Source organism: Tinamus guttatus, unplaced genomic scaffold (genome assembly GCF_059628265.1).
Source record: "Tinamus guttatus ecotype Peru unplaced genomic scaffold, ASM5962826v1 Tinamus_guttatus_pri_ptg000218l, whole genome shotgun sequence".
Lineage (NCBI taxonomy): Eukaryota > Metazoa > Chordata > Aves > Tinamiformes > Tinamidae > Tinamus > Tinamus guttatus.
In genome coordinates this window covers 3,754,340-3,824,810 of record NW_028288752.1, presented here as the reverse complement: position 1 = coordinate 3,824,810, position 70,471 = coordinate 3,754,340, and the positions used below count along the sequence as shown (strand labels likewise).

The window sequence follows — 70,471 nt, the reverse complement described above, 5'->3', positions numbered from 1 at the left end:
GCTTGTGATTTGAATTTTAGAGCTTTGTGGTTCCCAGCTTGTCTCAGTAACCATGGATACCAGCGAGGGATTCTGCTTTAAAAGAAGAATAAAAAACGGGATTGTGAGTGGATCTTTAGGAATATGCTAAATATCACAAGATGGTGATGAATCAGAGTTGCAATATTCCCCTCCGAACAGAAGCTGCCACATTCTGGGCTCGCAGATTGTTGCTTTAACACCCCGAGCGATGCCGAGCGCTCGTGCTGCTACGCGCCTCAGCTCCAGCTGTCTCGGCAGCGAGTCCTAAGGGTCCCCAGGAGAAGCTCTGTGCCTGGAGCACGGTGCCAATGTGAGTTGAATCCGTTTTGTCTCCGACGATAGAACTGTGAAAGTCAAGCAAGGGCGAAGTTTCCCTAAAGACAAAGAACCCTGCCCTAAAGACAAAGGAACTTTTTTAGGATCTCGTGTGGCTGCGTCTAGTTCATAAAATGTGCAAGGAGCCGTCGTTGGTTTGGTGGTGAGATAGAGGAAGCACTCCGGATTTATTTGGTGGCCAGTAACCCAGCTCGGTTCCCTTCTGAGTCACTGAGCTGCGCTTCCCTTTCTTGGGCCAGCTCAACCTACGGGAGCTGCCGTTGCGCGTAGCATCAGGAGAAGCTTCGGGCTGAATCATAGACTCCTTGTGGTTGGCACAGACCTTCAAGATCAAAATTGCCTTGACCGCCCATCAGCAAGGAGAAAAGCCCAGTTCTAGGACTGTGGCTTCACGAAGCGCTGCTCCGCTGAGGGCCTGGCCCAGGAGTCTCTTGGGACCAGCATCAACCTGGGCTTTTCAAGTCATTGCGCTGACAGATGAACTAAGACTCTACAGAGAGGGAAGTTGGGTTGTAGACCAGCCGGTCCCATGAATGACTGTGGCTTTACTTGGTCCCTGTGAGAGCTTGTGCGGGTCTCGGACAGTGGCTTTACTGCTGCAGAAGGGTCTCTTCAGGGTTCTGAAAGCAGGACCAAAATGGTTAGAGATGACCATGGTTTATGCTCGGAGATGAACTGTATACTAGCTGCAGCGGGACGGGTATCTCCTCCTAAAGCTCCTCCTGGCCAGAGAGATTCAGAGTCTCCTCAGATGAAAGAAACTTCTGTCCTAAAAGGAAACCTCTGCCAGCATCAAATTAAGGCCAAGGGACAGAGCAGGGAGATGGCCTCGTTTCTGCCTGGCAAGCTCCCCTGCGCCGGGGAGCAGCTGGTACCGCAGTCGTGTTTCCGCCCGTGCCCACACACACGTCCTGCTCATACGTTGGCGTTGCCCCATGCCAGAAGAGCTGGAGAACATCTGTGGAGCTGTGCACCAGCTCTGCTGAAGGGGAGCACAGGAGATGTGGCCTCCCCTCAGCTCCAGTGCTGTGGGGCAGCTCAGGGGGCCAAGTGTCCTGATGTTGCTCTACAGTCACTGCAACTTTTCCACCTGCCCTCTTTAAAGAAGCTGCTTTAGCAAGAAGACTCGGACCCTCCTCAAGCGTCCTCCTTCGGTTATTGTTTCTCAATAACTTATTTTAGAAGATGATGGTGGCTGCAAGCTGCGGGAGGAGGGAGGAAAGCTGTTCCTAAACATAGCTGTTTCAGCACCGTCTTCTGGTTTATTTTCTTTCTGAATAGTGCTAAATCTCTATTGTTTGTGGGTTCCTTCAGTTTTTAGCACTGTCCTGAGTTGGGGGCTTTATAGCATGAAGTAGACAAAAGAGCAGCTGCCCTCTATATAGGGGTAACAGGCTGCATTGCACAATTATCTAATTAGTTAAATGACCCCGTTATGCCCCCCTGTTTAAAGTCATTCGATACGGAAATGATGTGGGGCCATTAGCAAAAAGCAGTTCTGCCCTTCAGGCCAAGCCGTTTGTTACGGGATCAATCAGCTGCAGAAAACCTGGGCTGCCTCTCGCTGCGGCCGCCCTCCACGAGACCCGAGCTCGTCCCGTGCCACTAGACATCCTGGCGCGGGACTCACCTCACCCTCCGTCCGAAGGGGCCCCTCGCAGCCCGAGGTCCTCCCGTCGTGTCCGTAGCGGCCGCTTTGCCCTGCGGGCTGGAGCCTCTGGTCTCCGTGGGCTGCCCGCTTTGTAAGAAGGATGAGAGGAAGCTGCAGAGAAGCAGCTCTCGGTCACAGCAATGCTCGGCCACTGCTTCCTGCACACCCCGTGGTCGTGGTCCGCGTTTGCCTCCATGCACAGAGCTGAACCTCAAGGGTTTTTTGTTTATGGTTGTCTCCAAGTCATTGATTATCCCCCAGTTGACCTCATCAGCCCTTTGGGGTCTCCCAAAAATGTTCAGTCCAGAGGAAAACTTGGTCAAGGCTCCCAAGGGTGCAGCTAGCCAAGGGCGTCCTGCATCTTGTATTGGGCCAAAGCAGCGGGTGGGCAGTTTGGGATATGATTTGAGGTCAGGCCATTTCCATGTTCGTTCTGCAGATCTTCCTCTGATTTGGGGTACTTCAGCAAGTCGGATGACACCAAATGAAGGCTGGGAGGCCTGCCGGGGTCCAAATGCTGTGATGCGACTTATCCGAAACATCTCCCAAGCAGCAGGCGCGGGCGCTTTTCCTAAAACACCCCCCGCGATCCGCACCTCATCCAGGAGATGGCAGCAGCACATCTCGCATCCCACCCGTGCCACATTCCTATGGCAACACCAGAGAAGCAACCCCAAGAGCAGGAGGGCAGCCCTAAGGTCAGGGAAAGAGCCACTGCTTCCCAGCACACAGCCCGTCTCTCTCAGCTTCGCTTGGCTGTGGAAACATGGAAGATGGTCCATTGTCTACTTCACTCTTTGCTCTGCATCATAGTGAAGTAATTGAGGTGATGAACAGGATATTTTAGTTGAACTGATTGGGATCACTTTTTTTTTCCCCTCTTTCTTTCACTCTTCTCTTTTTGCAGGTGGGAAAAAACTGTCTGCAGAACTTGCACAGATCCTAGATGTGCAGAGGAGGGAAAACGGCAGCGTTGACAGTGAAATGTTTATGGCAACACCAACCACTTCTAGCAGCCATCAGCAGGGAGCAGCTAGAGCAGCACCACATTCCCTAGCAGAGCTGCGCTCGTGCTGTTCTTAAGCAGCTGCTCTTCAGCACGGGGAGAGACGGCTGCTCCCTCCCCGCTCCCTGCTTTCTAGCATGCTGCAACCCAAAATAAGCCGCTTAGCACGTGTGGTGTAATCCATCTTCAAGCTGGTGGCAGGAGCAGCAGTGGGAGCTAATTAGCATGCGCTAATATGCATGTTAACAGAACCTCTTTCCTCCAGCAGCAGAACCATTACGGTTGTTCCCTTTTATTTGCACGCTGGATTTTCTGCGGTTCGACGCCACACAACATCGAGCTGCCCCTGGGGACCTGCTCCTCCGTCTGTGGCTAACGGCGCTCCCGGTAAGGCAGGTTGTGTACAGGGCTTTGCACGGAGCTCCTGGGACCCGGCTCAGCCCTGCTCCGAGGCTCTGCGTGCCCTGGGGCTGGGACGGGAGGGTTGGTGTTTGCCCTCATTCCTTGGAGTCGGGGCACAGCTCAAGGAGGTGCTCAGGGAGGACCATAGTGTTTGGAAAGGGATCTGCAGTGAGGTGTAAGGTTGCTTTGCTATCTTAGTGCCAATGGCTGGATGGAGAGTGAAACGTGTGCTCTTCTGTCCCAGGTCTGCTCTCCAGTCACCCTTTGGATTTTTAGCTCCAGCAAAGGATGCTGACTGTCATAGAATCACCTCTGCAAGCATCTGATACAGATGAACTAGGCATCTCTGGGGCTGATCCAGTCCTGACTAGGCCAATGAACTGCTGTGGTCTCAAGTCCTAGCTATGGACTGACACAGCAGATACAGCTCTGTAGAAAACACACATCATTTGGGCACTGGGACCTCTAGGTAGCTGTCGGATGGATCCTACTCTTGTCTGGATTCAGTTTCTCTAACTGGAAGGATCCCACCTACTTTTTCTTCGGAAGTCTCCTATTCAGGGACACCCCACCTTGGGCAGAGCCCACCGTGTTTCACGGTGCCTGTGGCCACAGATGAGGAGGGGATCTAAACAGCTCCTTGGTCTCTTGACATGAGGTGTCATCCTAGATGCAAGAGTTCAGAGAGTTTGCCTCTCAAACTGAGCCCTTTGGAAACCTGTGCTCCTCAACACCCAGGAGACCCGTTAACCCAGTGCAAACCATGGAGGCCACGCTGGGGAGTGGAGGAGTTGAGAATTAACGCAGATCATCACACTCGCACAGTCTCCATCCTACCGCTAGAGCAGAGCTGAGCTCTGAGGAGACCTCATGGCGCTGCAGAGCCTTGGCCTCCCCCAGGCTTGCTGGCCCTGTTGGTCGCTCCCCGGAGGTGGTTTCCTTCTTTTTCCTGTTCTAACCCTCCCTGCCATGACTATTTGCATGTCTGTCAGAACTGAGGATTCACACTGAGTTAGCGGAAGTTTGTTCACACGCACAAAATTGCTGTGCACCAGCATGCCAAGATATTTCGGATAAATAAGAGCTAGAATACAAAGTAAACTGCTTATGCAGACAGCATAAAGCATCAGCAGTGCTTGCAAAGTATGCTTGTATCTTCTGCTAGAAGGTTGCTTATACAGGGAAAAGGAACTACTCTCACTGCTGCCCAAACCAGCCTAAGAAATGACTAGTAGCTAAGCTCGGTTTCTAGAGCACAAAAAAAAAAAAAAAAAAAAAAGAAAGAAAAAGAAAATTCAGCTTAGACATCCTTGGGGAACAGGATCCTTTTCCTAAAACCCAGATGCTGCTCCCAGCCAAAAGAGGCTGCAATAAGCCCAACATTTCAGAGCAAAGAGCCTTGGGCATTAGAAGTGTTTCTGGACTGATCCCTCAGCCTGTTATAACTTATTTATTTATTTATGTATTTATTGTGGAGGGCGGGGGGGGGGGGAGAGAGGGGGAAGCAAAACTCCCAAATGAGAAAAACACAGCTAAAAGATCCTACAAAGCTCTGGGATGGGAATGAGATGGCTTCACATTTCATGTTCCAAGGATCAAGGGAGCTCTTCCTTGCAGACTCTAGCACAAGCTCATCCCTGATGGAGGGTTCACCACCAACCTGTGCTCCTCATCCTGCCCTGCAAGCCCAGACTGACATCTCAGCAGCAGTCCTCCCTGACCAGGCATTGCCCTTGGACGCCACAGGAACATGTAACCAAGGCAGATGGACCCTCTCCAGAGGTCTTTACTCATGCAAAGGAGTTCAGGAGGGAGCATAAGGAGATCTTTGCACACCGGGGAGACAGAGCTGACCCTGGGGAAAGGGCACACGTTCCCTCGAGGTTCCAGAGGCAGCAGGATGTTCCCAGCCTGGAGGAGTGCTGCCGTCGTGTCCCCTCTGCCCGGCGGGAGGACCGTGGCTCCATCCCTGCGGCACCTTCTCCTGAGGCCTGTGGGAGACATGAGCTCACTCCTACATCAGCCAAACACAACAGGCCGTGCAGGGCCATTCCCAGCTCCGCTTTGACATTTGCCAGTAGAGGTTTCCAGCGCTCGGGCTGCCGCCTCCCCGGCGGCGCACGCTGCAACGTGCAAATCCCGCAGCCGCTCCGCGGGCCAGTCCTCTGCCTCCTGCTGCGGCTCCGCGCCCCCCGGGGGCATCGGCGTCTGCGTCCCCTCCCGCTGACACCTGAACTGGCCGCTGGTTGTCATAGGACCCGCTGGTCTGCCTGTCCGCCCGCATCCCGCGCACCCGCGTGGGGATGCTCCGCTCCTGCCTGCATCCGGGAACGCCGCGGCCGGGCGGCCGGGAGCACTTCCATAATGAACAGGAAGCGAAGGCAGATCAGGGTCAGCCCCTGCGCCTGGCGCCGGCCGCGGGAAGCCGGCATCCCGGCGGGATGCAGCCCTGCGGAGCGCCAGCGCTGCTCGCTCCGAGAGAGCGGAGGGACGTGCATGAGCAGAGGCGGCTGCAGGGCTGTGCGAGTACTGCAGGGAATTCTTTCATTAAGAAAAACCACCCAGCCCCCCCAGAAATCAAAATGATTATTTTTCTTTTCTTTTTTGGCTAAAGCTGTGAATGTTATTAAATGCAATATATTGCATTTTAAATTTAAGAGTAGGTTGATGGTTGTAAGCCCACAGCCTCACGTTTTTCTTTCACTTTTTTGGGAGGGGTAATAATTTTGTTTTTTGGTCTAGGTTGCTTTTCTGGGAAATCTTTGTCAGAAGTAAAAGCAAGGCCAAGAGGCCTCCTGGAAGGCAGGAATCACTCATCTCGCAAGGTCCCTGTCTTTCTCCCTCAGCTAGACGAGATGCTCCAAGGAAGGTGGGGAATGCACATGCAGCCCCAGGCTGTGGCCAGGGAGCTCCTGACATCTGGGTCTCCTCAACCTTAAAGCACAATTGCTGCTTGATTCCACCTGGGGGTTTCTTCCCTGGAGACTGAGATACCAGAACAACATGACCGTGTAGGATGGCATCCTCAGGGTCACCGGAGCACAGATGCTCTGAAGCAGGAACCTGATTTTTCCATGGGACCCATGAGGACATCACATGTTCCCTGGTGCTGTTGGACAACAGCCCTTCCCAGGGCAGCAGCATCTGCTCTCCTCTGGATTTGCAGCCCTAGTCTCCAAGCTCCAGCATCAAACGCTCGCACCCATCCTGCAGCAAGAGGCAGATAGTCCCCAGCTCTCCACACTGGGCAACTGGAGCACTGTCATGGTGGAGTCCAGTTCCCCTTTCCTGGGAGTCTCTCTTTCCTGCCTGGCTGCTGAGGGATGCCCCAGAGCGCTGCTATTTTGGGACCTTTTCCCCTTTCATCAAATTGGGTGACTGTTGGCACGGAGGTTCCTTTGAAAACCCAGATAAAAATAACAAGAGCAAAAGATGCTGTCTTCTAGCAGCAAAATAATCCCCAGAGCACTTAGCTTCTTGCTTTGGGGCAATCAGTGGACCATGGTCCAGCAATGTCCAGTGGGCCTTCCCAAGTGGGACTGGGATGGGGATGATGGGAATGAGGATGGGAAGGGAAGAAAAGGAGACAAGCCCTGTTGCACGAGAGGTGTGAGGATGAGTCCAGGAGATGTGTCCCACACCCCCGCAGATGTTTCAGCCCATTCCTGATGTTTCACAGTCTGAGCCACATGACCCAGGGTGGATCTGGTCCCACTTGCAAGGGAGGATACGGGATTCCCTCCTCCCGCCATTCCTCTAAGGGCCTCTAACCAGCCAAGTGTTTTCTCCCAAACACAAACGCTAATCAGATTGCATGTTGTGTCTAATTAGGACCCATGAGAAAGTGAATCAGCCTCCCCTTGCGTCGGGATGATGATTTCATTGGAGGCCAGGTGTTAGCAGATGGGTGCCAGCTTTGTGAAGCCAAATGGCTCTTAGCTTTAATAAAGTCCCTTGTCAACAGACTGAAAGAAGGATGAAACTGGCCATGGGAGCTGCTCCTCGGTCTGCTGCCTGGAACCCTTCCTTGGCTTCTCTCACCATCTGAGAAGATCTGGCTGCCACTATCTGATTCACGCCTCTGAGGTCCTTTTCTGGAGGACAAGTCCATGCCTGGCTAAACAGGAACCAATTCCCACTCCAAATCCCTTCTTCCAACTTGGGATAAAAACAACGGAGCCATTTGACTTCTGTCCACCAGGCACTGTGGCCAAGAACATACATGGGATCTTCCAGGAGGCCATGAGAAATCTCTGCAAGAAAATGGGAGCCAGGGACAAAGTAGCAAAATGAGGTAAGGAGCAAGACTAGATTTCCCAAGATATTCCAAAACAGCTAGTGGCTTGGAAGTTAAACAGGTTCGGCTGTCTTAAAGAAGCCCGGGACACTGAAGAGGCAGCAGAGAGTCACTCTTTCCAAAGCAGCTAAGGTTAATACTTCACCGAAAGGTAAATCCTGGGATCAGCAGTGGAGTTTTGACAGCAATGCCATAGTTGGGGGCAGGGGGCAAACCATATTCTCCCAAGAGAGAGAGCAGCAGTGTTAAGACATTAACGTGAGCAAGGGGGAAAAGCTTTTTATGGTACAACAGGACCAGACACGGAAGACAAGGTGACCATCTGGAAACCATAACTGGCCTAGCAGGTCATTTGGCCTTGTTATTGCTCCTCAGCTTGCATGGATTATCTCGTTACAGAAGGAATAAAGCCAGGCTGTTGCTCTCAGCCTCTCTTGTGAAGGATATTCCCGCTACAGTATGTGTGCTTGGAAGATCTTGGTCTCTGAGTCAGTCTGCCCTCATCGGTGGCGAAGACCTAACCTGAGCTCCCTGGCTGGTTCTGCTCCACAGACCCTGAGCACAAATTGTCCTGCTGATTCCTGGTCGGATAAGTCTCTCCCCAGTGTCCTAGGCATTTCTGGATGGTCCAATGCAAGGTCCTTGGAAGCAAGTGTTGGTAGGATTGGTGGTGGGGTCTTGATTGATTTTTTTTTTCCTGTAGAGAAGCCTCAGCAGAAAAGGGAGGGCTTAGGCAGAGTTTTAGGAGACAAATCTTTCTGTTCATCTGGGGAAACTGCAATCTCTCTTCAGAGCCGTGTCTAAAAGTAGCTTTTTTGTGTGTCTGTCTGTTTTTAATGAATGCTGAGACTTCAGGTAGAAAGGAAATATCTCCTCCCAAGGGTTTATTTTTCTTCTTACGGTGGAAACCCCATTACTTTCCATCAAAGCTGCTGTCGCTGATTTTTCTAGCACACATTGAGTACATCCCTGCCCTACTTATGGCAGGGGAAACCCAGGTATAGATCAAGGCATGTCAGCTTCCGAAAATAAACAAGTGCCTTGTCATAACCTGTTCCTTACTGGAAATTCCTTGTTTTTTACCATTAGAAGTCAAGTCCCTTCTATCACCCCCACCTTGACCTGAAGTCCTGACTTTCTTCAGAGCATTAAATCATGGATATCTGGGACTCTTCCCTGGTCAGGCAGAAGGTAGGAGTACAGGTAGAAGTGACCTGCATCCTATGAGAGCCATTGCTGAGACGTCCCTAGAAGGGCAATTAGGGTAAATACAGTGGCATTCAACTAATGTTGAAACTCACTTTCTATCCTTGTAGTCAGGCCTGCAGCCTTGCATGGTCAAGTCTCTGCTCCTCACCTTCTATAAAAGGTGCTGGCTGTTTCATTTTTTGATGCCAGACCTTCTGGAGATGTGGGATCATGTGTTTCCCTTTTAAGGAACAAGGGCCTTGCTCTTGCAAATGAGAAGAAAAATTGGGAAGTGCAAAGATTCCTGGACCAGAGGGCAAACAAAACCATCTTAACTCTTATTTATCACCTCCCTTTATAATTAACCACCCTCTGAATACGAGTGAGAATTTGCAGCCCGGGGTGGGCCTGGCACAAGGGACCCAGAGGTGTTTTTTTTCTCTTCCAGCTGTCCTGGATTTGCACACAGATTCCCCACCCCTCTCCAATCCTCTTCTATTTATGGGTGTCACTGCAAGGCAAGAGATCCAGATTAAGCCAGGATGCTTAGTGCTGCTCTGCTCCCTGGCCAAATCAAACAGCGGTGTGATGCAACCGCCGTGCCTGATGCTTGCACAAACTTTCCAGCCAGAGTAATTAATCTTTTATATAGAAGTACGGAAAAAAAGCAGTAAGCACAGAGGGCAGGCGCAGGGCGGCTTTCCTGGAGCGGATCTCTGCGAGACAGCCTGCAGGACTTGCTGTTTGGATTCCCTTAAGCAAACCTTGCTAATGGCTCAGCCGAGTATCAGCATTGCTATTTGCTGCACAGACGCTTGGGTTGACCTGATGCTTCTCTCTAGGGCTGAAAAAGAGCTCAAACCTCCAGACAGCAGCCAGATACAGCACTGCAGACTGCCTTTTGTATCCTAAAACTCTGGGGTGGACAGGCGGGGTGAGGATGATGGTCTGGTTATCCTCTGCACCAGCAAGCTAAGGGTCCATCCAGTGCAGCATCCTACCTCTGAAAGCAGGCAATGGTGGCTGCAGCAGAGAAGAGCAAAAAACCTGCAAGTAAACATGGAGAAATTCCCTCCCAGTCTCCAAAACCCTGGAGTTCAGACGCTTCCTAAGCCAGTGGTGGGACCTTTGCATCGAACAGACTTGATGAGCGCATGCTGAACTTCAGGGATATATATAAACTTACTGCATTTGCAATGTCAGGCTGCAAGGAGTTCCCCAGATCATGCATTGGATGAGGAACAACTTCCTTTTCTGTTCTGAGCCTGCCTTGTGCTAGTTTCCTTTGCTGCCCTTGGTGTTGCTTGATAGAAGAGCTGGTGAGCAGTTGTCTCTTGCCCACCCTTCAGGCAATTTACAGCTTTAACCCCTGCTCTGTCATCCTCCCAGTGATATCTGTTGCATTTCTTTGGAACTTTTTCACCCTTCTATAAATCCTTCCCACTTTTCCCAAATTCTTAATGAGGCATCAGGGGGGCAGAGAAACACAATGCACGTGTGCAACCATGGTGCACGGGCATGACCCGTGTGCCGTCCTTCTGCACCGGGCTGGCAGCAGCTGGCTAATACTTCAGCGACTTTCTGATCCCTTATATAACCAATGACACTGTTTGTTTTTCCTTGCTGACTATTTTTTTCTGCACAACTCCCATGTTAGCTGCATCTAAAGCTGCTTATAATCATCCTAAACCCCCAGCTTAGCCAAACACTGCTCTGGGTTCTGCAGAGCCATTTCCTTCCCTTTCCATGCAAGAAAAGGTATCACACTATCATATAAACATTATGGTTGGAAAAGACCTTCAAGATCGTCGAGTCTTCCCTCCTCCCAGCAGTCCAAGGGGATGCAGTTGCATCTTCTATGAGTGCTCCCACCAGCTTGCACAGGGAAGGTTTTTTTTTCCCTCCCGCAAGCCCCACATTCAATGGTTTTGCAGTTTCTCTTTTGCTTGTTGACCCTGCTTTGGGACCTTCTGCATGTTGGACCCTCCTTGGAGGATTGTTCAAGGTCTCATCTCTTCTCTTGCTACAAGTTGACATGCAAAATGCCAGTGTCCAAGCTTGCAGATATGGACATGTGAAAGTCAAACTGACCATGAGAAGGGTGGTCATTAGCAGCATCCAGTCAGAAGAACCCTGCATGAGATGTTCCTGTCAGGTCCTCCTCACTGGCTTGTGGGAGTACACTCACTCTTGTGCCATTGCATGCCCTCCAGGCAGTTCATTTTGACCCCACACCCAGATATGCACTGCCAGGAGCTGCTCAAGTCTTTCCATTTGTCAAGTCATGGGGTGAACCAAGAGGGAAGTCCAGGATCTCAGGATAAAGCAAGTCCTTCGAAGGAAACAAAGAAAAACTTGTGATTCCTGTGACACCTGAGTCATGGCAAGACACGGGATCTCTCACACGCTCTTGGCAGTCTGATTTGCTCCTGGCAGTGACCTGCACTTGAGATCAGCATGGTGAAGGGCTTAAGGTTGGACTCAATGATGAATCAAACGATTTCCACGCAATTGCACGAATGAGTGCAGGAAGTGTCCCAGGGAGAGCTTGTTCCTTGTCCCTTTGCAAGCACCGGGGGGTTGCTCAGGCTGACAAAACAACCATTCAGGTTTGAAAGAGGGAGAAGGGAGGATTGTCTTAGTTTTTAACGACCTTCCTCAATGGCTCCTAGATCTGCTAACCAGGGCCTTGGTCCCACCAGCCGCAGCAGAACGGTGCTGCTATTTTCAGACTCTTCAGCTTTGCCACTGTCACTCCTAGCGACCCTGTCCCTTCTCTTCACCCCATCCTGAGGGCTTCTGCCCTGTCCCAGCTGGCCAGCCTGCAAGCTGCTTGCTGAGGGCCAGGAGAGCTGAGATAGTGCCACTGTAAAGGCACCACTGAGGAGACATTAGGGGCAGGGTCTGGGGCAGATGCAGGGTTGGGCCTCTGTGTGCTTGTTGTAGTCACATATGACAGGCAAAATTGCTTTTTTTGAGGTTAATTTTGTCCCTTTTAAAGGCAAGTGGATGGCCCAGAACTCTCAGCATGGACTCAAGATTTCTCCATGGGACTTGTTGTCACCTGCCAAAAGCTTTTGGGGGAAACCCCAGCCAAGGTTTTTGCCTGAATGATCAGATGCCCTAAGGAAAGGCCTGTAGTTGTCATTAATTGTTAGCTGCCCAAGTGGCCCCAGCCAAGATGACCTCAGCAAATGACTCATCTATCGAAAATTGCACTTTTATAACCTTTCTAATCTCATGTTGGTTTTTTATTTTTCACCCAATCCTTGCTCTTCTGCTCTGGACTGGGTAATATCTACACACATTTAGACATTTTTGACTTTTACCCTCAACAAGGGCTTGCAGCAATGATTTCCCCTGATCATCAGCACACCAGGCAGGGAGATGTTTCCACCCACCGTTATCTGAACCTGTGGGTCCCTCTGCACAACCCATGAGCTGCAGGCAAGGTGAGAAGCTGGGGCAGGGAAGGCAGGGTATCAAACACTGCAGCTTTTCTGCTGGTGCTGGATGCCCTCATAGAAGAAGGACATGCCCTCATAGAAGAAGGACATCCTTCCAGGCACAACTTGGAAGGTGCCCCTGCATCACTTCATGCTCCCAGGATTAGGATCCTCCCAATCCGTCTACAGCAACAAGTAGGAAGCAGATGCTTCCTGGCACAGCTCTTGCCAGCGTGCAGAGCTACGGGCCACGTGTGCGTGCTCTTCCCGGGGCTTATGCAACTGGAATGAGCAGATGAATCAGCAGCGCATCTGGACGCCTGATGAGACTGCACGGTCACATTTTCCCCTCCATCCCATGGCGCTGAGCTCTTAAGTCCTGGGAAGGCAGCAGGCCAGCCCGTCCCGGCTGCTTGGCTGAGAGCTGTGAGGGAGAGGAAGCTGGGCTGGCCTCGCAGGGGAAATATGAAGCACTGCTGTCAAAAACTAGGTCACATCCCTTGCCCTCTGTCTTCTCAGTTCTGGGCTGAGAAATCGGGGCTGTTTTCTGCAGCCGGTGTTTTCAGGTTGAGCCACGAACTCGTGTTCAAAAAGCAAATGTGGAGGTTCCCCCTAGGTTTTTAATGTACTCCAGGCTTCAAAGCAGAGGGTCGTCCTTGAGACAAGCGCTGCAGAGGTGTCCCATCCGCTGGGGATTTATGCTGTGCACAGTGTGCAGTAGCACACAGCAAACCTTCCCCATGCACTGGTCCAACAGAAGCATCAAGCGGGTTGGCGATGGAAAAGGGATGTCCTTGCTTGGATCTGAGTGCCGCTGCAGTCAAGCCAAGCCGGATGGGCACAGCACAACCCACCTGAGGCCTTGGGTTCATCTCCCTCCCACACATAGCCCAGATTTACAAGCCACACGGACCCATGTGCATCAGTAGCTTTCCTGGTTTCCACCCTAGGCCAAGGGCCACTTCTTCACCAGCACCACCTCAGGATGCCCTCCTTAAAGGCTCACATCCCTGGGGCTTCTCCAACAGCATCGCCCCATCGCTTCACCCCGTGTCACCTCTGTGGGGCAGGCACAGATGTGGCGTGTCCATTGCCCCCTGCGCGCGGAGGCAGCGGCGTCTCCTCGCGGCGCTGTGGGGAGGGAGGCGGACGGCGGGGCTGGCGTCTCCCCGCGCGCGGCCGCGTGTCGCTGCGCATCAGCATCACCCCGCGCCGCGGCGACATCGGCCGCCAGCAGACAGGACCGGAGGCGGGAGAGACGCGGAGCGCAGAGAGCGTCCCTGCCCCCACGGCCCCTGCCCCCCGCAAGCGCTCTCGGCCCCAAATTCTGCCCTTTTCTTGAGAAGTGAAGGGAAAAGCCAGCCCGTGAAAAGCCCAGGGTTTCCTGGCTTAGCTATTCCCAGCACGCCACATTGTGCTTCAACTCCAGCCCCTTGGGTTCCCTGCAAAGAGAATTGGGAGAATATCAAGAGAGATCACTCAAAAAGTAAAAGTCACGTGTCTATCCCACATTATCAGGGCAAAACAGCCAAGAGAGTGAGAAACCAGCCTGTTCTGTAGCAAAAGCTGGGAGGTTTTTATTTGCAAAAGTGGGAAGCTGGGGTAATTTGGGGAGAATTTCATCTTTGCCATGCAGAGCTGCTTGCTGTGAGCCCTGCAAGCCGGAGGAGAGACTCACTGCTCTTTCCCACTGCTTGGTGCTGAAGGGCACCCGAGAGCCTGAATGAGGCCCATGGGCTCCCCCAGCAGGGTGGGCCTCTGCCCAGCACCCACATGAAGGTGCTGCTCACATCCCGCATCCTGCCCTCCATCGGGGCCGCCGGGCAACGGAGGGAAGGGGGACCCCAGAGGGATCCCTCCACGGCCCTGGTGCTATCCACATGGGGACAGGCTGGTAGGTCATTCCCGTCCATCATGGGATGCTGGTCCTGCCTTTAATTACACAAATATACTCCTTTCTTTCCCTATGGGATCCCAGTACAGTGGCAGCCCAGTTCTCTCTCGATGAACATGGTGATATCCCCCTGTTCATTCTCCTTTTCTTCTCCTCCTCATCTCGTTTTGCTCTTCTCCTGCCCTCCCGGTGCTCAGGGCTGCATTCGCTCTGGGTTGTCCGAAGTCTGCAGTGATGCAGGATAAGAGGGAGCCAGGGCAGGACTGGGGCCATCTCCTCCGGGACAGCCGGGCTAATATGTACAGCTCCGATTATCCAATCACTGCTAATTCCCATTAATAATACAATTACCACTGTTACACACAGACTTCCTACCAGCTGTACCTTTTATTCCTGGCCCTGTGCTCATCCTTCCTAACTATTTCCATGGCAATCCATCAGCATCCCAATTGCTTTGGTGCTAGAGGGATGCTGGGGTCTTGTTCAATGCTGGGGCAGCTGGTTGTGTTGCCATCTCCTCAGTCAGTCACTGAAACATCTCTCTCCTGCTGGTCTGCAGGTTCAGTTATTCAATGATCACTGTGAGACCTTTAGCGTCTATAGCAGAATGTTTTTAGGATGAAACCACACAGTCACACTAGACTTAGATAAAGCTTAAAACCAGCCAGACGTTCGTGACCTGACCACCGGACAGATTTGCTGCCACAGTCAGTGACAGTCATTTGACCATTGGGCAATACGCTGTTACAGCCAAAACCAGCCAAAAATAGTTCAGGCCCAGACAAGTCCACAAAGGCCTTGCAAGACCTTAGTCCTTGTCCACCCGGTAACAGTGATTGTGCTGGTGAATTGTAAAAGCAGCTTTGTAAAGATACAGCCCCAAATCCATCCCAGAGTGATGCTCGCACCTACATGTGGCATCAGCAGAGCCCAATGCTACCAGTCACCCTACCATGTTTGCAATCACAGAATTGGGAGGGACCTCTAGAGATCACCCAGTCCAACCCCTGCTCCAGCAGGGACACCTAGAGCACGGGGCACAGGGCGGCATCCAGGCGGATTTGAAGATCTCCAGAGAAGGAGACTCCACAGCCTCCCTGGGCAGCCTGTGCCAGGGCTCTGACACTCTCACAGGAAAGAAGTTCTTCCTCACATGGAGATGGAACTGCCTGTGTTTCAACTTGCACCCATTACCCCTTGTCCTGTCACTGGCCACCACCGAGAAGAGCCTGGCCCCATCCTCCCTACAGTCACCCCTAAGGGGTTTGGGCCCTGAAAAAGGCTTTGCCTGTTGGGAAGAGTGGCATGTCAAGGCAGCAACAGGTTGCAGAACAACCTCCTTATTTCTCACCAAGTTGGGTGGGAGATGTGGGGAGAGGTCCAGCTGGATGAATCAAACCTATGGGTCCATCTGGCCTTTCCTCTTTGTGGTCTGACCCTGGAGCACTGAGAAAAGGGTCAGAGCAGGAGGTGAAACTCAGCAGACTGAGATGTCTTACCAAACCTGAACACCCCATGTTTGACTCACAAAAAAAAAAAAAGTGTGTCCTATTTGGAGACAGATGGGTCTCTGGCTCTTAACATGGGTGTATCTGGAAGGAGCTTTCTTGACCCCACATCTCCCTAAAATCAGATGGAAAAGGTGATCAGAGTAACATTTACAGTGTTGTTACAGGGTTTTTGCTATCTGAACCTCTCTCAGAGCCAAAAAGTAGCTGCTAAACAGCAGAAGTCCATCCCTCTCTTTTTCAACTGCTAGTATCTCTTTAATTATTATCTCCAAATATTCTATACTGCTCAGCCATCTTCTAGTGATCTTGCCCCTAGATATCCTAGACAAAGAAGAGCCCCAGGCTAGTGCTTCAGAGGATGGGCAAGGCAGGGATGGCAAAGGAAGACGAGCAGGAGGGCTCACTCGAGAGCTGGGTTTGAGGAGGATGAAACACGGCATGTGGTGTGAGCTAATGGCGAGGAGAGATTTTTTTGAGCTTGTCAGTAGGGAGCATATGGCTGCTGCTGAGCTTTCGGGCTTATTTAGGATTTAGTGCCTACTTGATCTATTTTAATCCAGATGTTCAGGCTCATCACATAATGAGATCCCACCAGAGGAACGGCCTTACGAGGCCTCCCAGAGAGGCCAGGCCTCCAAAAATGTGCTGAGGAAAAGGAGCAGCTTTCCCAAAATGTTCATGGCTGTGCTTCCAGGGAGAGGGAACATGAGGACCATGTTGATGAGAGAGCTCATGACTTTCTGCCATAGTGGGACCATCACACTGGTGTTTGGAGTCCAGAGGGAGCTTCCCTGGTCCTTCTCGTATCCTACTCAATGAATTTCTAAAACCTGGAAATTTTAGCTCCAAGGCAGAAATGCACTGAATAGTCAAAGGCTTTTACCAAAGCTTGAATATGCTTCCCTACAGTCACGTCTTCCCTGTATCCCCCACAATGGACCTTCTACTTGGATAGAAGCACCATTTTCCTTACTTTTGTGCAGAGAGTGATTAGTCGAGTGTTCTGCCTCTGGGAGGCTGAGGACCATCCATCTGTATTGGCATTAAAAGAAGGAAGAAATTGTGAATTGCAAATTTATGGGAGGGAGGAAGGGAAGAACGAGTAATGCAACATCAGAGCTGTGGTGCAATATGGAGAATGCACCCATTGCTGTGTGCAGAAAATTCTAGGCTCTTCCATCCTCAAGTTTGTGCTGGAATTGCTGGGTTGTTGGAGTACTGTGATGGACAGGGCAGATGGTTGGGATCTCATGAAGATTGTTTTGGTTGCAGGTTATAGCACCCAAATTTAGGTCTGTGTGCCCACCTGGTGTGTCAGCTTCTACTGTAATCCAGGAGATAGAGAAGAGTCTGGGCTGCATTCAGCTGCTTACTCATAAACACCTAGTGCCATTGGAGATGCCCTGTCTTGTGCTTTCCAATACTTTCCATTATGGCTGTCTTGAAACACCAGTTTTCTCCATCTTCTGAGCTGGCTCCTGTTCTGGACTCAGAAGGTGGCAAAAACGCACCGCATCCTGTCATGACATCTCCAAATCCCACTGTCATCACCGCGGAATTTATGTTGAGATATGGCAGTCTGTCATCATTAAAACGGTCCTTCCCCATTGCAGCACTGATTCTGTCCAGGTCTGAGGCTAAATCAGCCAGCCAGAGAGCAGGTGAAATTGTACAGGTTAGAGTGGTTTTCCCTCAGAAAGCAAACGAGGAAGAAATTAACATCTGAGCTTCCATATCCCATTCAAAACAGCATGGCCAGAGGGTGGATGGAGGTCCTAGGGAAACGGGGAAGCACCTGGACTAATGGATACTGTGGGATGAGTTTGGGGGTTGGCCCATTAAACTTGTATTCCATGAGGTATTTCATGGAAGCCAGAAATCCTAGATATCACTCATGGAGCTACCTCTCCCTCCATTCCAGAGCAACCACATCCTTTCTTCTCGGCCTGGGCAGCTCCCCTTTCTGCATCTCTACAAGCCATTCCACAGAGTCCCCAGCCCAGGGCTGGCAAGAAATGGCAGGTCTCTCAATGTAACCAGGATCACAAGGCATGGATCTTCCCTGGGGGAAGGCTGTTGAGAACATCCTCGGTTTCAAGAAGATGGCCGAAGATCTGGCAGGAATTATATGGGTTTGTGACAGGTACTAGACTGCAGGAAGACAGAGGCACTGAATGCATCCTGCCTGCAACCCTGAGTCCTGCCTATGCTGACTCCTGTCTTGTTTCACCTCTCCTTGAGAGGACAAATTGCACAAAAACATCTGAATGCCTCCTTTGGGAGTGCCAGCACTCAGCATCCAGCCCTTCCTGAGCTGCCAGAAAGCATTTCTGGCATCTCTCCAGATCAGTCACTGCTCCTCTTACAAAGCTCTTACAGAGGGAAGGCATGCAGGAAAGCAGGGGATCTCAGGATTTAGTATGGAGAAGCAACAAAGATCATCAATGTCTACCCAAACCTGGGGAGGGAATGACCATATCCTTCCAGTTTCAAGAACAGAAGGGAATGAACATTGATCCAAAGCTCTTCCTTTCCTGTGTATAGACAGTCCCAAAGCTGCTTGGAGGCTCAAGCTTAAGTTGTTCCCATGGCTCATCAGCATCCTCCTCTAGCTATGGGGAGCTCAGTCTGCTGTAGGGAGCAGAGGAAGGAGAAAGTCGAAAACGTCCTTTCCAAGGGAAGCTTTCAGACATGGCCAGATACCAGCTTTCCAGCTAGCAATCACAGGACTCACAGCATTCTGCCACCAACTCCTCCTGGTCACAGAGGACAGTTTGTGCAAGCCCCATCCCTTACTGAAACATCCAAAGAGACTCAGGCTGCTGTTTTGTGTCAGGGCTTCCGTGGTTGTTCTCCTTTCCTCCTAAGGGTCATTCCAGACAGCTCTCTCTCGGTTAAAAACAGTTTTGGTCCTGCCCCAAGGCTGACCTTCACTTTGGAGCTGAAGGACCTGCAACACAAGCATGCAGGCAGCTGGCTTCAGCAGATCCCTGAAGATAAACCATGCAAAGCATTCCCACCAGGAGCAGGCTGGCCATAGGCATTCCCATTTAATTGTGCTGCTTTTTAAGCTTGTCTGGAGAACAGGTTTTTTTGTAACAAATTTCAGCCATCAGTTTTCTTCTGCACTCAGGAAATGCTCCGACATTCATTATATTTCATATTTTGGTGAGACAGGAAGCATAACAAATGTTTGGGTGCAGCCCAGAAAAAGCTCATGCCACAGTCTATGATAAGGTCAAAATCCTGACTCCATACAGCTGGGATCCCCTGGTTTCCTCTTCAGTTTTTTTACCTGTAGGTTCTTCTCTCCCACCTCCTCCTTGCCACACAGTAATTGAGTTTTCCATGAATCTTTCCAAGCACAGGGCTCTTAAAAAACCTGCATATCTTGACATTTAATTAAAGGGATGAGAGAGGTTCATTGGGAATGCAGAGTGCAGAGCACAGAGCCAGGAGAACAGTTAGTTGGGTGCCCTTGATGCAGCCTGAGCAAGTGCACGGGCATGTCGGGGAGGAAGCAAAAAATATTTCAATTAAGGTACCAGGGCATAAAAGCCCTCCAGCCTCATCCCTCTTTGCATTAATGATCCTGTTCTCGCTCTCTCTTTCTCAGGTAGTTTCTGGGAGATTTACTCAGGGCAGCCAGGATGTCAGAGCACATAAGGAGTTTCCTTGCAGTGGAGAAGGGTGCGAGACCTGGGTGCTGTCAGCAGTGTTGGCCAAAAAAATACTGGGACAAATGGGAGTCACAAAGGCTGGCAAACTAGTCTTCTGAGCTGTGTCACCAGTGGTGTCTTCCAGGGAAGGTCTGTGTGCTCAGGAGGACTCCTAATCCCATGCCAAACAATACCGATACGGGCACATCCTTTGGCCTTGCCGTGTATGTGTTTATCCTTTATGACAACTCAGCCCTCACCTCTCAGCCATTCCTGCTCCTGCTCTGCTAACAGGCGCTTGTGGGATGCTGGAGGGGCTGCAAAGATGAGCTGTGCAATAAAGTACTGCCCCATCTCCAAAAAGATGGATGGAGCAAGGAAGGTCAGAGGATGGTCTCAGACTCTGCAATGACAGGTGCCAAGAGACCCATTCCCTTGCAAGACACAGGCTCATAGTAGAGATCCCCCCCTGCTCCATGCTTTGCTATGGGAGATCTATTCACTTTAATTGCTGTGGACAGAGCCTTCCCCAGAGCAGGGGATGTTTAACAGAAGCAGAAATGGAGAGCGAAAGAGATGGATTATCCTCTACTGATTCATGTTGTTGCAGGTGCTGGCCGTGTCTGGAGGGAAGAGAAGCTTAAAGACAATGGATTCAACACCCAGATCAACCTTAAATCCCAAGCAGCATTTATGCTTCAGAGCGTACCCTGCTCAGGAGTGGATGAATCTGCAGATCGCAGATCCCTTTAGCACAGCCACTTCCCCACCTTTTCTCTTCCTGCTCTAGTGAAGAGGATGCCCAGGACACAGACAGGTCCCTGGGTGCATTAACAATCTTGGGTAACCCTTTAAAAGACCTAGCTTCTCTGGAGTCACTTGTTTTTGCTGGCATTGTAGGGCACTCCCAGACTGAGCCCTTGGGAAAAGAGAGGACAAACTGCCATGGGTCTGTCACCGATATGGCCAAGATCAGCCGAGGTGACCCTACAAGTTAGATATGGGGCTTGTGGGAGCTGGTCCTCCTCCACAGTGTGGTTCAGCAGGCTTTGGTAGAGATGCTGTATAGCTTTTAATAGTGGACTCCTTCCCAACCAGCCGCCCCCAACTATGGCACGTGCAGATCATCAGCTAAAAGCCTAATGTGGGCAGGCAGCCCACGCTTGTTTCTCTAAATAAACCTTTCCCTCCCTGGCTGACTCTCCGTCTCCTTCTGCAATGGGATGGATTCATATCTTGAGTTCATATCAGGGCCTGGATGTCTTCTGAAGCTTCTCCAGCACCAGTCCCACTGCTGGCAGGAGACCTGCAACTCCCCACTCCCTTCAGATTTCACTTCCTCCAGCACGGTCATTTCCAGCCTGCTCCCTCCTGCTGTGTCGATGACTGCCCAGGACACAACGTGCCCCTTAGTACATTGCAGAGCCTTTGGCAACCAAGATAGCTCATGGTTCAGATGAGCCTACAGCCATGTGCACTATGGTCCTTATAAAGTGAGACTGCGCGCTGCAGGGCCACCATCATCCAGGATCTTGCTGTACTCTAGCAGCTCTCTGCATTCATACCCTGAAAAGATTAGGAGGCAGCTGCACTTGCTTCTCAGACCTGGAAGTCTGGAATGAGGTGGTGATGAGTGGAGACGTTGTGAGATGGCCCAGAAGAGACCAGCCCCTGGGGAAATGCCCCCAGGTGAGGAGTTACAAGCATGGGGCTGAGGAGGAGCACTACATCTTGAGCATGATGGGACAAGCTGGACCAGACAACATCAACCCTACGGCTCTGAGGCCTATCTGTTGAAAAAAAAATGAGTCTGGATGGGTGGTAGAAGCAGCATAAGCAAGGTCAAACACCACTGGAGCCAATTGTTGGGCCAAAGCTATGATCTGTTGCTGCACCAAGTCCTGCAGGATACTGACTCCTGCTTGTGACTAGTCTATCTCCAATATGACTGAGGCCGTCGCTCTCAGGGAAGGGCAGATTTGGGTGATACTGGTGGATCTCATCTGCAAGAGTCTCTCAGCACTCTGATCTTCAAGCCAACAACATTAAAGGAATTTACCACCTGACCCCAGTTCAAACATGAAACGCATTGTGCTTGACTTGACCCATTGGCAGAATCATCATTACGTGGGGAATACTTCTTTCCATTGTGTAAAAACAAGAGGGGAAGAGAGAAAAGAAGAAAGAGGAAGGGGGAGGAGAGACTTGGTGCCTGGCCATCTCCTCTTCTCACATGTCCCTCATCGAGGTTAAGCCAAACAGAGCAGGCAAAAGGGAAAGCAGACAATTCACCCAAGGACCCAGTGGTGCACCAGGAGAGTTCAAGAGCACCCATGGCTGGATGGGAGGCAAAGATTACAGTGGGCAGTGTGAGTCCCAAAATACAGTCCTCATCCACCCATCACCAGCAGTGGTGCCTCCAGCCACCCACCCCACCAGGCTAATGTTGGTTCCTATGTACCATGGACTAGTCTGAATCCAACCTGTTGACCCACCAGGTTTTGTTGTGGATCTGCACAGGGTCCGTCGGTTTTCTGCATTTCTCTCTCACAGCTGCAAGGCCACAGCATCTCAGGCAGCCTCATGCCCTTCTGGCAATGGCTCTGAATGTGTTTGAGGTGCTCTGCAGTTGGTGCTTTGCTTTGCCACCCCAACACCACCAGGGACTGAGCTGCCTTAAGAAAAATAACCTGAAAATGATCCCTGGTGGCCTCCCTGACATGTATTTTTAACAGTTCTTTTTGCCAAAATCATATCTTTTCATGAATTTAAATGCCAGATTCAATGCAGGAAACAGCTAAAGTGAAGAAACAGAGGAGTCATCTTTGTGCTCCCATATCACCATTTGCCCCTGCACTCGTTTTGTCATTAGCAAGAGCATGAGCAGAGCCCTCAGCTGAACATGAGCAGCCTCAAGCAAGCACAGCTGACAGTCCTGCTCCAGGAAAGGTTGAATTAAGGAGGAAGAGATAACTCAGCTCTGCTAAGAAATCATTTGCAAAAACACTGGGTGACCCCTAATCACCTGGCCTAACACAGACATGTCCCAAGCATGTTTCCAAAGGAGAGGGGCAGAGAAATACCAACAACAGATTTCCCAAGAGTTCTTTGTTCAGTCAGGGTTTCTGGCACTGCTGGGGATGTCAGGATTTATTTATGGGTTTGGTTTTTTCTAGCCTGCTGTGATCGATAGGTATGACCCATTGCACAATCCGATACCATACCAGCAACCATAGCAGGCAAGTAAAGATTTTCCCCTCTGTGCACTGAGCTGTCCTGAAAGGATAGGATTATATATTCACTCCCTCCACGCTGCAGAGAAGCATTTATTCCTATGGATTTCACACAAGCCTCTAGATACTCCAATGTTTCATGTACAGACCCCATCCTGACCACCTGCTAAAAATAATCCTAGGGACAAAGCACAAATGAACCCATCAGGCTTGTATCAAAGTGGGAGAAGCAAGGCTAAACTGGAGCATACCTAGCACTACCTGCACTGCTGAAGCTCCCAATTAACTTGTATTCTCTGTTGCATCTCCTTTTTTTTTTTTTTTTTCCTAATGATTTCTCTGTATTTCCTCCTTGGTGGCTCCCTATGTTCCTCTTCTTTCAGGACATCCATAGTTTGTTGGTGGAGCAGTTGCTACCAGTTTTTGCAGGCAACCTGCAACACTAAGCCATAGTTCCTGCATAGCAGAAGGATGAAACATGAAACACTCTGGAGTCCTGGAGACTTCATCACCTGAATACATGAGGAAGACAAAGGGGTGGAAAGGATCAGGAAGCTGATGGATGGCCTGGAGATTTTGTATTAAATAGGGTCCTTGCCCTTTCCAGAAAAGGTCTCGGACACCATGTTGTTGGGCATGGTGTCATGTCCAACACATGCTAAAGGACATCAGAAGGCCACGGTCACTTCTGTCAATGGGGACACTGAGCATATACATGAGGAGCAGAGCCGCCATAAGCCCCTCTCCACCCAATGGGAAATAGGTGGCCTCTTTGTGGAGCGAGATGCTCACTTGGATTCTGCATGGAAATGTTTCCTTGTGACACAGGGAGCCCACCAGGATAAGTGTCCTAAGACAGTGTAGGTGATCTGAGTCCTTTCCAGAATGCCTAGTACAGAATTAGGACTGAACCACAGTTGCATACCATTCGCAACCAAAACTTCTACTGCCTCTTAAAGCAGTGCTGGAGAACACCCAACATTATGTGTTTTTTCTGCAGAAATGCTAACTACTAAATAAACAGTCTATCATTGTCCACAGACCTTTTGTGGGTGAAAGAAAATTATTCTTTTTCTCTGCTTGGACGTATTAAATCCCCATAGAAGACTATTTTACATTCCAAAGGTGACCATCACATGTCTGCTTTTTTCTTGAGAACTGGTAGAAACCAGGGCAAAGTTAAAACCTCATTGCTACCCTGAGCATATGCTATTGTCTTACGTTCCTTGGAATGACAAGGATCTCTTTTTCTTTATTAAAGCAGTGGGAACATGCAGGATCCTGTTCCCCTGTTTCCCAGATGGCATACCCAAGAGCAATGGCTCCGGATGGACATGTCACAATAAAATCTTACTGCTATTTATACAGTACCTATGACCTTCAGCTGTTGCTACATTCTGCTAAGCATAGTGCAAACATATTATAAAATATCCTGGAGTTTGTTACTGAAAGATGCGTAGGTTCATTATTTTCTTAAAAGGGTCATTATTTGAATCTATGCTGAACTTTTGCAGAACAATCTAATTTTTCCAGATCATAATTTCTGGGGTTAAATTTGCTACTTAAAAACACAGATGGGCTCAGTTTAAAGACTGGGAGAGAATCCAATTGTAAGTTGTCCAGCTGGTAAAACACCCTTGCTGTTGAAAAATGGGTGAACTTGGGAATTCAGGCAGCCTAATCTTCCCATCATTGCATTTCGCTGTGCCTTTTATCAGCTGCACTTAAGAGTGAATCTCAAAAAATTCTTCACAGTGTAAAGTGGTATCATTCTGTGACTTACTCTCTTCCGAGGCTCTTCCTGCATGAACCAGGCTGAGATCCTTACACCTCTGGTCATGATTCAGGTTTCCCAGGCCACTGTAAAGATGGCACTTGCCTGAACTTCCTTCCATTTCCCTCTTTTCCCTCTGAGCTGTGGGGCCCCTGAGCAGGATGCAGGATCGATCCTTGGTGGGACATGAGGCTCCCACTGGGCATCTCTCACACACTCACCCTCTTGGCCACGATGTTTTATGAGGAGCTCCTGCTCGATGCTGTGCTCTCCGTCATCCCAAAGTCTCTTTCAATGTGCCCACCTCCCCAGGGGATTCCTTCCACCACATAAGTGCAGCCTGCCTGCTTTGTTTCGTGTGTGTCACTTCGCTCCTGGATGCTCTGAAGATGTGTTTGGTATCTGCCAAGCTACACAATTTAGTAAACATTTTAATGAGAATTAGGCATCTCCTTCATTAAAACAGACTCAAAACTCAGCTCCTGTCCACGGAGGAACATACAAGGATGACTCCATGATTGGAAGTTTTCGTTGACATGTAGCAGACTGGTATCTTCAACTATTTGGCAATGCAACATCAGAAGGGCTCCGTGGAGGGTCTTGTATTTCTCAGCAGTGAGATGAGCTGGGAGGAGGTGCAGGAACTCCCAACAGGAACTCTTTGGTCTGTTTTCCCTCAGTGGTGAAAAAGTTGCCATGTCCCAGGGCTTTCCTTCAGGAGGGATGCGGGATTGAGGTGGGGTATGGGGAGCAAGGTCTCTCAGAAGGGTCCGTTCATCCAACTTCAGGGGAAGTGAGGGACTGTCCCCAGCAAGTTGGGCTGGGAGAGGAACCATTGTGAAAACAGAGCTGTGGTTGCTTTTTTTTCTGGGTGTTTTGGGGAGGGAGAAGATAGAGGGAGGAAGGAGTGTAGTTTGGGGGTGTCTGTTAGGGGAATGCTTGTCAAGAAAGGAGCCTTTAGAAGAGCTAGGTGATGCAATCAGGAGAGTAATCCCAGGCTAAAAGAGAATGAGGTAGAATATCTGGAGCTGAAAAGAGTTTCTGGGCTCAGTCCAATGCAAGAAAGAGGCACGGGCCCTCCCTCCTCCAGCTGAGCCTCAGGCTGGTGTTTCCAGTCAGAAGAGCAGAGGCATTCTCAGTCAAAACCTGCTTTGTCTCCCTTTGCCAGGCTTTGCTGTAGAGGGGGGTGGATTTTATTTCCAGGGTGGAGCTGAGCACGCTGGTGACCAGACAGATGGAGGCACAGACGTGATCCGTGAGAGGGAAATAACCCATCCCCTTGCAGCAGGGCAGTCAGGGCTGACCCTCTTGAGGCTGTTTGAGTCCAGGACTCCCATTTAGGGACCATTATGTGTTTTCAGCAAAGTAAAAAATCACTGAAGGGAGAGCATTATGTCAAGCCAAAGTCCTGGTGACTTTAAGAAGACTCTGTTATTGATTTCTGAGGGACTGTGTTTTTCCTGGGAGGACTGGAAAAAAAACAAGGCGGTTGCCTAGGACGCCTGTAAACTCTGGCTCTGAGAGCAGCCTTGTTCAACGCGGACCTTTCTTAATACAATTTGAGTCGAAGGTCATTCCCTGAGGCTGCTCTCTGGCAAACGGGCAGCAAGGGCTGGAGGAGCGGCTGGCCGAGGCTACCTTGCCTGACCAGGGATCTGAAAAGATGTATAGCTAAAAAAGCAAAGAACAATGAGTTCTAAAATAAAAATAAAAATAAAAAATAGCCTGTCTGTGTGGCAAAGAGCAAGGGATTTCAGCCTTGCTGAGCTGACTGAATCTCAAGCTAGCAAATTCGGTGCTGAAGTCTAGGCAGTGCAGCGCCAGAGAACTGTCATTTTCCATCTGAAGACCTGGTGGTGTGGGAAGGGGAGAGCTGCTAAAATTAGTCTACACCTCAGGCCTCTGCAGCAGGTTCAGTAAAAAAGCTGGCCAAGAGGCACCTGAAGCAAGTGTGAATGTGGGCATGAAGAGTCAAGGTGTGTCCAGCACGGATTGCTGAGACGGCCAAAACCTCTCGGTTTTGCTCCTCAAATAGCAGGATGTAAACATGTGAATCTGAGGCTTGCCAACACTGAGGCCAACTCATATGAGCTGGCAGATTATTTGTGGGGGAAAACAGATTGTATTTAGTCTCCTCTATAGGAGAAAAGACCTTCACCAAGCCATTCCACAGTGAAGATAACACTATTTCTAGTGGCTAGCCTCCTAGCAGTTTCAGTAGGGTCTCACTTCACCTTTGCTGGATATGAACTAAGCCCCTGCCCAAATACTCTTCTGAACTGGGGTCTTCTCTCTTTCATCCAGAGAAATTTAGGTTTAATTATCTTACATAACTGACAGAGGAGAAGGAGGAAGCCAGTGCTGTCTCTTACCTGGCGGTTCCATATCTCACTCTTATAGCTGGTAGAACCAGGAACTCAGGGAGAGAAAATCCTCTAAGGTGGTTTGGTAAAAAATAGACAACCACCACTGGAGGGTGAACACTAGCATTTGGGGGCCAAGAGGAAAATCTTTCTGATAATAGTTATTTTCCACTGGAAAAATGCTCAGTGATAGCAAACCTTACTGCACAAGAGCAAGGTCTTAATAGACTCCATTTCTTGTGCAGATGTCTCAAACACTCTGGGATATCTAAAATGCTATTTGACATGTGCAGAGGCTCTAAATAAACAGTAAATGCAACTTGCAGAGATACTCATCTAGTGCTGAGGTAGACACCAAGATACGGTCAGCTGAATCACACCCAGACACCATTGACAAAAAGTGAATGAATTCAGACATGTGAAGTTTGGTGTCTTGATGCATCAGCTGAATCCCGTGCTGGTGAAATCTCTGTAAGCTCTTCTGTCATTTTCCTTGATGCTGTATCAAGGTCTGCAGGCTGTATTTACACCAAACATTGCAGAAACAAAATATCTCAGAGCTACCTCCTTGTGGAGTGACAGCATCTACAGCCCTTGGTAGCAGGGAGTCTACATTCATCCGTGCCCTCTTGAATATTGAACACTATCGTAGGCAGTTTGAAAACAGCCTTTGATAGCCAGGTCTTCACTGTCTTTAACAATTGCAAGCCTCCCACTGGATTCAGTAGGAACTATGTTCAAGGATAACCCCGTAGCATCCTAGGTTATGTGCCCCTTGCAACACATTCACACACACACACACACACACAAAAAGGTCCCCACTGTTTCCCAGATAAACATGAAAGGAGTAAAGAGCTGCCAAAGTCAAACTGTGCCTGCAGGTTGGTGTGATGGATGGCAGAGCTCAGCTGAGAGCTGTTCAATTTGGGTGAAAGACACTGTGTGGGAAGCAGCCCTGCTTGAGCTTCCAAGGTGTGTAGGAGCCAGATTCATCTCATTTCAGCTGATTCTAGCAGCATCATGTTGCATCTGAGAAAACTAAATGCCTGGAGCTGTGAAGGGGATGGAAGTTAGAACAAATCTCTCCATTCACTGCTGTGGGGAGAAGAGCATCGAAGTTTTCAATGGGAGTCTTGAAGTCTCTCTGCCAATGGTGCTAAAAGACTTTGGCAGCTCTTGTACTGCACTTGAGGCCTTGCAGGAGATACCTGGAATATGCTTCTCATGGTCAGTTATCTGCATTTACACCTTTGTGTTCTCATACACAGCATCACTTTCTCAGTGAAGCTGCCCAGCATTGCTTCTCTTTGTGTCCTTTCAGCATCAGAGGTTCAAATTCTCTTGGATTTTGGGATAAACATTTGTAGAAGAACCCTCTGCTTCATACAACATCCCAAAGATCTCTGCTTCTGCTCTTTCTCAAAATCCAATCGAAAGCTGAAACCATCTATATCTCCCAAGAGTTGATGGCAACTTCTGTATCTCCTCTTGCTTGGAGAGACCTCTTTGGTCTTGAGCAAGTTCCGTGAGCCATGGTGCTCTAGCTGGTGATGAGACAGCCCTTGGCATCCGTGTTTCTGAGCACCCCCAAGCCATCTGCTTTAGTTTCATTCCTCTTCTGGGTCCCTGTGAGGAGGAGGAGATTCCAGCTGAGAAGAAGGGACAGATCGCCCACTTGTGCTGAGTAACCACTGCCAAATTAGATGCCAGTACACACACACACACACACACACACATTCATACACACAAAAATATTTCCACTCAGGTTGCTATGAACAATGGTCTCTTGATGATTTGCTGCGTTAAACACATATGCCTTTGGCAGCTCTTCGTGGAGAACACACAGTTCAAGCATTGACCCTCCTTTTCTTGGGCCAACTTGTCGACATTTCCACATCCAACGCTACCAGTTGCGAGGGTGGTTCATGAGCAGAGAACAAGACGTGACCCTTGTCTCAAGGAGTTTGCAAGCTAACAACAGACACGTGGGTGTGCAAGCAACGGGAGAGCAGCACCCTAATAAATGGTGTTGAGGCAGCGTCTGCTCCCACCTCTGCTTTGTCAGGCCCACGGGTCTTCATTGCACATTAGGTAAGCTTGGGAAAAAAGTATGTTTGGGTTCTCTCCTGTGGTGTTCCACAATCCCAAATCCACCTTGCTTGGTGGTCTGTGTGGTAGAGAAAGCACAGAGTGACTTTCCAGCGCTCATCACTCCTTAAAGCACAGAGAGGCATTATTAAGGGAGATTGAGCTTCTTGGATGAAAAGTATTTGATCTGAGCATTATCTGAAAAATGCATGATGATCTTCACCAAATCCCAGATTGTCTTCCCTGCTAGCTCCTCCACGTCTGGACAGAGACGCTTCCAGAGAGCCCATCAGCCCCTGGCCATGCAAGATTTTGCACCGTCTACAAATAGCTGGTACTTGCTGAAAAGAGCAGATCTGAAACCACAGTTGGCAAATTGCATCAACAAGCAGATTCTCAGTGAGGCATTGTTCCAGTTTGTATATGTCTGAAAAGAACTGCTCAGGCATATGTTAAAGTTGGCACCTTCTCCCTGGGACTTGCTACAATCTGACGGATGGAGCATGATAACTACATCGAGATGCAGAAAACATTCAGCAAACAGAGGAAAACAAAGTCCACTAAAGATGTTCGTGAGGCTGCAGCAAAGACAACCAGCAAATGGAGAGCTGTGTCCTCTGGACAGAATGTTCTGGTTCTGGTCTGCCTCATCACGTGGCTCTCTTTGCAAGCACATCTTGGAAAGAGACCAACAGCAGTGTAGAAAAGCAGAGCACAAAACCTGATGCCCTCATGCTAACCCAGAATAACCCTCATAAAGCAATTCAGCAGTGGAAATGGAAGAGGAGGGCAGTGCTGTGTGCACCCAAATCACAAGTCCCATAAGCTCCACACTTCAGATGGTGCTGAAGGAGGTAATAATATGCCATGAGATTGGCTGAAAATTTCCTCAGGATTCAATGGAAACACATAGCATTTGAATGACTTTCAGCCCCAGCTGAGGTCTGGACCCTGCAAAAACAAAAAGTCCTTTGAATAGCAGAAGATCTGGAGATGGGAGAGAAAACAGGGCACATTGCCAATCAGCAAGACCATGCACACCTCGGTGTCTCTCCTGGCCTGTTCCCCTTTTCTGTGGATTGGGAAGAGTGCTGGGGCCATAAAGGGGCATGTGGATCACATACACCATCACGGGAGGAGCTCTCTATGTGATTCCTTGGAACAAGATCCAGGCCATGTGTGTCGCTGGTGTCAGTTAAGAAGAGAACTTGGGAAATGCTGCTACTCTGCACTCATGTAATTCCCTTGCTCTGCTTGGGAGACTCAGCAAATGCCTGAACTGAAAGCTGCTGGAGAGTATTAGTGGGAAATATGGCCCTATTTTCACTTTGCCCAGTGTCCACGGATGGGAATCCACCAGGTTAGATGGACTGAGTCCAAGGAGGTGACACGTTCTTGGAGCATTGCAGGGATGTCACTTTAATCTGAGACACATCTAGCTGTGTCCCACTATGGCTGGGTGTACAGGAACCCCCTTCACTCTCCAGAGGTTTTGTCTCTGTGGGATGTCCCAGTGCACATAGGTGCCCTAGGAGCGTTTGAGACGTGCGCCGGAGCCCGTCTTCCCATGGATGCAGCTCCCAGTGTTGGTGTTTCATCGTGGAGGCGTGCTGCCAGGTGACGATCTGAGAGAGGTTTGTCTGGAGCCTGTGAGCCGCGTGGGGAGCGCTGCACTCACGTGTACTCACACATCCCTCCTTCTCCTCCCGGGCAGATGCCGTGCTTCACCAACCGTCCAAAACACCAGCACCTCTGCCCTCCTGTGCATCGAGCCATGGGTGCAGGGCATGCTAAAACCTTCACATATGCCCTGGTTGAAACGCTGTCCTCAGAGAGCGTGACCTAAGAAGCCAGAGAAGGCTGAGGAGCAAAATCTGAGGAGCATGAGTTGAGATCAGGGAGGCAGGAAAAGGGGAGACCATCACCTTGGCATGCAACAGAGAGTCTGAACAGCTCAGGTCTGCCTAGCATTACCTCCTTGCCCTCACACTGTGCCTCACCATCCACAACAGGCATGGCCATGCTCTTTCTTTCAGTCCGTGATGCCTCGAAGACCACAGGAGAGGTTGGCCTCAAGCTGTCCTGCAAGGCTTGAAGCCTGCATCACCTTGCAAACCTAAGGAAGCCCAAGGAGGAGGTCCAGGCCACAGCAGAAGCCCCGCAAGTGACCTGGCAACATCCTTATTCTTTGGACAAATCTGAGTCCACCCTTTACCCAGCTGAAAGAGGCAGGAACCTTCCTGCTTGGTGGACACCAGACAGCTTGTGAGTAAGAGGCTGAGTTGCCCAAGTAGGGAAAGGTCCTGCTAGGTCCCAAGCACATCTTCATTTTTGGTGGGAATCTCCCATCCTCAGCAGATGCCTGCTCCCGAGCATATCCATGCATATCCATGCAAGAGGACGATGGAAGAACGTGCCAGCGTGCCTCATAGGATGGAATCATAGAATCATTATGGTTGGAAAAGACCTTCACGATCATCAAATCCAACCGTAGTTATGCTGCAGCAATCCCAGCTGTGGGGTGAAGCTTGGGGCGGGGTCAGCTGTTCAAGCTGTCCGAGCATTCCCACTCAAAAATCCATTTTCAAGGGTTTTGGAGAGCAAAATATGCAAAAAAAAAATGGTGGTGGTGAAATGAAGGTTCCTTCATGTTCTAGAAAAGAGGTGGCCAACATGGTCGGGCGAGCAAAGGGAACGACGGAGGAGGGCACTGGGGTTGAGCTCTTCTCCAGGGCACTTTGATGGGGCCATTTCTGCACTCCCAGACCTTGAGCACTCGCTGCAGCGTGTCACGGGGACATTTCCCCTTCCCGGTCCCCTTGATGGACCTTAGGCTTCTGCCACCCCACAGAAGGTCTCTAAAGCCCCAAAGATGGGGATAAACCAAGGGCCAAGCTGCTTCTCAATGGTCTTGCGAAGGGCAAAGACTGGCAGGTAGACGAGGGCTTCCGCATCCCGCCAGCCCCACCGATGGCCACGACTGGCCCCGGGGGTGGCGAGGGAAGAGTTAAAGGGACGGCGAAGCCGATCCTCCCTCCATCCTTCCCTGCCTCGCTGTTAGGCTGCCGCTTTGACAGGGGGTGGGGTCGGGGCCGGCCGCCGTTTTGCCGCAAGAAGGGGGGGAACGTGGCTCCGGGTGGCTCCGTGTGTGCGTGTGTTGGTGACACATGACAAAATGCGATGAGACCCCTCCGACGGGGAGGATCGGGCGAGCGGCGGCCGCCCGGGTGTGTGGCCAGCGCCGCTTGACTCCCAGCCTTGGCCCATGCCGCGGATGCCCTGCGCTCCATCGCTGCCCGCGCGGGGACCACGGAGCCGGAGGCTGGAAGCGGAGAGCGCTCCAAGCATCCCTGCCAAGAGTAAGGCTTGGGGACAAGGTGGGGGACACGCTGGTTGGAGGGTGTGGGGTGGTGTCCCCTCTTCTGTGCCCCTCTCCAATGTGGGTCCAGGGAGGACACGGGGCAAGGCGGGGGAAGGGTCGTGATGGGACCGTGCTGGGAAACTGGAGGATACGGGAATGGGGAGTAGGACGCGTGAAGGGGGGTACCCGGCGCTGGAGCTTTGCTCTTCCAAACCACCATCCCGGTATCTTGATTTGGGTGGGTTGGGGGATATTTCAGCAGGCGGAGGGGAAGGGGATGGGCTCGTAGCGCCGATCCCTGGCGTGATGGAGAGGGGAAGTCACTCGATTGCACTGAAAGTAGCAGCCGCCCCGGTTTGGCCCCGCAGGAGCGTGCGGAAATGACAGCACCCAAAAATAGAGCGGGAGGAGGGGGGCAGACCCACTTGCCCATGAAGATCAGGTTATTTCCTCCATTTCCCTTGCTCCCATTCCTGTTATTTTATTTTATTTTATTTATTTCCTTGTGGTGATGTCACGGAGGGGAGCGGTGGGGGGGCGGGTTGGAGCCTGTGAACGAGGCTGCTGGCAGCGGGTGATTAACGTGCAGTTGCTGGGAATTATGTCATCTGCCTCGGCGCTGGGTGGCCCTCGCGCAGCAGCAGCGGGAGGGAGGGACGAGGCGGCGGGGGGGACACGAACGTCGCGGTCCCTGCTCGGGACGTCGCCCACGGTGGCACCAAGAGGCTCCCAGGCCGGGCAAGGAGGGGGCACAGCTCGATGCCCCCTTGCCCACGGCCATCTCGCGGCTGCTGCTGCTGATGCAGCCCCAGAGAAGGGCCTGTGTGCTTGCGGCGCGCGTGCACGCAGCCTGTGTGCATGCAGCCCAATGCCCATGCAACCCTCATGCGTGCAAGCTGTGCATGTGTAACCCTCATGCGTGCAACCTGCATGTGCATTGCATGTGCATGCAACCTACATGCATGTAACCTGGTGTGCATGCAGCCTGTGCGCATGCAACCCGTGAGCATGCAGCCTGCATGCATGCAACCCACCCCCGTGCAGCCCTTGCATGCAACACACATCCATGCAGCCTGCATACATGCAAGACACTGATCCAGCCGGGCATCCGTGCCCAGAGGCAAGCTGGGAGAGCAGCAACTTGCCTGCTGGCCCTGGGGCCGGCTTGGAGCAGCTGGGGAGCAGGGATGGAGCAGAGCATCCCTGTCACCCCCCAGCCCTGCCGGGTCCCCCTGGGAGTGAGTGGGGCTGGAGGCTGGTGCTGCTGCAGTGCAGCAGAGCCCCATGGGTGGAGGGCAAGGACAGGAGCCCCTTGGCCACCCGGTCTGCTGGGGCACAGGGGGACCTGTGGCTGCAGGGCACAGGATGCTGCCCCCACGACCGGCTGGTCTCTCTGCTCCTGCAGCTGGAGAGGGGCAGGGGATGCTCCAAAGCCTCCCGAGCATCCCCTGCCCCTTCCCTGCCTGCAGGGAGCTGGGGAAAGAGGGGCAAGGCCTGGGGGATGAGCAAGGAGCAAAGGGGGCCGTGACAAAGGCTCCAGCTAGCAGCAAGCAAGCGCCGGCGGGGATGCCACTGGGGGAGCCTCTGGCATCTCCCGAGGCTCTCCCGCGCTCTGGCCTCGCCGCCCTCGGGCGCATCCCCGGGGATGTGGATGGCACCGGAGGGAGGTGCTGGCATTGCGAGCAGCGCTGGGGTCTCAGCTCCCCCGTCCGCTCCCTGCGCGGAGCCGCGCGACTGGCGCTGCCCGCGCACGGCCCTGGCTATATATAGCAGCGACGCTGCCATGCGAGTCCGGCCGGCAGCGGGGAATGCTTCCCTGCAAAGCCCGGGAGGTGGCTGGCTCAAAAGCCGGCACAGAAACGCAGGAGCAGCACACGGAGCCATAGGGAACCCAATGCGCGGATGCTGCCGGAGGCACCAGGCTGGGATCCCCCAAATGCACAGGAAGGGCTAGGGGTGAAGGCAGAAGAGCAGAAAGGTGCCCAAAACCCTGTATCCAGAAAAGGGGAGACCCTCTCCTGCCTGCCACAGAGAGCAGTTCTCAAATCTCCCAGGAAAATCATATTTTCTCCCCAAATTGGAGGCTCCCTCTGCATTACAACTCATTAGGGAGGGGGGATCTGGAAAAAAAATGGGGCTGCAAAAACTTTCTGAGCAGAGTCAGGTCCCAATGGGGAGGTTTGAGAGCTGAGAGGGTGCTGTAGGAGCTGTGACAAGGCTTAAAAGTGGCTTCCACGTGAAATGGGGATGCACCAATGAGAGCCCCTCCATGCCCTGGGCTGTCAAAGAAGTCCAGCCAAGGGTGAAAAGAGGAGGTTTCTGCTGGGCCGTCACAGGGTCTCCAAGGCTGCTCCAAGACCTGGGAATGGAGGTGGGTTTGGGAAGGGAGGTCTGGGAGCCAATGATGGGTTCTTCTGAGCGGTCCTCTCTGGAGTTCAGGTCCACGGATGCTTCCCTTGCACTCTGCTTTTATGTGGGGCATTCTTCCTTTGGTTGCATTGCGCCCACTCTGAGAGTCTTGTTGGGGAAAGAATGTGGGGATTTTGCAATCTGTGGAGGTCCAAGAGGCTCATGCACATGTCCATAAGCACAGCTGTGGGGCAGCAAGGGACCAAGAGCGCAGCCAGGCCAGGAGGGCCAACTTCCCTGGGGCGAAGAAGGTCCTCGTAGCTCCTTAAATAACAAGTAAAGAAAATACAAGCATTAGCACATCCCTCAGGAAAGAGGGAAGTGACTTAGGACTATTCATCAAGGTGAAGCCAAGGGGAAGATGAATGTCGCCCCAAACCCAAAGCTGATGGGGGAGCTGCAGGAGTCACCAGGCTCCTGTCTTGTCCCAGGTGACCAAGATGTGAAATCAGGTCCCAACTCCCCTGCACGTCTCATGCATGGAGAGGACACAAGCTCTGTACAAACTGCTTTCCAAATGCATGTGCTGATCCTGATGATTTTATCTTGCTACCCAAACCCCACTCCTGGGCCAGGAGGACACAGCCCAGGTTTCTTCCTGATTCTTTCTGGAGTTGCTCCAAGAGGAGACCATGCCCAGGTCTCTCCCTTCCCCGCTCCTCCTCTCTTGGTGCTGTTGGGACTTGGAGTCAAGGGCTATGAAATGGAGCAGGGATTCAACAGAGCAGATGGGTCCTGGAAGACCAAAACAGATGTTCTGTCCGCCCAGGGCAGCGAGGGCAATGACTAGCACCTTGGCTGGCATCTTACCCTTTCCCATGGGATCTCCAGGTGTTTACCTCCTGGAAAACAACTGGAATCATCAAATGTTTGCAAGTGTGCTGCAGTGCTCAAGTGCTGCAACTTTGACTTCAATAAGGTCTCCTTTCAGATGTTGCTGCTTCAGGCATCGAGTTTGGAGGCAATCACAAGGGATGGAAACATTCCAAGCTCTCCTTTGGGTGAAAGTGGCAGTTTTCCTGTGTGAACACAATTCCATCAGCCAGGGCTCAGCAGGGCACATACATAGACCATGTGCAGCATTTCTACATGTTCCTACCTGGAAATCCCACCTACAGCAGTCTTCAAAGTTCTACCTGTCTCCATCAGCTGAGGAACTACTACTTATAAATGACCCTAGCCTGCCTTTTTCCGGAAGTTCAGATCTGGATGGCGAGCCAGCAAGAGAGGCACATCACAGCAACATGTCTTCTGCCGCTTGGAGATGCTCCAGGTTTACACAGATGTAATAGAGCCCCTTCTCCTTGCAGGAAGCTCAGAAGAAAGATGATCATATTATTAACACATGCTGCTCTTCACACAAACAATCTCACAAATATTTATCAGCTGGAGAAATAAGCAGGCTCAGAAGTTGCCAAGTAACATAACAAGAGATGCTTTTAAATAAATATATGTGCGTCTGCGGGTGACGAATTAACCAAATCCGCCGGTATGTGGCCCAAAGACATGTTTTCCCCTGGAAGCACAGCACCAGCAACAATAATAATCATCCGAGCCAGGAAAAATGTGCGATAAGCAATTTCTGACTGTGTGTCCACCACCTAGTGAATCATAGGGGAAATTGGTTCCATGCAGCACAGGCTGTAAGTGGAGGGCTGCCTGCCAGACCCTTGTCTGCCGGGGAGAAATTCGGAAGGAGGATGTGCCCAGCTTTTGATTTTGCAGGAGTGGTGATAGCAACGCCAGGGCAGTAGGCTGGATTTTATCCTGTATCCCTATGGCTCTCCTGTATACCTAGAAGGAGGCTCTTCCCTATCGGAGAGGCTCAACATTGCAAGATACCCTATCTCAGACCTTGCATTGCTTGATGGTTCTCCAAGATGCCTTTGCCCAGGCCTGTAAATAAAATGACCTAGGGCTTTCATCCAACCCTCAGGCCAAGCAGCATGGCACATTTCATCTCCTCGGCCTTCCTTTCCAATCACGATCACGATCACCCATCTATCTAGCAGGAACGTCGCTTGCCTCGGGCTGTCCTGGCCTGGTCTGTGCTTTCTGGCTGGCCGGAGATTTCCAAGGTCGTGTCTCTCTTTGCTCATTGCTAGATCCTCTGGCGCCTTGCTGCGTGCTCACACTGCAAACTTTGCAGGGTTATTAGGGAAGAAACGGGCATTCCCATGGAAGTCCACCCCCTACCTCCAGCATCGTTAGTGAGCACAAGGCTTTTGCACTGTGCTACTGGGGTCGGTGCCTGGGAGAGGGCAGATGAATTGGGTTTGGTTGGTCACCCTTGAGAGGTAAATCCCTGATCATCTGCCTGGGACCCTTTGAGCATCTGTGACACTGGCTTAGCCCTTTGGGTGGGCATGGGGGTAAGAGAAGACAGCCTGGCCAGAGCGTTGATCCTGGGAGCAAGGCTGTCTCCGGCCGGTGGAGAATCCCTGTGTTTTTCCAGTTCAGGAGCAGCTGCCGGTGTTTGCTTGCATTCCTCCTCCTCCCTGAGCTCGCCGCGTTCCACAGATGTACATGAGAGAAGATGCGTACAGAGAGGTCGTCGCTTCTATCAGCCCAGCTGCTGGAGCTGGGAAAAAAAAAATAGACCAGTTTTCAGACACAGGAGCTCTTCTCCTTGTCCCTGGTTTCTAATTATATGACTTGATCTAGTACAAGCTCCTTCCACTCCCCGTGGACCATGCCTTAATGATGTCCCCAGCCCTGCCCTTCGGAAGCACTTGGAATAATGACCCACCTCCCTTTCTGTTTCAGAGCCTAGGGGGACCCACAGGGGGAATGGGATGACACAGTCACACCACGTGCACTATCTGCCATGGTTGATAGTGTCAGACTCCGTACTCCCTACACATGTCCATCTTGGATGTGGCTACCAGCAGAGCTTGGGCTGGGGGGTAGAAGGGTATGATGCAGCAATTGGCTGCTTGCAGAACTTGTGGTCCATCCACACCTCTCTTCTTCTAGCCAAAACATAACCAGCAACTTCCCTAGCATTTGCTCCCGGTCCCTTTGGCAATTTCCTTCCAAATGTCAGGAATGCAGGTAATGAAAAGTGGCCAGGTATGGCAACAAGACCAAAGCTGGGAGAGCGGTCAGCTGTGTCTTCATGCTGCGGAGAGGAGGGCTGCATTCATTCAGATTGTGCAGACTAAATTTTCCAGCTCTCAGCTGACAGTCTGGAGATGCAGTTCAGCCGCTGCCTGAGGCCCTTCCTTTGAGTCACTAAAGCAGAGAAGCTGGGGAAGGGAGGACCAAACATCCCTCCTGAGATGTGGGGAGGACCATCCGCACCACCATCCTGAGGAAATGCAGGAAGCAACAGGGCAGGGGTTGGGGCACAGAGTTCTCCAGAAAGGGATAAGTTGGGAGGAAATGTGGGACAGACTGAAGGGAACAGTCCCAGATTCACCTAGGCAGAGAGACAGCATCTGCTGCCCGTTCGACAGCCGAGCTGGCTCCTCGGGGTGGCTCAGAGCAGACGGGGCGTAAAGGGAAGCAGCTACGGCTCAGAAAAGACAAAGATATCCGTAACTAGGAGCCAGCTGAATGCACCCCATAAACCATGTCTCCTGTGCCAGGCTCGGGGAGATCCTGATGTTCTCCGAGGTTTCCAGCTCCTCCTGTAATGCCCATAATAAATCACTGCTGCCGAGCTGGCTCTCAGCCAGCCAGTGCACTGCCTCGGAGCTCACTCTCCTTCAGCCCCTGGCTTCTTCCTCCCTCCTGTGTGGTTTTCCCAGGCTCGACACCCAGAGAGGGCAAGGAATCTCCTGCGGGTGTCAGTCTGAGCCCTAGCGCACTCACTGCATTTGTGAGCAGGGGCTGAACGACACGTCCAACCCGGCCGAGCGACATTCCCCAGCGACAGCCCAGGGCTTCATCTTCGCTCCGCGCTCTCTTGAGAGCTTAAATTAGCCTTTAATAATAATAATAAATAAATAAAACTCTGGGCAAACAACCAAACCCAGTCCTCAGCCGCACTGCAAACACTCACCGAGGGGCAGGAGGCGCCGCACATTCTGGGCAGCTGGATAAGGAAGGATAAGGAATAGCAACGTGTTAATGGTTTGCAGGACTACACCTGGGCCAGCTACACCAGGTCCCCCAGCACAAATCCAAGCCACTATTCCCAGCTATGGAGGATTAAAATGCATGCCATGATTTTGCTCTCGTATTTTGGGGGCCAAGTCCCAAAAGCTTTGTTTGCTGTGATGAACTGAGGGCATCTGCCCCCTCTGCAGCATTGCAGGCAGCAACTCCCTGCCTGCAATTCCAGCAAACGATTAAAGCTGGCCCTTCTCCCCTGCCTCCAAAAAAAGAGCGTGAAAGAGATAACATGAAATCCCCCTGGCATATCCCAGTGGGGGCCACGGCCCCCGTTTCCTTCATCCTGTCCAGGGAATGAGAATCCCTTCATTTCCTCCAGACACTTATCCTCCAAGGATCTTCATCTCGGGGGCGGCCGACGCAAACCCTTCCAATCCGTCGCAGAGGGCTTAGGGGGGATTAGGCAGCGCCTCCGCAGGCTTTGCGCCGGCCCCTGGCTCTGGGCTGGATTCCTGGGCACGGGAAGGCTTTGCTGGATGCTCACCAACTTTGCATTGGACGAGGGACGGGTGGCGATTGCAGAGCTGGTGCTGGTCTTGCACGGGGGCCGGCTCTTCAGGCTGTACCTCTTCATGCCCACAACACCTATGCCAATGGAGAGACTCCCCAAAAATCTCCTCTGAACCTGCGCTTCAAGCCTGGCATTGCCACAGTGGGGAGAAATCTTCCTATTCCCAGTTTGTGCCTCCTTTGAGGGTTGTTTCGGATGAACAAGCCCAGATATTTCCCCTGGTGAAATTCTGCTTTCTTCCTGCTTGTCCTGACCCAGCAGATGGCTGGGAATAGCCTGTTGCTGATGGTTTCTTCCTATTTGCAAATAATTTTCAGGAGGTTCCTCATTGGCCTTCTCAGCACTTTCTTTTCTTTGTTTTTCCCATTCTGTTTTATTCTTAGCTTCACTTCTGCCCACCACATTCCCTCTCACTCTCACAATCTCAGTTCTCCCAGTGTTTAGATTTTCTTCCCAGATAGGTCTCCCAAACACTCCCAGCGTGGATTTACTCCAGCATGACCAGCTTGCATTGCAGCTGTTGACACTGTAACTTCATTCCGATTGATCTTGTTTGCTAATTAGCTGATTGCAGCAATTGGCATAAACTATCCTGATGATTCTCCCTCCTAAGGGGTCTCCAGTGGCCACCTTGCCCTGTGAAACCGGGGTGGGAGGGAATGACAGCAGTCCTGGGCAGCAGGAGATCACTGGGATGGGTGGGATGCTCCAGGGACACCCGGTATTCCTAGGGCTGTCCTATGTTTTGCACAGGGGGGAGGCATAGCCCAATTCAGTAACTTAACACCCAGCAAGTCATAAAGGATAGTGAGAGGCATCAGAACTTAGGAGAATTGGAGAATAGCTATTGCAGGGCTGAAAGCAGAAGAAAATGTCTATTTACAGCATTTAGGTGAAGAGCCAATGTGCCTCTGTTCTTTCTTCCTCCAAATGCAGCTGTAGAACACTCAAATTAAAGACAACCAGGTCGGAGTAGCTTTTCATAATTACCTTGCAAAATTCACTGCCATGGAGGTCACGGATGGCCAAGTCCCAGGAGGTTCAGAAGCGGAGCAGTGAGTGCCACGGAGAGCGAGTGCCCTCCAACGGTGTCAAACCATCTGGGGGATCCAAACACATCCTAGGGTGTAAGGAACCCCTGAGAAACCTTTGTGGCAGGGGAGATATGGCTGAGTTTTTCTAGTCCTTTTCTCTCTCAGTACCCATCACAGATCAGGACATGAGTCTGGGTGGACCTTGGTGGAGCCCTGCTAGAAGCACCTCCTGTCCCAGCCCCTTGGGATCCGTTCAGGATCCATCATTTCACCACATTCCACCACATGCATTATCAGTACACCCATTTTTAACCAGAACACCCATGTTATGCCAAGGCAAGCATTTTGCATAAGGACATTTATGTTTGTGAAGATACCTGGGTCATCTAATACAGCCCACCTGGCATAGGTGGATGAATCCACTATTAAGAGCTGTTTCGCATGAGCCACCTACTTATCCTGGCAATCTTTCATGCTTTGTTCCTCAAGGAACATCAGGCATCATTTTCTGACAGTCTATATTTTATCACTCCAGCTTTGCCCCTTTTCTTTGAATATTGCCATACAATTGCCATCCTTACCAGTCTTCTGGGAAGAGACAGAAACCCCAGGATTTCTTAGGCAGGATGATCAGCAGGCCGCACTGCTCCTCACCCTGCTTCCCTGGGACTCAGGGGAGCAAATTATTCAAGCCCGGCTCTTTAAAAAGGTTTATCCCTAGGCCATGTCATTTAGTGTCTTCCTAGGTTACTAATGGACTGTAAAGCACTCCGTCACTCTTGTGCAATACGAGACCATCAGTCTGCATCCTCCATGGCCAGAAGAGAAATTATCGAGCGTTTCTGCATTTTCTCCATTGTCATCAGCAATTTTACGATCACCCAGATCGTAAAATGCCAGAGTTCTGGGCAACTCTGCTGCAGTTCAGTGAATTTGCTGCTGGCGGTTTTACAAAACCGAAGCAAATGCTGCCTCCTCGCCCTTGTCCTCCATCCTCCCCACCACGGCACCTCGGAGAGGCAGAGCTGGTAGAGGCAGCTCTTGGAAAAGGAGCTCACTATAAACTGAATCCAAGACCCTCCTCCAAGTGGGTCTCCAAGAAGAAAGGGTTAAATTCCTACCTACGCTGCTCTTTCTTTGTGGGAGCCATAGGAAAGAGGCTGGTCCATGCATTGCATCTCGCTGCAGCAGATGCAATTCCCCTCTGCAACCCAGCGTGCAGACAGGGTCCCAGGACCCTCCGTAACCATTTCTGCCCCTTTCTGGGCAGCTGACATGGGTATAAACCAGGCAGAAATGGGTAATAGTGGAGATCCCAGTTTGCACTATTTATCCTGCTCCGAGCTTGCAAGAAAAAGCTGGATGCAGCCCGGAAATCTCTGCAACACAAGAGGCACACTGTGATTTTGTGATGTGCTTGCTCTAACGCAGGGACGAAGCCCCTGGCAGCTCACAAACAAGGCAGGGCCAGATCTGGCCAGGGAGATGGATACCCCATTTTTTGTGCTGCAGAGGAGTTTTCTGGAGAAGCTGTCGCCGAGCAGCTCTGCAGAGGATGATACGCACGTGTGGGGGTGTCTGGCTCCTTTGATCCGAGGAAGGAGCTGGGTGAGGACATGGGACTCATCAAAGAGCAGCAGAGCCAGGCGGAGACGGGTGCTGATAGGAGAAGCCGGCACATTCCCCAGCCCAAGACTTGCAGTGTTTGACACAACAAAATTCCCTCTCCCCCCACCCGTTCCCAGAAGAGCCGCATTCCAAGGGGCAGTCAATGCCGCCTTTGAAGCCACCCCAAGCACACGGCAGCGTCGAATCCTTCTAATGCACAGACGAAAACAAACAAGAAACAAAAAGCTATTCTGTAGGAGAGGAGGGAGGGGAAGGAAGTGGCTCCTATAATGTTTTTCAGCGTGTTTAGAGCTTCCCATACTACTTTTTAAAATATTTTCCTGCTGAGAAAATGCCTCTGTGACGTAAAGCACTGTGGGTGAAAAACAACCAGTGTAATGACAACCCTTCCTTCATTCTCCCATCCCTGCCACAGCGGCGGGTTACATGTCCATACGGTGGCGGGACCTGGCAGGCACATCCTCTGCACCTCTCCCTTGCTGGGGCAGGTGACCAAAGTGCAGATTTTTTTTTCCTCAGATTGAGTTAGAAACACAAGAATCTGTGTGCTGATGACCTAGCCCTACCCTCCAGAGATACATGCGGTCCAGGTGGACCAGCACTGAGCAAGGCAGTTTGCCCCAATCCAGAATTTATGGTCTGTGATAAGTCAATTTTAAGACAACTGGCGCTAGGGGGTGTGTAGGAGCAGGGATGAGGGTCAGGGTGACCAAAAGGAGGCTGGAAGAAGCCGTGAGCAAAGGAGCCCTGCCAGGATGCACCTGTGTTTTTGTTAAAGCTCTACCTGCTTCTCCTCTGTCTGGAGGCCTGTGTGTAAGCCAGGAGGTTTATCTTGCTAAATGCACTCCTCTCGAATTAAAAAGCCCTCATGACTCATTGAGCCATGGAGAACTTCTCCAGACCTTTCACTCCTGCAAGGATCAGGGGCTCTTTGTCATCCCAGCATCGCGTGGCTGTGTTCACGAGCACAGATCCTGGGGCCTGGTGCTTCTTCAAGCCCCATCCTGCCGGGACAGGCTGCTCACTATAGCTGTGTACGTACCTAGGTAGACCTGTAGACAGACCTTGGTGAGCTGCATGGGCTGCTCTGGTCTCCAGAGACATCCAGCAGCACATGGAGCACAAGCCACCTGACCCCAGGAACCCACAGGAGGGTTCCACAGCATTGTCCCTCATTTTTGGGGTCATTAATGGGTGCTTTTATGCATGGACAGCTTTTGTCTCCTTACCTGCTCGTCAGGGGCTGGTGGACCTCTTCCCAAGGATGCTCTTCCAAGGATGCAGCCCACCAACCTCCCCTTCCACCACCCTACCTTCCTGCTAGAGGGGACCTTCTTGCCTTGCCTTGTGCCCAGGTCTGCCCATGAAGCCACTTGCCTCCTTGGAGCGATGTTTCCCTCTTCCCACCTCGCTTATATCCAGCCCTGGTTCCCCAGAATAGAAGGGAGAAAACAAACCTTTTCCTAACAGCGAAATGGGCCTTGGTGGAGACAGAGAGCGGGATGCTCCTGCTGAAAAATTCATGCTGCGTTTTCAGCATGCAAGCAATTAAGTGATGCAAATTTAGTGCTCTACCTTCTTGCTACATGGCCTACCTTCAGTTTAGAAAACACCCTGTTTTATTTTTCTTTAGCAAAATATTAGGAGTTTCACTTTGTTTTTTAACATCACAAGAAATCTTTCCTTTTTAATCTTCCAAAACCCTCGGTCCCTTTGCTGGTGGGACTTGAGAGAGCTACTCCAGTCAGCTCCAGGTCCCTCTCAGCTCCAGGTGAGCCTGGAAGAAGACTTGCCACCATCAGCATTGCCCAGGAGTAGCACCAGGAGGGGGGAAAGGCTTGTGGAAATGCGAAAGATTGTGAGGCTAAATCAAAGCTCCAGGGGTGGAGAAAGAGCAAGGGGATGGCCAACATGCATCAGAGCATCTTTTCCAAGTCCTTTCCCCTCTCATCTTTTTCTCTGGCCTCCTGAGGCGTGGGAGGCTCTTAGTGCTTTAGGGATGAGTTCAGGGAAAGCCAATGCAAACAAAAATGAGGATGGATATAAGCACAGATCCCAACAGTTGAGCTGCCCATGGAAGAGGAGGCAGAGATGGGCACTGCTCACTCGTAGCTGTCTCTCTGGTCCTGCTCCCTATAGCAAGGGACTGAAGCCCTATCCCAAAGCCTTGGACATGATTGCAAAGCCTCATGGCATTGTAGGTGACACAGGTGACAAATGGGATCACTGTCTTCGGCACCTGGAGAATGTGGTTTTGAGGGACGGGCTCTTTCTCCATGTGTCCAGTATGGAGAGGATTTTGCCGACTGCAGGACTGTGGAAACAAGCTCTGCTCACTTGTTTGTTGATTTCCAGCAACACATCAGTGAGATCCCAGTTTGCTGAGGTCAGGAATCTCCCACATTAGCTGTTCCTGGCGAAAGGAGCACATGGTTGATGTGGTATTAACAGTGCATGAGGCGGGGATGTAAGGAACTGGTGTCCGTGTTGGCTGATGCTGTTCCTCCTGCGCCCCAAAGGGATGTACAGGAACATGACCAGGTTACAAAAATGTGCTAGAGGAAGCTCTAAGAGTGGCACCCCCATGCAAACCTGGTCATCTATTCAGCAAAAATGAGGCGACCCTGAGGCACACAGCCCAGGGGTAGAAATCCAAGGACACTTGCAGGATATATCAGAGGACCAGGTCCTGGCTTTGCCTCTCCTGCCCTCCCACCAGATCCCTGTCAGCCCTTGCAAGGTTCCCAGAGCATTTCAGCCTTCCATCCACAAGGTTTACATTCCTCCTTCATCGTTCCCAAACCTCTGACTTTCCCTTTCCACGGGGACCCAGCCGTCTCACTAAACTCCAAATATTTTAGCTGTGGGGAAAAAAAAAATGAATCCATACATCTGTGCCTAGCTCTATAGCCAATGCATAAGAATTGATCAAGCCCCTGGCACATATCGGGTTCAAGGCTAATTATAGGATTTGGAAGCTAATGTGATAATATTTCCTTTAGATGCGCGGTGCAGATGTAATTACTACTCTGGAGATGCCAGTCGCAGATGATGCAAGATGCCCTTATGCAACGCACTGTTATTATGCAGCTATGGAAATTTTTCCTTTCTTGCCCATCCCCTGCTTTTCCCTCAACAGCCTCTTTCTTTTCCTCACCCTCAACCCTCCATGACTTAATCGGAAAATAAACAGAATGCGGAAAATGTGGCTTTTTGGGGCCATTTTTGGGTGCTCATCATTAACCAGGGAGCAAAAGGAGTTAATGGCTTTTCTTTGCTGTGTTGGCTTTGGAGAGGCCAGGAAAAGGCCCCCATCTACCTTTCCGCTTGCCAGGCTGGAGGGGGGTCACTTCAGAGCCAGGTCTGTCCCGTCTCCTGTCGCTCAGACGTCAGCAGAGCCGCTCTGGCCATCTGCTCCATGCAGCACCTCCCCAGGCCCCCGAGGAGGCTCCGGGGATGTCGCGGTCACACTCGTGCTGCAAAACGGAGCTGGGTCATCCCTGGGGGACCGAAGACCTGGTGGGAGACGATTGTTTCGGTGCAGAGCAGTTCCTCAATCTCATCCAGCATCACTTGTGCCGGGGCGAAACAGCAGCCAGCAGGTCTCCAGGCAAAAACACTTTCAAAGCAGAGTCATTTTTGCCTGTGGCTCTTTTCTGAGCTTTCAAAGACCTTTTTTTTTTTGTTGTTGTTGTTGTTGCTTCCAATTCCCTGTCTCCCAGTGCCCCTCTGAATTGGCTTCTCCCTTTGCTGCCCATAGAGCAGAGGTCAGAGACGCGGATGCCTCAGGGATGTTGACTTTCTCTGTGGCCCGCAGTGATCAAAGGGGCTATAGTCAGTCCCCAGCATGGCTAGAAAACCCTCCCTTGACTGCAAATATTCAGGAGAAAAGGCCCAGCTTGCTAAAGAGCCTGGAGGCATCGCACAGAAGCTGCAGCAGAGATGATCACATCCCTCTGCTCCCGCCAGTTCCTGCTCGCCCCACCGGAGCAGGGACGTTTCTTGCTGCATTTATGTGGATGCAGCAGTGACTTCTTGCTCTGGAACATCAGTTTGGGTTGTGAAGCAGGGTCATGAGGGCTCATTTGCTCTACACAGCCTCCAAGCAGGTGCATGAATCGAGGAGGACCCGCTGGGACTTCAGGCTGCCCATGGCTTCAGGCTGCCCATGAGATGCTCCAGATTCCTTGCTCAGTCCGCCCTGCCTCTCCAGAAAGGTGCATGTATCCTGCATCTTATGTAGCCTGCATATCTCACAGCCATAGGGTAATTCAAGTTGAAAGCGACTTCAGGAGGTCTCTAGTCCAAAGTCCTTTTTAAAGCATGGCCAGCTACTAGGCCAGACCTGCTTCCTCACGGCTTTATGCATTCAAGTCTTGAAAACGTCCAAGGATGGAGACTACACAACCTCTCTGAGCAACCTGCTCCCCTGATTGACCATCCTCACGAGGAATAAGCATTTCCTAATACCCAGTCTCCTTCCTCTGTCACGGCTGCACGTGTGCACCTCTGAGCTGACCTAGCCAGCAGCCACCTTTGAGTTGACTACTTACCTAGAGAAGATATCGGCATTAGGCACCAGCCCTCCTGAAGGCAGCTAAATGGCTGTGGTTCAATCTGTGATCTGAAGAGGCCCAGAACGCCTGCTGTTCTTACCTGCCACAGAGAAAACAGCACCAAATACAGAGTCTTCCTTTCATAAACTGAAACATGAGTGGGAGGACACGGTGAAGGTCTTCATGCCTGATTACGGGAGACGAGGGATCTTCCAATTACTAGTCATTTGCAAGAGTATTTTCAAGGTCTCCACAGTTACTACAAGTCCTTCCCAGCACTGCTGGTGTAAAAGTCTCTAATTGTTTTTAATTTTTGTTGTTGTTGTTGTTTTCTTTTTTCCTGGGACTACCTTTCTAGATGAATCGTCATCTGCCTTCAAATTGCAGCTGAAAATATCTCCTTCCATTTGCTTTGAATACTGTTTTCCCAAAGCATTGAGCTTTATGCCTTGCATGGTCTGTTGCTTCTCTTGGATAGACCACTTGGCCCTTACTGACCCTCTCTCCAAAGAGGAATCCCACACTTTCTAGGCCATATCACTTGAGATACAAGCTTTCCCAAAGGAAACCTGGGAATCCCCAGCTTGACTCTACCTGTTCCTGATCCTGCCACCATCACCACCAGAGTAGCCTCTCCTGTTTCGGTTGTACAGCCAAGGCAAGAAGAGAGTCAGTGGAAAAACAACAAAATTCTTTGCCCACGTACTTTTTTTTCAGCTCATGAGTTTTAGATGAAGACCTTGGACAGAAGTAACTTGTTTTGAGCTCCTCGGAGAGAAATAGACTCTTTTCCCCTGGGATGGAGGCTCTGTGGGATTGTTTGCAAGGCCAATGAATGAGACTTCACACCACCATTTCCTCTCATTAGCTGAAGGAAGGAAAACAGTCACTTAATGTGCGTTTCTTCCCCTGCTACCTAAGAGCAGTTGTGATCAGCAGGCTCAGAACAGGAGTGCCATATGTTTAGGACTTGTTTTTGCAGAGCATCACGTCACCTCTATGCAACTCAGATCCGGTCTACACAGCATGACCAAGCCCTCATGCAGCAGTATCACAGCACATAGACTGGGCTTTCATTACCCACGGCTGGAGAAGCAAGAGCCTCCCCTGGTTTACAAGAAGACCTGGGCTGAGCAACAGCTTTGGGCTTGCCAGCCCTACTGAGGCTTTGACAGCCTTCTCAGGAGGACGCAGCTTATACCAGCAAGACTATTTCTGCCTTCTCTTTGCACGACATAAACCAGAGTCTTTTGGCTTGTCCATGTCACCTCAAGCTGAGCAGGCAGATGTTGTCATGAGTTGGAGGTGGAAGGCACCCCCTGCTTAGCGACTGGCATGAAGGCAGCTTTGCAGTGCCAACCCTTCCTTTGCAGAAAGAGGTGACGTCCTCCAGGGCGGCCGTCCCCCACATTGGCTCAGAGAGGATCCTCCTGCACCAAAACAGTGGAATTCACAACTACACTTGTGCGTGGCTGTGAACGGGCCTCATGCAGGCTCAGTGTATTTCTTTTAACGTGAAGGACCAAACTCTCCTGTCATATAAACTTTTAGATGGTGACACTGGAGGGGTCTCATCATGCAAGTGCTGGTGTGGGTGAACCTCTAGGTACAGAAGAGCCACAGAGGTTGCCCAAGCTGTACCGATTGTGGTATTTATCCCATTTTTGGTCCTTCCATGGATGGAGATCCCTCTGGTGAGCTGGTGTTGAGCCTTGTGTGTTACACCCAAGATATTCTCCTTTAGTTCCTGCCTGTGGCACCTCTAACTCACCCACCAAGTGAGCAGTGACACAATCGCGCCTCCGTGTCAAGATCTTTAGACAAGACACAGATAATCCAACAAGAGCATGGCTGGAACACAGATCCTGGAGCAGGGGAGAGACCTCAGAGCTGCCCACATCCCTGTGAGCCCAGCTAGCAGGTGCTCTCCCAAGCTATAGCCATCGGCCACCAGGAATCCCCCCCCTCAGCCTTAGCATGTAATATGCAACCCCTTGCTTTGGGCAGGGGACAAGTCTGATCAAATCTCCCCAGCACCATCATGGCACCAGTCTCTGCAAGAGATCTACCAAGGCTCTGCAAGATCTACCAAGGACTCTGAAAGCACTTGCAATAGCTAGGAGGTCCTCATTTAGGAGTTTCAGGTCTCCCAAAATAGTCTGGAGGTCCTCATTTGGAGGTTCAGGTCTTCTGCAATAGCCTGGAGGTCTTCATTTTGGAACTTCAGGTTTTTTTGCCCCTCACGTCTTTGGAAATGGCAAATAAAGGAACCTGCAAATAAAGGAACCTGAGGGGAAAAGCCCTTGCTCACATCAATGAGTTTGCACTGAGTTTTTTCTGCTTTTAGAGAAGCGATCACAGCGCAGGCAGCCGGGTGACTTTGCTTCCATTCGCACCTCCACTCTGCCTCGCAGCATGCCCGGGTACATCAGCACTTTCTGCCCACCGCTCCCGAGGGAACGTCCTGGGCCAGCACCATTCCTGCAGCACTCGCTGGCGCTGACATTTTTCTCCCTCACTGTTCAGTGCAGAAAACACTTAACCGGTTCCACAGCGGCAGTCCAGGGACCTCAAAGTGCTCTGAGATCTTGAAATGAAATGGCTCTAATACATGTGAAGTCACTCTGCTATGGGAAGCGCTCAGAACACATCACTTCTGCAAGAAAAAATAAAAGGAAAAAGAAAACAAAGGATTTGGGGAACAAGGAGTTTGGGTTTTGGTAAAGTTTATTTTTCTTTTCCTTGAGAGGAACCCAACTTTGGGAAGGAAAGCAATATTTTTCTTTGTGAAAACTGAATTGTATTTTATTCCAGGGGAGGAGGAGGCATTGGGGAAAAAAAAAAAAACATATCCAGAGAAGTCATTCTCAAATTCTCAAACAGGAGTATTTTTTCTGCAGAAAGGAAAAAACTAATGAGCAAAAGTCCCTGGGGCCCTCTTTGACAGGAGGCACTCCAAGGGATTTGCTGAATGGAGATAGAGGATCTGCTGCTTTTCTGGTTTATCCTCCTCCTTTAAGTTACAGGTGCCCCTTTTGTTGTCGCTCCCGTCCACCGTGGTGGACGTGTGTAAATTCAAGCTGTCCGGCCCCGCTGAACACAGAAACACGCCACGTCTTTGGTGTGGGCAACCACGTTGTCATTGCTGGGGGCAGAGTGTGGGCAGGGCAGGCTGGCACGTGGCAGAGGGATGCTTATGGGAGGGAAAGATGTAACGAGCCTCGCAAGACCTCTGAAGGGTGTTTTTGGTGGTCTGGGTGGGTGTTAGAGGGTTGATATCCCAACTTTTGACCTGTTTTCCACTTCTGACCCTTGGCTCCACACATGGGCCCGACCGCGCATGTCCCAGAACCTGCTCCCTCGTGTTTCAGGTCATCTCCACTCAGACAACCCTTTTGCAAAAGGTCCTTGTTGCCTCTGGGCAGCTGGATGCAAGACTGAGGATAAAATATCTCCTGGAGCTTGGCCACCACTGCTTCTGGTGCCTCCTGGAGCCAGGAAACGCAGCTGGCTCCAGCACAAGAAGCAGCTCAGCACGGTCTGAGCTGGGATTACCACAACTTCGGGTCTGGCTCAGAGCAGCTCAGAGGTGAAGGAGCTTGGGGATGTCTCCTCAGGCTATTTCCAAAGTGCCTTCGACGCAGCCTGCTGCTGTAAGTCTCTGTCTCTTCTAGCAATACATAAAACAGCCTCTGTTTCTTGAAAATCCCTGCTTCTGAAGTCAAAAGGGCAAATCTAAGAGCTCAGGTCTCTCCAGGAACCCGTTTTGGTATAATTTACACCTTTCCCATGCACCCGGGCAGTGTGCATTGCTCCAGTCTCAATGCACGTGTAACTCCAGTCTGGTTCTCATTAGCGTTATTGCTATTTTACTGTTCTCGTTGCCCTGAACGCGCTGCTGACGATGCTCAGTTCCCACGGCTGTGACAGGTGACCCCTTTGCTACGCAGACGTCGTGCCAGGAGACAGCCTCCCTTGAGCAGTAAGTCTCAGTTAGCAGCAGCTCTGCTTGGCTGCACGTCCCTAGCTCGCAGTCGCTGCGTGGCTGCAAATAACATGAGTGCTGAGGCCGGTCTGCTCTCCTTGATGGGTCTCCTGCCTTCGTGACTGATGCAAAGGGTCCAGGTCGCTCTTCTTGGGTGATATGAACCTGGTGACAGGATGGGGCTTTCTGCTGCAAGCTCAGCTATGTGAATATTAACAGGATGAAGAACCAGGTGTGTGATTGGCCAGGATGGTTCTCTTAAAGCCGAGTGTTTTAGCATTTCTCCCGCTTCCCTCCTTTGGCTGCTCCCTTGCTCAACCTTCTCCATCTTTAGGCATCTTGAAGAGGGTCATAAGGACAAGGTCCCTTTTCTGTTCACTTGTCTACCTGCACTTGAGCAAAACGGGCTGGAAGCAGCCAGCACAGGGCCAAGCAAAGGGAGAGCAGGCGCGCCGCTCAGTGCTAAGGGCCTGGTTTGCACTTATCCTGCGTGCCTGGGTAAATGCACAGATGACTCTCCCTTTCTGCACAGCTTGTGCTAAGCTCGCTGCGTGGGAGGGGGTGATAAATAGTAAAAGTGATGGAGGGATCAAATCTCATGGTTGCCTTTTTTTTTTTTTTTTTTGCAATTGTGTATAGCTTCCTCAGTTTGCAACTGAAATGAGTCACTTTGGTCCGGACCTAATGTGGCATTTTTGCATAAAAAGCCAACACGGCTTTTCCCCGCGGCGGGCTCTGCCTCCTTCGCGAGCTTGGGGCGAGATTTAGAGCTAACCATTAACCCCAATCTCCCCACTAAGCAAAGCAGAGGCCAGTGCAAAGCTCCCAGGCTGCATTTTTTTGCTCCCTGCCCCTCTCTCGGCAGCCAGTGGGGTCTCCCACGTGCCCTGCTCCATCACTGCCTGCAAAGAAAGGCTTCCTTGCAAAGAAAGAGTTAAGGGCTCCGCGGCGCGGGCTGCCGGTGCCCAATCAGGCAGAGCAAAGTGCAGGCGCTTCGCCCAAGCTAAGCAACAGGTGATCTCTTGTTTACGCCAGGTATTTCCTTTTCATTAGTATTTTTTTTCCTCTCCTCCCCACTGCAAACCAGGTGGGAAAACAATCCAGGAGCCCCGCGCAGGGCAGGGAGCACAGGTGGCGGAGGTAAATCCCTGCATGCTGCCTGGTCCCCGGTGCATCCCCTTCCCCTTTCCCCCTGTTTGCTCGGTGTGAGAGGGGAAGGAGCCCACGGCGGTGACGCGGGCTGGAAGGAGATGGTGGCTGCAGTGCAGCCGGAGTGGCCGCTTCCCTCTCCCAACTCCAGCCGATGGCCGGGACCTCCATCCAGCCCTGCAAATCCGCCGCTGCCGGAGCTCGTTCGGCTCCAGGGAGGAGTTAGCGGGGGAGTCGCTCTGCGCCCTTGAAATTCCTCCGGGCGAGTTAATGATAAATCGTGGCCAGGGCTCGGGAGCCGCAGGCGCCGCTGGAGACGGGCTCCTGGGGACCGTGCTGGGTCCCCATCGGCGCGCAGGTCGGTGGCAGCTTGGGGGTGTCTGGTCGGGCCGTGCCCCATGGTGTCATGTGCATGGAGGGGGCAAACCTGGGGGGCTGCAATGTGGGAATTGCTCTGGGATTTGGGATCCGGGAGCAGCAGGGGATGCCCAGGGAGATGCTGGGCACGAGGCTGGGGCAGAGCCCTGCTGGTGGGTGGCTCCTTGGGGAGACCTCCTGGGGCAGACAATGTGCGGGTCCATCCCCGCACAGGTCTTTTGTAGCCACAGCTGTTTTGGGCCAGTCAAGAGCAGCCACCTCGGTGCCTCTTCACTCAAGCATCCACAACAAGGAGGTGTGTTGGGATTGTGCATGGGGCAGCGGGAGCAGGTTGTTCTGGATGAATAATAGCAACACCCAGATCGATTCGTTAGGGTCGATAACGGGCTTCCAGCACAAGCACCCGCCAGGCTCCCGAGCCTTGTGCCCTGCGGCATCAATGGGCAATGCTGGAGCAGCGCGGGGGCTCTGGCTTTGGATCCAGATGCAAACGGGTTTCCTTCGGGCTGTTATTGAACGTATTTTCCCATTTGCAAATGGGCGCTGTGAGCCGGGCTGGTGCAATGTGAGCTCCACGGCTCCCTTGCATGCTCTCGGCTGCAGAAATCACTGTGCTGGACAGGCCACCACGGAGGGCCAAGCAGGCCCCTGTCCCAGGGCACTTTTTGGTGCTCCTCATCATCTTTGCCATCTTCGCTTCCCAAGAGGAGCTCAGCCACTGGCCAGGGAGGGAAACAAGGCACAGGGGAAGCAGACGGAGCCTTTTGCACCGTGTGCGTGTGCACCTGAGACGCGGCGAGGAGCGAAGGAGGAAGCGTGATGGCAACCGGAGAGGATTAGCAGGGGAGGTGGAGCCGGCCGCGCTCCCGGCTCCGGCGGGCAGGAACAATGCGGCCTTTATGGAGGAAGGGAGGCGACTGCTTGGCACGGCGCAGGGACGGAGGCGGCAGCACACGGCACGTCCCCGGGCTGCCCGGGGGACGCAGGACGCGACAGCTTGGGGACATTGTGTCCCTTGGCCAGCTGGGGCGACACGGGACATGGGCGGAGAGATGTAGGATGGGGCAGCAGGTCCCTTGTCTGGCTGGAACTGTGAGGGACATGGGAAGTGGGTGGTGGGACGGGAGAGTGTGGGATACGACATGTCCCTTGGCCAACATGGGAAGTGAGTCATAGGATGGGACAGTTTTGGATACAGTGTGTCCCTTGGCCAATGGGCATTCGTGGGAGGCGAAACATAGGATAGGACTGTTTGGGATACGGTATGTCCCTTGGCCAACTGGGAAGACATGGGAGGTGGGAGGTGAGACATAGGATGGGACAGTCTGGGATACAGCATGTCCCTTGGCCATTTAGGAGGACATGGGAGGTGAGACATAGGATGGGACAGTTTTGGATACAGTGTGTCCCTTAGCCAACTTGGGTTCATGGGAGGTGAGACATAAGATAAGATAGGAGGGTTTGTGATACAGCATGTCCCTTGGCTGGTTGTGGGACACAAGAGAGGAGATCCCAATGCCCAAGAGGTGTGAATCCAAGCGCTTCCACCCGCTCTGTCCTGGATAAGGGCCCTGTAGGAGGCAGGAGGCAGTGGCTGTCCTGCAGGCTCTCCCTTTGCCACACAGCTCAAGAGCCGCCTGGGTCTCTTCATCTCATCCCTTTTGTTTCGGGCTTATTATGTAAATAGCTGAGGCAGCCCCCGTAATGAGAAAGTAGTTTCCCAGAATACAAAAGGCTGTAATTATCTCATTAGCAGGCAGAAAGGGAGAGGAGATGGTTTCTAAGCCTCTTTCTTCCATTTCCCTTCGCAGCCCAAGCAAGTGCCACCCCTCAGCAGTGACTCCCTGGCCCATTTCCTGCCACCCACCTCTCAGGAGCGACACGGAGGATGCTGGGGACCTCCGTGCAGCCCAGCTGTGCTCTCCTTGCTGCAGGATGTTGCTGGCACAGTTCGTTTTGATGATCCTTTGAGGTCAGGGAGGAACATGCTCTGATAGAGCAATATATAAAAATAGGAATAACACAGTAACTGGCTCTGAGATGAAGCACCAGGCTGGAGGGTCATCCTGCAGGTCCTTGGGTGCCATCTCCAGCTACGGAGGATTGTGCTGAAGTAGCATCCTTGGTCCCTGCAGTGTTTAAGCACCTGTGGGAGGTTTTGAGCCTGCTAATGCGTTGGCACCACACTCCTGTGCCAGGGGCAAGAGGTGCCATTGTGCATCCCCGGTGAAGCTGTGGGGCTCACTGAGGAGCAGGGACTTGGGACATGTTCCCAAATGAGGTGCTCCTCAACAGGAATCCGGGACAGGGACTGTAGTGGGGAGTTTCATAATGGATTTCCGTGGGAAAAGCTTCTGGGCTGTCTTACCAAACAAACAGAAAAAAAAAAGCACCTCTAGGACCGTGGTTCTGCTTTCTTGCAAGCGGGGGTGGGTTCTGGTGTAACTGAGATGCATTTCCTGCTGGCATGCATCACTTAGACATGATGCAATGTGAAATGACCATAGGGTTTCCCCCATAAGACCATCCCAGGGTTTCTTTGGTGCTGTCTTCTTCCTGAACAGATGCCTTGCTTGCTAGCAGCTAAATGCTAAGTGCTCCCTGGCAAAGCTACAAGGTGCTCTCCAAGACACCCCTGTGTGCAGCGAGAGCGAGGCTCTGGCCCTTGCTGTGGTCTCCAAGCCCTTCCTCACAGTTCTGCTCCTGCCTCCTCAATCCTTCCCCTGATCTTGCCCTCGTGCTCCTGCTGCTCTGCACGCACAGGCTGGAGGCTGCAGGAAGACCACTGACTCCGCAGCAAGACTCCTGCTTCCCCGGGGTTGCCTTCTTGCCAGATTTGTGAGTGAAATCAGCTCCAGTTTGGCAGCGCGGAGCACTCAGATGGCACCAGAGAGCTCGTCCATCTCCCTTGCACAGCAGCAACTGCAAAGTATTTGCAGCGTAGGATGCACAGGCAGGCAGCAAGCAGAGTGTGTAGGTGGATGGAAACCCCGCTGCAGAGGAGCCATCTCAGGGTGACTCCTTGATCCTGCCCGAGTTCGCTTTTTTGGCCCTGAATAGTAAAAGAAAGGAAAAAAAATAAGAAAAAAACCTTCTTCCAGGCATAAAACTCCCATTTGCTTCAGTGGGGATAAATAGAACTCTGTGTCCCTGGGAGGCAGCAGGAGTTGTTCGTCTCACATGGTCTAGCTTCTGGTGGTGGAAAAAAAAAGTTGTGGCTGAAGACTGGGAGACCTGCATGTTTTTGCAGGCAGGTTTGAGTCCAGCAGGGTTGAGCTTTTGTGCAGGACTTCAGCGGTGGAAGGAAACGCGGCAGTTGCCAAGTCAGGACGTCAGAGGCAGGGAAAAGGAGTTGGAGAAGGTGCAGGAAAGAGCCGCAAGAATCCTATGAGGGCTGGAAAACAAAAAAGTCTGTTAGTGACAGAGTGGAAGAGCTTATTCTGTGCCTCTCCTCGAAATGAGGCAACTTGAGAAGGGTAGAGGATGAGGAAGAGAAGCGCTGGAGCCAGGTCAGAGGAGAGAGGCGGACTCCCTGCCTCTTGAACCAATGTTATGGTGACACTCTTGCCCAGGTATAGCTCCTGCAACAAATGGGGTGGGGGTTAAGAGAAAAAACATATCCAGGCCCACCTTCAAAGTGCATGGGGATGCGACTCATGGGTTTCAGCAGTGCTTTTTCTCCAGTGCTAAAGCTTCTCTAGGCAGCGGCGATTTTGCTCCCTATGTAGTCTGCTGTCTTTGTGCTTCTAACCCCTTCCCTTCCCTATCCACTCATTTCTCTACAAGAAGCTGAAATGCTCACAGCTATTTTTCTTTCTCCCCCTTTGATGCCATTTCTAACTAACTCCTTCACCCCAGGATGAGCTTTCTCTTCATTTCCAGCCATACCTCCTCTGCCACCAAGCAGAACCCTAAACACAGTGCGGGTGCAGGTGCTGGAAAAGCACCTGTTTTCCTTGCACTGGGAATTGCACGCTCCGAACCGGATGGCAGCAGGTCACGGGAACACCTGTTAGAGCAACCGAGAGCGGCGCGGGCGGCTCTTCGACCTTGGGATGCCTTTGCCGCCCGTCCCGCAGGGACCACATGCCTGGGATGGCGCACGTGCCAACGCGCCGCGGCGCTCCCGGCGCTCCGTTAGCGCTCTCTGCCCGGCAGCAGGGATTGATTTCCTTTCCTTTCCGCGTGGCACGGTGCCTAGGTATGTCTCCCAAAGGCCTTTGGTGCGAGCGCGTTAACAATTAACCGACTCGGGCAGAAACACAGCCAGGCCTCCGTAATCGGGGCTCAGTTAACTATTCGGCTGCTTATCTGAGGGCAATTTTTCTTCCGCCGAGCTGAAAGGTATTTGCTAAATCAGTCGGATGAAGCAAGCGTGAAGGCGCAGGAGTTGTTTTACGGGTTATTGTATTCACAGCAGCACCCGTAAGTCCCTCAGCATTGCAGGCAATGAAGAAAGTCCCAGTGAGAGGCAGCTGGGAGAGCTGTGGAAGGGGAAATGCTGCAGGTCATGCAATGGGGAGGTAGTTTTGGAGCTGCAGGAGCTCCTGAGGGTGTCCGGCCATGCCCAGCTTGTCCTTTGAGCACAGGCACCTGGAATCCCCATATCTGCAGACAGTTGTGCAGGCATGAGCATGGCCCACGGCACTAGAGGCCTTTTGAAGGCAGCGTGTGCTTCGGTGGAGATGCTGCTGGGAAGCCTGCTTTGCCTGTGATCCACACAAAGAAACCCGTTTGGAGCTTTCTTTTTTTTTTTCTTTAACACACAATTGCTCGGAAATGGGAAATTAGATCAGTGTTTGTTCTGGAAAGGTTCCCTTCTTCTCCTTTATGTCTGCAGAAAGTCCCTTCGTTTGGGGTTTTCTTGTGCTGTGGCTTTCAGGAGCTGTGGGGAGCGCAGGGCTGAGTTTCGGCTATCACAGGCAGCTGCTGTTTTGATAGATGCCAGTCGGGAGCGATTTGGGTAGAGCTGGAGTCCTTCAGAGGCCCCTCTGTGCCCACGGTGAGGATGAAGGGTGAGGTGGTCCTGGTGCTTCCCCATTACAGCGTTGCAGATGGGCTGTAGCATCTGGAACGATACAACATCTGGGAAGGCCAACAGGTTGCTGAAGCCTCTGAAGCCCGCCAGTGTTCGGAGCTGGCCTCCTTTTCCCTCTTCATTTAAAGAAAGGGCTTAGGAGGGAAATGCTCCTTGGTGCAGCCTGGCTGACGACCGCTTCAGGGGTTGTATTAAATAGATTTACAACCGGGAAGTCCCATTTGCCCCCAGATCTGCAGCCCTGGCATTAAAGTAGCACATGTGTGTCAGGGCAGGCTGAAATACGGCCGTAATATCCCCGAGCAGCACTCATAAAGGGCAGGACGAGCAATGACAACGCTCTGAGCCCTCTGCAAACCATCGCAGATGGGCTCTAGCACTTTCGGAAAGGAAAAATAACCCTGGCCAGCACTGCCTGATGCCCTGTCTTTTTAATTTGCTAACAGGGTTTAAGAAAAGATGTGTCCTTGGAGATCGGACAACTTGTACTATACGGCAGCGTTACAGGTGCTGGAGTGCAGAGCAGTGATTTCCTGGCATCGCAATCCCCGTGCGTTTTGGAGCGGCAGGACAGATGTCTGAATGGTTTACTATCTCATCCCGCACTTTAATTAGGCTGCTTGTGCTTAATGAGGCTTCCCATGGAGCCCTGCTCTGTAAACTAATGAAATCCGAGGGTGCCGAGCTGCAGCTACTCGTAAATTTTGTGGCTGCCATTGCACCGTGCACGAAGGTCCTTGCAGCAAGGGAAGAGGCTCGGTCTCTTCGCCCATGCGAGGAAGGAGATTTCTCCAGGCTCTAGCAAAGACACGTCCCCACGTGTGTCCTGGCAACCTCCATGTCCTCCATGTGTGCAACCTCCAGTGCCTTCACCATAGGGTTCCAAGCCAGGAAAAGCCCACAACCCTCAAATGTGCTCATGGCCAAAAGCTACCTGTTGGCTACTTCAATTTTACTGCCTAACAGGTCTCAGTGGACAGTTTACCATCCATCTGCAGATGGTCACCGTCAACCTAGAGAGTGCTGTTTAGATATTAACAGCATTTCAGGCTAAAAATGCAAGGCTTTTCTGCTAACATCTCCTAGCAGGGACGAGCACTGCCTGCCGGAGCCAACCTCAGGTTTATTGGAAAGCTTTTACCTTGCTAAATCTTCCCTTCCACAACCAATATTTATAGTGAAGAAAAACGCCCCTGTTCCTCTGCAATGATTAGCGGGCAAAAGGGGAAATGGGGCATTGAGGCATTGATCCACATCCCAAATGGAAGTTTCTCACTCAGCATCTTCGTTTCCCCTCTGGAGAATCACCTCGGGATTTAATTTTTGTTAGTGCTCCCTTGGTCAGGAGCCTTGCTCAACCCTTAATTTCATAGTTCACCTAAGGAATGATTTACGTACAACCTGGCTAAAAGTTAAGAGTTGGCCAAAATATACAAAATCAAGAGATGTTATTCTTGAAAAATGGCCCTACTTGGCAGCTATGTTGTTGAGGATATGCTGGCACTTCTGGAATCTCCTTAAAAACATATTTGAAATGCCTGCCTGTATGCTCTGTTTATCAGATTATCCAGGGTTTACAATCAACATAAGCTAATATTTTTCAGAATATTTTCTTGGAAGTTTCCCAATGTTAAAAAAAAGAAAACATATGCGAAAAGGTCCATTTTTGAGACCATCCCTGCAGCTTGGATGCCACATCAGTAGGGAGAAGCCGGAGCACCTGCTTTCAGGCCACTGACGTTAAGCGGGAATGTCGGCTGGACCGCCAGGCACTTGGGACATGACCTTGATGCAGACACCCCCCGGGAGCCATGGGAGCTGCAATACTCCATCCGTGACAACCACGGATGTCCATGGCAGGAGAAGTCGTGGCGTTGGGCAGCTCCCACCCTGCAAGGTGCCCTGGAGGGCATTTCCACGACTCTGCCCAGGCTGTAGCTCTCACCCAACCAAGGACGTTTCCTTCTCTCACACTGTATGGATGTTGTTGGTCTTTTTTTTTTTTTTTTTTTTGAGGATCAAGTTCACCGGTTACCTCATCCTGCCTCAGAAAGTCAGTGTAAATGTCACTGTGGCATTTACCGAGCTGAGGAAAAGGCAAACTGGGTTTCTCCTTCACCGGCTGAGCCAGGCCTGGGAGGACAGTGTGCAGAGGCAAATGCCGCTGCAGCCTTTCCCTCCCCATGCCCAGATCTCCTTTCCTGGTATTTGGTGTCCTGCCAGAGAGAGAGAGCCTATAAAATCCCAAAGCCAATGAAAGACAGGTTATTCCGAAAAACAGAGATAATTAGCAGCATAAAAAAATCTTCCTTTAATTAATAATATCCCCAGGTAATACGGGTTGAGGCTGTCTCTCTTTGGATCAGTAACCCAACCGAGGTTCTGTGTGACCAGCATGTGGCTAGATTTATCTCTGGGTGTCGTGCACCCGTGGACTATGTTGCTGTCCTTTGGAGAGGGCATGTCATTCTTCGGGGAGAGGTGTAAGCGGGTCATGATGCCTTGAGTCCTCCTCAATGCACTGGAAGATATGCCCATATATTGCATGGCACAGTCCTGACCTAGCACAGCAAATGGCTGGTGATCATGTTGTCCCTGGGTTTGTGACCATACTTGGATGTTTGTCTCCATTGGTGGAGGTTTTGTTACATATTACTGATAAAAACATGTATGCCCTGATGCTGGTGGATCCCGTGCAGTGATGCCCGTGTGAGCTTCACTTGCTGCTCAGCCTTTGGGTCATAATCAGTGAGCGACACGGAGGCATTTGTCTTGGGGGAACAGGGGTGCAGCCTCCTAGGGAGAACATTAGCACTACCAAATGCCCGCTCGATGCTCATTACTTATTATTCCTGGTGGTTCAGTGGGGCAAATCCCATGGGGAAACTCCTTCCTCAGAATCTTGCACATGGTTGGGAGCCAGGGTTGCTTCCTGGCTGGGAGTCTGGTCACCCTCCAACACCGGACCTGCTTGGTGCACAGCAGGGCAGTGGGGTACATGTCAGGACCCACAGAAAATGCCTCAAACCCTGGAGACTCCTTCCTTGTTCCGCTGGGGCTGTCTACTTTCACTCCTTCCCACCTGTATCCCATCTTCCTGGCATCAGAACAAGCCCTTAAATCACATTTTTTTCCCCTTTTCAAGCTCTTCTGCAGCCTGCCTTGCCCCGAGGAGCTCTGAAACTTGTTACAGGCAGCAGCTCAATGGCCTCTCCCTTTGGCAGAGCACTGGCAGCATGAGCCCACCAGCCTCATGTGCAGCCCACGTCTCCATCAGGGCATCCTTCTAACTGAGGCAGCTACAGGCAGCGCGCTTGGCAGACACCTCCAGAAATGCAATTTAATAAAAGCAAAGTCAAGCAGCACAGACCCTGTTTTAACCTTTCTTTTATATATATATATATATATATATACATATATATATGTATGTATGTATGTTTTTCCCATTCGATTTTTGCTGCCAATAGCAAGACCTCAGAAGACACTGCATCAGAGCCAAGCTCTAGGCCTAAACTAGCTCTCCAAAGAAGTAACACCAGCTTTTCTGTTTTGCTTGGTTGAGGGTTGACTTCCTCACCACACCCCAAGAAGGAAAATCCCACAGAAAAGCCCTCCCATGTCCCATTCCTGGCGGCCTTGCCTGAGCCTCCTGGATGATTTAGCCTAGGAAACCTGAAACTGAGGGCTCCTGGCACCAAAGAGCAGCCGCTCCGCAGTGCTGCAGACTCAGCCAAGATCCCATCAGCCTGAGCTGCTCTGAAGCTGAGACCACTGACTTCTCTTAGCTAAAGCCCCATCCTTGTTCAGTGGTCTGACAGAAAGGAGCTCCAGCAGTGCTGCATAGACAAGGACATCTTCAAGGCTAGACCTTGTTTTACTGTCTGTAGCTTACAACGTGTCTGGAGACACCTAGATACTACAAGCATAGGGCTGAGTAGAAGCGAGGGCTGAGTTTGGTAGATGCCCAGGCAATGAGGATGTGTTGAGGGGAATATACGTAGGCTCTAATGTTCACTGTGGGTGAGACCAAACTGGTGACCCTGGAGTAAGACTGAGCATGGAAAATAGGATACCTAAATACCTAAAGAGAAATGCAACAACCATGTTCGTCATCTGCTTCCCAGGTTCTAGTTTCAGCAGTCCATGGCACAGACTAGCTAAGAAAAAAGAAGGGGAGAATAAAGGTTTTAAGGAAAACTTAGAATCGTACTGGACAAAAACTGTATTTTAGAAGTGAGCTCTTTAAGGCCATTTGATATGCACCAAAGGAAGAGATGGAAAGTTTATTTCTTAAGCTTTAACTTTTAAACCTTTTAAACCTTTAAACCTTTCCTAACAGATGTGCTGTAAGGAGCAATATTGCTCAGGCCTATGGATGGATCAGGGATGGAAACCCTCTATCCAACCATGCAAGGTCATTTAAACCTGGGAGCAGTGACAGAAATAATTCAAGCTCAGATTGTGAGCAATTTTAATAAATAATTCAAGCAAATGATTGTGTCCAGCCAATCCTGAAGAGCTGTGCTTGCTAAAGCCCACACGACCCCCTCCATGAGATGACTCAACCCTTGCACCAGGAGGCTTAACAGTAGCTCTTCTGCACAGCAAGGAGAGGGATTTGGGTGCTGCTCCTATACGCTGCTCTTCCAAACTGTTTTGGGGGTCCACAAAAGAGGAGGAGCAGCCACTTTCCCTTCCATGAAAAGCATATCCATCATCTGCTCCATACTGCACACCAAGACGGGTCAGCTCCTGCCCAGGGGTCTGGTAGATGAGGCAGATAAGGGCATCTCTTTAACAGTCCTTTATTTTCCTCCACCTTTCCCAGTGCCACTGACCTGTGCCTCCACGTCGCCTCTGAGCTGCCATGGCCACGCTAGAGACACTGCCGGTTCTTGGTGAGCCCACGTACCCCAGCCAGGAGAACTTCCACACTTTTGCTCCCCGGCCTTCCCAACCCGCCTCCCAGAGCACCATGGGGAGCGTGGGCAGCGGTGTCGCCAACGACCAGGAGTTCGCCATGAAGAGCGTGGGCACCCGGACGCAGAGCAGCGGGCGGCAGATGGAGGGCTCTCGCAACGGATATTCCACGCGGGACATCTCCAACCGCTACTCTGGCGAGGAGAAGACCTACAAGTCCGAAAAGGTCTCCAACTCCCTCTACATCAACGGTGACCTGCGCAAGAGTGACAAGGTGAAGATGGACATCTGTGGGAATGTGACCACCAACAATGAGAAGAACTTGCCGCCTCCTCCCCAATACCGAGAGCCCAGTAACCCACCAAAGATATTGCCAATCTCTGGCAAGCTAGACCAGGTGAGAACCCTTCCCTCATGCAGCCCGGGTCTCTAAAAACCCAGATCAGGAAGCCTTGAGCATGGTGCAGTCCTGGTAGACAGGGTAATTCTTACTATGCAGACAAAGTAATTCTCATATAGAGATAATGTAATCCTTACTACTTCCAGGAGATTAAGCAAAGGGCAATGCTAGTTCTTGAGGAACCCAAGAGATCGATAGCAAACCTTTCACTGCTAAGTTTCCAGCTCATTTAAGACCAGGCTGAAGTCATCAGCTGGTCTGACCTAGCCCAGATGCCCTGCTCACCTCCCCTCACGGAGAGAGCTGCAGCCAGCTCCTTCAGTAAGTCCAATGTCTGAGTCACACTCTCATATTATGCACCATTTATAATCCATCTCCAACGACCCGCTGGCACCAGAAGGAATTTCTTGTCCATGGCTACAGTGCAGCATCTGATCAAAATCCCAGAGCCACTTGTAAGGACAAGTTGCCACAGTTTCAAAACTACCCCTACCAATATTCTTGCACACCCTGGCACAATCCTCATGGCTCATATCAGCCTCCTGGGATGAACCTCTCCCGGGTCTAGCGGAGCAGAGCTCAGACTCTGTAAAACACCCCAGAGCCAGAGGTGTTTATATGGTGTGATCTGCTCCAGTGACTCCCATAACTTGTGCCCTGAGGAGGCCGCCAGGTTTCCTGAGTTGTGCTGCAATTTCTGCAGTGTTCAGTGGCCTTATCTCCTAGGTCATTAATCTGCCACCTTCCACCAGATCCTAACAGTCCATCTCAAAACCACATGGCAGACACCAGGGTTTTGCTCTCTAGCCTTGCCCGTTCACCAGAGCTTGTACTAACTGCTTCTCCTGAAAGGCTTCTGGAAATTTTGCCAACACATGGGGGCTTCCTCTGTGTTAATTTTCACCTGAAGTACAAGAGAATCAACCCATTTTGAGGAAAATTTTGCTTTTCAGGTGCGTTCACTGGCAAAGGAATGTAAAAGCCTCTGCAAGTTTTAAATTCTTCTTGTAAATCCTTCAGAGCTGCAGTCCCTTCTCCTCCCAGCACTGCTCATGGCCACAGGAAACACAGATGTTCAAGCAGCCTCACCACATTACTTGGCCACCACTGCTGTACTTGAGCCAGCAATGGCCAGGCCCCAAAGGTCCCATGTAATCTTGTCCAAGCATGAGCAGGAGTTCACATGGAGGAGACAGACAAGAAGGATATGTGTTGCTCCTAGGCCAGACTGGCTGCTAATCCAAGGTTTCAGTTTTCAACAACAAGGAAACACCCCCTCACTGCAAAGCAATCCTTCAAAATATAACCTGCCAAAATCAAAAGAACTGCTTGGGTCAGGTCTGGTAGGCAACAGTTCTTCTTGCAGAGTGTGCTACAAGAACCCGAGCAGAATTTCAGGGGAAAATCATGCAGATTTGGTGTGGGTCAAGATATTTTTCAGTTGTTGTGAGAGGAGATAAAAGTGTTGTCCTGTGAGTGGCCAACTCTTCACACGTCCCCCATGTTGAAACCCAATTAGTGCAGGGTTTAATAAGGTTGAGAAATATGGAGCAAAAGCTGGCTTAGCGCCATCAGCTCCAGCCTGTGCCGATGTCTCTCTCTTGTGTGTTGTTACTGAGCTTCCTGCTGTGTTTGATGTGTGGTCCTTTTTCCTTTTGCAGAGCAATGAGCCCTTAGTTAGACCCTCAGCCTTTAAACCAGTAGTTCCTAAAAACTTCCATTCCATGCAGAATCTCTGCCCACCGCAGAGCAACGGGGTGACAGAGAACAGAAAGAGCTTGAACCATGCCAACAGCAATAGCCCGTCCGCACCCAAAAGTGGACTCGACAAGACCAGCCTTAACAGGACTACAAACCAAGTGGGAGGCCTTTCAGATTCAGGCCGTAACTCGTTAACGAGCCTGCCCACGTACGGCACAGGCTACAGCCAACACGTGGGTCCAATGAGCGCCTCGACGAGCCACATCAACCGCATCGGGACAACCTACGTGGATAAGAACATTGTGGGATACAACGGGATATCTACCTCAGACAGCGGGCGGTCTTCGAGCAAGAGCACCTCTTCGTTCAACAGACTGAACCATCTCAACGAAACGATGCCTTTCCACTCGCCTTCAACGGATGACATCATCCAAGACCTGGAAGACCGGCTGTGGGAGAAGGAGCAAGAGGTTCTCCAGATGCGAAGGAACTTGGACAAGAGCGAGGCAGCCATCTTCCAAGTGTTCGAGGAGAAGCAGAAGATCTGGGAGCGGGAAATGGAGGACTTGAGGCAAAACTATGCCAACAAATTGCAGCAGGTTTCCAAAAAGGCCCAACGGGCTCAGCAGGCCTTGCAGCTCCAGATCTTCAAGCTCCAGCAGGAGAAAAAAAAACTCCACGATGACATGGGCCAACTCCTCCAACAGCGAGAGGAACTGGAGAAGAAATTCGTGGCTTTCAAGAAGGAGCAGGCTGAGTTTCTCCCAAAGATTGAAGAGACCAAGTGGGAGGTAAGGTCCTCATTGTGGTAACGAAGAATTGTATCTAGGTCTGGGGATTTTGCTGAATGGCTTGTGTCTAGGAGCTAGCAATGAGTTCGAACACCAACTTCTCTGGATCTGTTTGAGAGCCTAAAGCTCAGGGACGCTGATGCACTTCCCTAGATTGAGATATGCAATACAGATCAAAGCAGTAAGATAACTTAATTTGCAGTTTGCAAACTAGCAGGTCAGCTTGTCAAAAAAAAAAAAAAAAAAAAAAAAAGACATGAGGGGAGGCAGATGGAGGGGGTGAGATTTTTCCAGACAAATTAGCAAGCTAGACATTAATTAATTGCTATGCAGACACCAGAAGTGAATAAAACTTATGCATTTTGGCTAACGCAGAGACCCTGGGTTCTCTTGATTCTTCTCTTTAGAGGTTGTGCTCTGGAGTGAATTTTGCACAGCAGTAGCTCGAAGCATCTCCCGTTTGTCTTCAGAGCACCCCACAGAGAGTGACTGTGGGTCTGTGGCTCCTAAGTTACAGGTGACAATGTGGTCACACACTTAACTGCCTGAGCCCCAAATCTGTAGTTTTCAGTTAAATTAAATGCAAATGAACGCAACTGTTGCACGCACATTCTTGCGCTGATTAATAATTATGCTTCACTGCCAGGTCACTCCAATGCAGAGCATTTGAAACTGGTTTCACTGAATACAGATCTTTCCACACAGGTATTTGTGCCTAACAAAACTGAGTTTAAGTCTTTCTTAATTAAATTCTTGCAACATCTAAATTTCAGCAACCACAAAGCCTACTTCTCAAATATTTGATTTTTTAAATTAAGACTTAAAATGAGAGAAATGAGAATGATACTGATAGCCAAGTTTATCTCATACTTCCTACTATAATGCACTGTTTTCAGTTGCTAATAAGTTTATCTCCCCTTAAAGACCGAAAGTCAAATTCCTCTTGCTACTTCTCGAGTCCTACACTTTTTTTTCCACTGCTATTTTTAGACCATTTTATCAAACGCTGTTTGTATAGCCAGCACTAACATTTTTTTTCAGCTTGATCATGTAAGGAATTTTAATCCTTCTACAGACTGGCTGGAAACTTTAAATTTATTAAATGCGCAGAAGCAAAAAGTAGTTCTAGAATCCAGATGACCTTATTTTGCTAGTCCTGATGGAAAGCCAATGAAGCTGGGCTTAATTAGGTTCTGTAAGGTGCTATTTGCAGATGTTCAGTAGAGCTTATTATTATTACTATTCAGCTTGCTATTAATCCTCTGCAAGTTACATCCCAGAAAAAGCTGGCTGCGCTGTCCCACCTACCTTCTTTGCCATCTGGTCTCCCCAAGTCTTTTTTCTCTTCCAGCAAGTTAGGGCTGGTTAAGTTCCCTGATTCTGCACTAGTAAAACTGCAGATGAATTTTGGATTATCTGCCTCACTTCTAGAGCTCAGGCAGTAGCAGCCAATCCCATGATATCGATGCAAAGAGGTGGGATTCAGCCTGTGGAACAAGAATCCTAAAATTTGCAGACACGTGTGACTGAGCCACTCTCCAGGCTCCATGGACTGCACTGCCTAGATTAGTGCAGCCAGCAGTGAGATCTCAGGGGCCCAGAACACAAGATGCTGCCTAAATTTAAGTGTTTTAATCCATAATCCAAGGTGTTCTTCACTGTCTGTGTCTCTGCCTTCTGGGAAAAGCCAGCCCCCAGAGAGCACTTTTTTAGTGAAGCCACATGAAAGGGGTTCTAAGTTTTCACTAGGTAGTAACTATATTGCTGGAACTACAGCTAAGCCAATGTGATGGAGCTGTGTGGAACAGGCAGGCTCTGGAATGGATGTGGATACTCACAGTGTTAGGTCTCTGCATGGGAAACAGCCTCAACTCTCAACTGCAGGGAAGGCAGTGTCAGTAAGACATGACCATGGGTATACTTCCTAGCTCTTCAGGTCTTCATAGAGGGCACCAAAGCATCCTGAGCTTCGAGGTCTGCCTAGACTCTAGGCAACAGGCAGATCTTGTACAGCAGAGGATGGGGAAGGTTGACAGGAAGGCAGTGGAGAAGAGCAACTGTTGGAAGCACTGATCCAACCAGACCGGAACAACAGTGAACCTTGCAGACACCCCAGCAGGGAAGAAAGGCCAAGTATTTAATTCATGACAAGAGAAAGGAGCTTCAGAAGGACAGGAGACCCTCACCTAGAGGTAGCTACAAGTCTACTTTTAATTATTCATTTGTGTTTCCCAGCCCAGATTCCTACCAGCATAGATGTCAGCACTGGTGTCAGCTGATCACCAGTGAGGACCAGATCACTTAGCTTAGCTACCGAGTTAACTCCATCTGGGAAGAACATCAGGTCTCTGAGAGATGGGAATAAACATGAGATCTCCAACAGAAATGTGGGGACAAACTCTGGGTCTTTGTCATAGCCTGGGTCCCTGCAAGGGCTGGAGCTCAGTATTTGAGCAGTTCCCTGCACAGCCCAGCTGTCTCATCCATAACTTCATGCACACTCTCCCCTTGGCCCTCACAGGTGTGCCAGAAGGCGGGGGAGATCTCTCTGCTCAAGCAGCAGCTAAAGGATTCCCAGGCAGATGTTTCCCAGAAGCTGAATGAGATCGTGGGGCTGCGGTCCCAGCTCAAGGAAGGTAAGAACTTCCTGCGGGAGAAGGAGGAGCAAATCCTCACCCTGAAGGATTCTTACAGTTCCAAGAGCGTCAACCTGGAGATCTGCGAGAGTGAGCTACAGAGGAAGATGAGTGAGGTCCAGGTGCTGAGGGAAAAACTGAACCACTGTGAGCTGGAGGTCTCTGGCCTGAAGCGGACACTTGCCAGCATGGGATCTTCAGGGCCTTTCAGCGGGGACCTAGCCGAGAAGCTGCGGGACCCCCTGGCCTGCGAGAGCGATGAGGCCAAGATGCAGCGGCAGAGTGAGGACAGTGTTAACACCCTGCGGAAGGAGCTGGAGCGTCTCCAGACGGAGCTGAAGTTGGAGCGGCAGCAGCGGGAGCAGCAGGTGATGGACTTTGAGGAAGAACGGCGCACGTGGCAAGAAGAGAAGGAGAAAGTCATCAAGTACCAGAAGCAGCTGCAGCTGAACTACGTGGAGATGTACCAGAAGAATCAGCTCCTGGAGCACAAGGTGAATGAGATGAACACAAAAGCCACCAGTCCCCCACACACCGAGGAGAAAAAGCAATGGACTCCCTCTAGACTCGAGCGAATAGAGTCCACCGAGATCTGAGGTGGGACCAAGACAATACAAGTCATTTTTTTATTGCTGTGCATGTACTACCTACTCAAGCCAGTGATCTTCCGAAGGATAATATGCTACCGTAGGAGAAGCGTGAGCCTACTCACACTAAGCTCCTTCACCCCTACTCTATTCTTCTGTGCTCTGTAGGTAAAATAACTGTGGATGTGCGTTGTTTTTCTATCGATAATGCAACATCTCTTTTGTTTTTATTTTTCCCTAGTACAGCTGGTGAGGGTCATCTGGCTCTTTTGTAATCTGCCGTGACTGTTACTTCGCTAGAGGCTGCCATCCCCTCTCATAACAGTTCACCCCTCTCTGGTTGGTTGGCTTGGAGGGTTGTATTTCATTTATTTGGTTTTCCAAACATTATGTGCAGCAAAACAGTTCAAAGTGGCAGGTTTTTTTCAGGACATTTTTAGCCACATTGGCTAATGGAGCAAAGCTCTAGGGATCATGAGCGAATTCGCTGTTCTGCATCAAGTATGCTGTCTAGACGGTGGTCTTAGTGAAGTCAGTGGGAGGTTGGCCACTGATTTCAGTGAAACCAGACATATCTCTACCAGATGACTCCCTTTTGCCAGCCTATGGCTAACATGGTTGCAAGAGGTTAGGACATCCTTGAGGAGCAGGATGAGCCTGTCCTGGTAACATAAGCCAACTAGGAACTAGTTGCCCAGTGGGAGCCTCTTTTGAGGCTCAGCAGAGCTTGATATATGCTGCGTTTTCTGTTTGTTGTGGTTTCTTCTTCATTTCCACTCCCATCTTTGGTTATGAACCAACCTGGGCATAGAAATGTCCTCCCTCCTCTGCCTTGGTCTCACTATTCTTCCTATATATTCAAGTTGGTCACAACAAGAAAAAAAAAAAACTCCTAGAAACCCAAGCCCGTTTACCTTCTGAAGAGCCCTCTTGGTCTTGAGCAAGCCCACAGAGTCAGTGGAATCAAGGCTTGGGGAGACAACCATACCTGTGGGATGTTTATGCAACCTGAAGCTTCAGCAATTTGCCCATTAGTAGGCAGTGGGCAATTGTGCCAAGAGTCTGATGCTTCGGTGCGTTTCCTCTGTCCAGGGTCTACAGACAAAAAGGCATCTGCATGTCACTCAGGAGTGGCAGTGAGCACAGGGCATCACAGCCAGATAACAATGAGGGTGGGAGGTGAGTGCTCAACTTCTACACAGCTGTTTGGAACAGGGCCCTTAGAAATCCCACTGGGTACGACATATTCTGGGGAAAAAGAAATTGCAGGCCTAGTTTATGAAAATATTTAGCTACGAATCCGGAGCAGTCAGAAGATGGGACAATGCTTAAAAACACACAAGTGCTTGTGCTCCTGGATGGATAACCAAAACTCATATGCATAGTCACTGAGAATGATGCATGTTCCAAAAATCCACAACTTTCAGCTTTAAAAGGTGGGCAAAGCAGGCCTGGTTCGACCTTTCATGGACACCTCTTTAAAATGATCCGCAATAAAAAGTGAGAAGTGCTCTAAAATGGGCCTTGCACTGTCTGAGCAGTGGCCAAAGGATGACTGCAAATGATCCTCAGGGAGCATTTGCCCAAGAGAGGAGCTGGAGAACAAAGCTGGAATTCACATTCGTGGGCTGTCCATGTGAGGTGACCCCAGGAAGAGTTTGCCCAGACTGTGACTCATCTGCGAATCAAGGAAGAACCTCAGGACTTTGAGCGGCAGATTCTCTTGCAAACAAAGACCTGAAGTTAGTCCCTTTCCATGTTTCCCTCCCCCAGAGCTCCTTCCTCTAACCAGGTCAGAGCTCCTTCCAGTGACCAGGTCTGACCTTTAAGTTGGGATCAAATGGCGTTGTGGTGAGCTCCAGACTGAGCAAAGAGCCTGAGCAGGAGACATGAGTCCCCAGCTTGTCCCACCATCTCCTGCCAAAGCCACCATGCGGTATTAGTGGCCAGGACCTGCTGAGGGCACTGGTGGTGGACGGCAGCAATTCCTGGTGCAGATGTGTGATGGGACTGGCCACTGCCACAACCTGCTGGAGTCGAGGCAGGACCCTGGTCCCCATCCCGACCCTCCTCTTTGCTCCAGTGCTTCACAGGCTGCAGCCTGAGCCAAGGTCCTCGAGGACACGCGTGCACTGTGCACACTTACACGTGGCCAAGCAAATCTTAGGTCTTTCTCCATCTTTCTTTCATCACTGGGCCTTTGTGAAGGAGTCCAACACCCCACAAAGTGTCTTGTGTCACCTTGGCTTTCTGTGCCCTTCTTTCCCCACCAGACCAACCTGCAGTGTCTTCCTTCCTCAGGCAGTTGTGAGGCAGCTGTGTTTGTGAAGGGCTTTGTAGTCTTTGGGGGAAAAAGACAGCAAAGTACAAAGGAATTGCAAAGAGGCTGCCCCAGCCT

At 51.0% G+C, this 70,471-nt stretch overlaps 1 protein-coding gene across 2 annotated transcripts; it reads left to right on the top strand.

Annotated features, from left to right (window-relative positions):
- The first annotated feature begins 32,152 nt into the window (after positions 1–32,152).
- LZTS3 (leucine zipper tumor suppressor family member 3) lies at positions 32,153–68,292 on the top strand. 2 transcript variants are annotated; one of them, XM_088524977.1, is made up of 4 exons: positions 32,153–32,228; positions 61,867–62,355; positions 64,089–64,850; positions 67,372–68,292. In XM_088524977.1, exons 2-4 carry the CDS (start codon positions 61,906–61,908, stop codon positions 68,080–68,082), a joined length of 1,923 nt encoding a protein of 640 aa, XP_088381103.1. In that variant the 5' UTR covers positions 32,153–32,228; positions 61,867–61,905; the 3' UTR covers positions 68,083–68,292. The 2 variants fall into 2 exon arrangements, with proteins under 2 accessions (XP_088381103.1, XP_088381102.1); XM_088524976.1 differs by having other exon boundaries at positions 64,020–64,850.
- The last annotated feature ends 2,179 nt before the right edge of the window (positions 68,293–70,471 follow it).

What these genes read in the sequence shown, in the direction of transcription:
- LZTS3 (XM_088524976.1), top strand. Translation starts at nt 61,906, where the DNA reads ATGGCCACGCTAGAGACACTGCCGGTTCTTGGTGAGCCCACGTACCCC. An exon ending in TCTCTGGCAAGCTAGACCAG is followed by an intron (nt 62,356 to 64,019) that starts GTGAGAACCCTT and finishes TTCCTTTTGCAG; the next exon opens with AGCAATGAGCCCTTAGTTAG. An exon ending in TTGAAGAGACCAAGTGGGAG is followed by an intron (nt 64,851 to 67,371) that starts GTAAGGTCCTCA and finishes TGGCCCTCACAG; the next exon opens with GTGTGCCAGAAGGCGGGGGA.